General features: G+C 33.6%; 3 protein-coding genes across 3 annotated transcripts in view; 2 read left to right on the plus strand and 1 right to left on the minus strand.

Annotated features, from left to right (window-relative positions):
• Nucleotides 1-2,247, minus strand: part of LOC120139891 (V-type proton ATPase subunit E-like) — a 2,431-nt gene extending 184 nt beyond the window's left edge. Inside the window, exons 1-6 of the mRNA XM_039154993.1 lie at nt 2,039-2,247; nt 1,844-1,944; nt 1,285-1,441; nt 957-1,180; nt 505-604; nt 1-87 (exon numbers count right to left, since the gene is read on the minus strand). The exon at nt 1-87 is cut by the window's left edge and continues 184 nt beyond it. Coding sequence (XP_039010924.1) covers nt 52-87; nt 505-604; nt 957-1,180; nt 1,285-1,441; nt 1,844-1,944; nt 2,039-2,140 — 720 coding nt within the window. The 5' untranslated portion in view covers nt 2,141-2,247 and the 3' untranslated portion in view covers nt 1-51. The remainder of the gene's footprint in view (nt 88-504; nt 605-956; nt 1,181-1,284; nt 1,442-1,843; nt 1,945-2,038) is intronic.
• A 27,655-nt stretch (nt 2,248-29,902) lies between these two features.
• On the plus strand, nt 29,903-34,978 carry LOC120139988 (TOM1-like protein 1). The gene is made up of 2 exons (XM_039155069.1): nt 29,903-29,999; nt 34,476-34,978. Exons 1-2 carry the CDS (start codon nt 29,903-29,905, stop codon nt 34,976-34,978), a joined length of 600 nt encoding a protein of 199 aa, XP_039011000.1.
• Nucleotides 34,979-41,949: 6,971 nt separating this feature from the next.
• Nucleotides 41,950-59,943, plus strand: LOC120139954 (lysine-specific demethylase 5B-like). Its single transcript, XM_039155042.1, is given in 35 exon segments — nt 41,950-42,028; nt 42,148-43,503; nt 44,134-44,191; nt 44,502-44,624; nt 45,202-45,259; nt 45,373-45,509; nt 45,816-45,948; nt 45,951-45,976; nt 46,062-46,148; nt 46,564-46,746; nt 47,423-47,575; nt 47,674-47,859; nt 47,936-48,001; nt 48,152-48,247; nt 48,337-48,423; nt 48,541-48,657; nt 48,740-48,947; nt 49,033-49,097; nt 49,213-49,271; nt 49,380-49,511; nt 49,616-49,775; nt 49,852-50,187; nt 50,392-50,574; nt 50,718-50,779; nt 56,174-56,252; nt 56,596-56,745; nt 56,828-56,961; nt 57,133-57,244; nt 57,319-57,392; nt 57,912-58,059; nt 58,219-58,380; nt 58,950-59,045; nt 59,129-59,224; nt 59,312-59,504; nt 59,583-59,943. Coding segments are annotated over 33 exon segments (5,205 nt in total). The 5' UTR covers nt 41,950-42,028; nt 42,148-42,178; the 3' UTR covers nt 59,426-59,504; nt 59,583-59,943.
• The last annotated feature ends 1,005 nt before the right edge of the window (nt 59,944-60,948 follow it).

Raw genomic sequence — 60,948 nt, forward strand, 5'->3', positions numbered from 1 at the left:
CTCTATGGATGATCACAAAAGCTGGCTGAGAAAACAATACACTCTTAACCTTCAAGCAGCAACCTGACCGAAAAGCCACTTACGGATCTGCAATTACAGCGAAATGAAACTAATATGAGAAACAGGGAAAGTTGGCTGTCAAAATTAAGCTAGACATTATCAGAATTACAAAACCTTCAACTTTCCTATCAGCGGAATGCAGTTGAAATGCACAATCCATTAAATAAAATGATGCACTCCATCATATGGCTATGCCAACAAGCGTGCAAACAAGAAATAAAGATACATATACCAGCAGTCTATGCACTCTGCACTGGCTATTTACATTTTCGGACTCATCATGCAGTACAATAATTATTGCAATTAATAGTTAATTAGAGAAACAATCTCTCCATCCAGGCTATGAAGGCATGGATAACGAAGGTACTGTAGGTGAAATTAATATAGCTAAGGGAAACAAGTTAGAAATAATCTAAATGTTTCTTAGAAACTATCAAAACCCACCTCTGGGAGTTTCTTATTGAATGCAACATCTAACCGTGCATCCAAGGTGTTCTCACACACAATTTTCCCATCTCGAGATGCTATGACTACACCTCCAGAGCTGCAAAATTTCAAAGAAAAAACGTATTAGCATTACATCTTTGTTCTTTTTCTTCTTTCTTGTAGGGGAAGGGGGTGCATCAAAGAGAAGATAACGAAACAGGTAGTAACCTAATCAAAATACCAGTTCGAAAATCATTTATGGATCACTAATATTTTCCACAGTAAGCACAAGCATACAAGTCGACACTTGATTACAAAGTTGAGCAAAACAAATCATAATATATCAAATAATATCTCCCCTCAAAATCTAAAAGAAGAAAGGTTGGTCCAAAGGATTAATAATCCTTGCCAAAGCATTGAATGACTAGGGACATTTAATATTTGCATTTGCGTAAAACTAATCTATTTACCAGAAAGGTCCATGAGCTTCAGCATGGTGATGAAGATGAAAAAAACCATGATGATGAGAAGAACCAGGAGGAAGATGGACATCATCAATGAATATCTCAGGTGGATCAACATTCACTTTAGAAGCGTATTCCTCCTTCGCTGAATCCAGAACAGACTCCACCAAGTGCAAATCCTCTTTGCGACAACGGAGTAGGACAGCAGGCTCTTTCAGTCGCACCAAACTCTGTAATAAACGTTATTCAAATAAAAGAACTCTCAAGAGTTTATCTAATGTTGCAACTTTCAAATATTTTCAAGAAAGGGTTAATGATCTTGCTATACACTGACCTGAACAATTAGATCTTGCAAAAGCCTATTGTACACATGGTGATCATGGCTTGCATTCAGAAGGTCCTTGGATGCTGATTCTTTCATCTCATTAACCACATCATCTTGAGCCTGAAGTACCTTGATCCTAGATGCATTAAGCTGCATTGAATACTCACTGCAATAAAAGGACAAAGCTTAATCTTTTTTCACAAAAGCGCCGGTATATTCCTCACTAATTACTCCTATGTGCCAATTCTGCATGAAAATAAACAAAACTCATTTCTCAATATCCAAGATAATCAAACTTCTACAATGTTCAATAATTTTTCAACCAAATCACATTAAGGTTCATTAGTAACTGAATTAGTGCATCTTGAAATCTGACTAATTTCCGATAACTATAATTAAGGTTAATAATTTACTTGTATTTAAGTAGAAATATTAGACTCAGTTTGAATTCAACTTAATATCCAGTAAAAGATAAAAATCCAGTACGACAAATAAATTGAACTTAAAATTGACATTTATACAGCAGAAAAAGGGAAACTAAATTAAATTCTAAAACATATCGATTTACATTTTCTTCCGAATTTCTACTTGCTTCTCCTTCTTCTCGTACTCCTGCCTGATCTTCTTCTTCTCCGCCTCCACCAATTGAAGCTTCTCGATGTTGAACTCCTAAAATACACATCGTTCAACCATCAATTTAACGGAGTATCCAAAAATTCAAAAAAAAATAAAGGGGGGAATAAAATAGAGAAAATTGAAGAACCTCTTCAGCAGAAACTGAGATCTCGTTAGCCTTTTCCTCTGCCTCTTGGCGGATGAATCTCACCATCTGCTGGATCTGCTTGGACACATCTGCGTCGTTCATTTTCGCAAGGATCTGGATTTGATCTTTTGATGAACTGATCAGAGAAACTGTTGAAGGCGATATTTGGATGATTTTCGATCAAGGGAAGATAAATGATCGGACTGTGACCATAAGCGGTTTTATTTTAAGTTTTATACGGGTTTCGTAGATGTGTGTGATCAAGAGCCGTTCGCTTTTACTATTCTTTACTATTATCATTAGAGATGATATCAGTCGACTTGGGTTGAATTTTTTATTCATCCGATCTGATTCGATAAAAATGAGAGAAAATAACCTCATTGACCAAAAATACTTATAATATATGATTTTAACCTTTTTTTTTGGATTTGTCAAAATGACCAACTAAATCGCAATGCGATCGAAAATTCGCAACGCGCTCTCCGGTATCGTAAATTAGTTTCCAGATTCGCAAAGCGAACTTCGACTATCGCAACGCGAACTTGGACTATCGCAATGCGAATATGTAAATCGCAATGCGATAGTCGAAGTTCGCGTTGCGATAGTCGACTATCGCATTGCGATTTACATATTCGCATTGCGATAGTCCAAGTTCGCATTGCGATAGTCGAATAGTCCAAAATCACAACGGCTGGTAGTACTGCATTTGTTTCTTAAGAATTTTCTCTAAAAAGATAGTGTTCGCGCGGACGTGTCGAATACACGTATTACCACGACCACGACCGACGACGAGACGAGACGAGACGGACGACGGCGGCGGCCGTCGTCGCGCGAGAGTTCCCCTTGTTCTCTATCACTCAAGAAGGAAGTGGGAAAGCCAAGCCTTAAATACCATTCCCAATAGTGTTTCCAATACTATGTGGGATTGAGCATTACCAACACTTGTTTCTAATACAATGTGATTATTCAGGAAACAATTAACAATCATGCACCTTAAAACAACTAATCAGCAACCAATTGCATTAGTATTATACGATTAAATATGTCATAATTAAATGTCAATCTACAATCAATCGTGATTATTGCAATTTTAAGCAAAACATTCAAAAATAATATCACTATTTAAGGCTCAATCCCACATAGTATTGGGAACAAGTGTTGGTAATGCTCAATCCCACATAGTATTGGAAACACTATTGGGAATGGTATTTAAGGCTTAGCTTTCCCACTTTCTTGTTGAGTGATAGAGAACAAGGGGGACTCTCGTGCGCCGCCGCCGCCGCCGCCGTCCGTCTCGTCTCGTCTCGGGTCGGGGTCGGGGTCGGGGTCGTGGTAATATGTGTCTTCGACACGTCCGCACGAATACTATCTTTTTAGAGAAAATTCTTAAGAAACAAATGCAATATCGTCGTTGCGATTTTGGACTATCGCAACGAACTTGGAATAAATCGCAACGCGAACTTGGACTATCGCAACGAATTTGGAATAAATCGCAACGCGAACTTCGACTATCTCAACGAACTTGGAATAAATCGCAACGCGAACTTGGACTATCGCAATGCGAATATGTAAATCGCAATGCGATAGTCGAAGTTCGCGTTGCGAATCTGGAAACTGATTTGCGATACCGGAGATCGCGTTGCGAATTATCGATCGCATTGCGATTTAGTTGGTCATTTTGACAAATCCAAAAAAGGTTGGTTAAAATCGTATATTATAAGGCATTTTTGGTCACTGAGGTTATTTTCTCTAAAAATGACTCATCCATCTGAAATTTGATTGACTTGATATATAACTTAAAAATTCAACATGATCAGATTTGAATTAATTTTTCATTAAAAACATATTTAAAAAATGAAAATACAAGAAATCAAATAAATTATAATAAAAAATTGAACTCTTTTACAAATAAATTGGAAAAAGTAAAGTAAAAGTGTAAAATTAATTAATAAAACAAAAAAAAAACAGATTATAATAAAAGCAACATACAACACAAACAAAATATGCAACAAAAATTAAGCTTAAATAAGTTCAATTCAAAGGATAAATATGCAAAAGGATTAACTATAATTCAACTCAGGAAACAATCCCCTAAAGAAAAACATCATGCAACATACATCTCTCAACTTCAACCCATAATTAAAATGCATGTTCACAATTAAAATTACAAATTCATATTATACTTAAATAAATTCAAAGTTCAAACATAATTATAATAAAACGAGACATAAATACAGATATCCGATGAAAAAAATCTTCGATTATCATCGGCTTCACAAGTTCACATTCTTCAATCTTAGCTAAACACTTAAATCCTATAAAATAAAATTATAAATTAATATTTAAAAATAAGATTATATAAAAGTAATAAATATGAAATTATTACTTACTATTATCTCATCTTGTTCGATTTCATCATCTTCATAAAGTTTCTTCATTTGAGTTTGATTCTAAAACATCGTAGATGAAAATAAAATCTAATAAGAAATAATGACAAAACATATAAGTAAAATAATTAAAATTACATGATAAATATGTTTATATATTCTTCGACCCATAACAATTTTGACAACATGCCAAAGCTTCTACATTTGATAGATAAAGTCTATTACATTGTGCATTCACCAATTTCCCTCTGGTACTAAAAGTAGACTCCAAATCAACACTAGAAACCAGAATGGCATAAATATTTTTTGCAATAGCTTGCAATATAAGAAATTGTGGCCTGATTGTCTTCCACCAAGTCAATATATCAAAGTTTGGCGTCCTAGAAATAACATCCACTTCTAAGAAACGGTCTAACTCAGATTTAAATTTTGGTTTCTTTTGTCTATTCCTTGAAATATAAGCATCAAAATCACTCGTGTTACCCAAATCAACTCGAACACTATCCAAATATACACCGTTAAAGGGTTGAGGTTCATTCTTTAAGGACATCATTCTTTCTTCATACTCTGTGACCAAATCCGACATAGTTGCACAATTATTTCAACTTCATGTTCAACAGTAACCCTATAAATATTTTAAAGTAATACTCCAACAATGTTGTTTTGTACCTTGGTCTAAAAGTGTGGCAACAACCATGATACCATTCATGTCGTTCCAATATTTCTCAAATTTCTCCAACATGCATTTTTCCATTCTCGAAATAATTATATTACTATGTGTAATCCACTCATTCAATACCATCATAATCCTACAAATACTCAAAAAATAAAGATTTGATGTCGTATATTTTGTAATTAAAAAACCTTTAGTGATCTCATAGAATAACTTCAGTTTATCATAAACCATTGATGCAAAACCCAATCACCATCAGTTGGCAAGTACTTGTACAAAGGATCACGATGTAATTGCACAAAATGAGCAAAAACACCATTATAAGATAAAACTGTTTGGAGCATCAAAAAGGTAGAATTCCATCGTGTTTTAACAACATAACTTTTTTATAGTTGAAATATGTAATTTTCATGACGCCTCTTTAAATCTTTCCCACCTTTTTGGAGTAGCACTAAAAAAAAGAACACTATGACATATTCTTTCTATACCATCTCCAATCACATTTAATCCATTTTTAACAATCAAATGCAATATATGTGCACAAGAACGCATGTGAAAAAAAGTTATGTTAAGCAACAATGTATTATATCCCTTCCTATCAACCAACAACTTAATGACACCATCATTCACACTACAGTTATCAACTGTAATAGATTTGAGTTTCCTATCACTATTCCAATCTAGGAAACATTTCATCAAACTAGAAGCAATGACATTAGTGGTATGTAGAAATAGTACATATTCGAACCTAATTAAGCAATAAATAAAATGAATTAGTTTCAAACATATCGAAACATAAATAAATATATAAATATATTTAAACAAATACCTTATAATGCGCTTTTGTAAACTCCAAGAGTTATCAATGTAATGAGCAGTAACAACCATATATCCTTTGTTTTGGTGATCTGAAGTTCATGTAGTTGTTATAGAAATTCTTTCTTCATTAGGCTCCAACTTTGGCAATAATTTTACCTTCTCCTCTTTGTACATGTCCAAAATATCAAGTTTTATAGTCTTGAGATAAGGCATTTCAAACATAAGTTGTAGACTAAAATATTACTTTTTAAACTGTGAATGATCCACTATTGTCAATTTTCCATCTGACTTCTTTTTATTAACTACTAAGACTTGTTGCTAAATGTCTATTTGAACTCATTTGTTGCATCTTTTCAAATGATCACACAAGTGACTTATCCCATTATTAGATTCACCATTGAATTGTTTTTTGTAATGGTTACATATTGCCTTCCACTCATTGTTGATCTTTTTATTTTTAAAGTGCTCCCATACCATAGACTTTAGCTTTGATGAAGTCCATTCGCTTGACACATTATTTTTAACCACAACATTAGGTTGACTTAATGTAGGAACTGAATTTCCTTCAGAACTTGGTGTTGGACTTCCCTTGGTTGGTAGTTGTGAAGAGTTAAAAGTAGGAGATGTGAATGTATGGAATTCTCTCCCAAATTAGACATTTCCTATACAAATAATGATAAAGACATCAATTAATATCTTCGCAAACAAATAAAAACTGTAATGGACATTCATTTCTCCTAAACTTAAATAAAAAGTTGTAATTAATGTATACAAATAATGAGAAAGACATAAAAAAATGGTAATTAATAGTCACAGTAACTTAACTACTTAAGTGATGCTAAATTGCAAATGTTAATTATTATCTTAGTTAACAAATGAAAATTGTACTGGTCACTTCTCTTAAACTTCAATTTTTAAATGAAAAATGTGATAATCATTGACTTGTTATACTTACAAAGCAATTTGTTGAGTTAATCGATCGACGAAATAGCCAAGAGGGGGTGAATTGGCAATTAAAATTTTGGTGGAAGCTTTTGCAAAAAATAGAAAATATTTGCACAACGATTTAGAGTGGTTTGATTTTCTCAACCAAAGTCTACGTCCACTACCTTAGCTATCAACACTAAGGATTTTCCAACAAATTTACTAATTTGTTCTTTAGAACACTATCTCCCAAAGAGAAGAATACAAATTTCGCAAACTTACAGAAAAACTCACAAGGTAAGATGTTTGCACAATTCTAGAACAAAGAAATAATACTCAAGAATGAATACAATTGAGAACAAATGGTGTTCTTGAAAGCAAAAAGAATATTGAATGAAAAATAGGCTTGAAGTGCTCAAACAATAAGGTTTGATGCTTTCTCTTTGATTCTCCCTCAATTATTGTTTCTTGTTGTTGATTAATGGCTCCTCAGCTTGTTTAAATACACCTTGAATCACTTCTGAACGTTGGGGATCATTGGTGAAGTCAATAAAGCTATTATAGTGTAATTATCATTTAAAAAATATGTTGGGAGCGTAGGTGTATCGGTACACTCTCAAGGTGTATCAGTACACTCGGTGTAAAATTCAAATATTTCGATCATTAGTTGACCTAGTGTATCGGTACTTCCCAGGTGTATCAGTACACTAATTACATTATATGTTTCTCAGAGCCAGGAGTGTATCGATGTTTCGTCAATGTATCGGTACACAAAATACATTCGAAGTTTGGTGTGTATCGATACATTAGAGGAGTGTATCGGTACATCCCTTTATAAAACTTATTTTTGGCTCGAGTAAGGTTCGAAATACTTTGTAAAATTGTTTCAAAAATATTTTAAGACTTAAACACAATTTTACACTTAAGTAAGGATTAAAATTGACATTTGAAAACTTGGAGTAATATTTTTGATAGTCGAATAACTTAATCGAATAAAATCTTAAAATTCAATAGTAATTTATTTGTTATATCGAAACATCAAAATGTTTTCAACAATATCCGCCTTTTTGATATAACAAAACATTTAAGTAATTTTTTCTTTGAAAATTATTTTTGAAATCAATTTTGAATTTTTTGTTAAATCAAAAATACTCTATAAAACGTTTTAAACAAGGTTTTTAAGAAACTAGCCATTAGATTTAAATAGATATAGCTTAAGCTGTTAAGATCACAATCAAGAGAAGGATTAGCCATTAGTCCATAATCAATATTCAAAAATAATGTGTAATGGTAATTGGTTATATTTAACTAATATGTAAATGATGCATTACATGAAAATTAATAAAGTTCAAATAACTAATAATAATCATTCAAACCAAAAACAAACAAATCCAAACATCCATAAACATCCAAGTTTAATCATCCAAAACACATCAAAATGTTTCAACAATAAGTTCAAATTCAATCCAAGAAAACTAAGCAAGACAAGGTCTAATCATCCATAGGTGGATTGAGAAGAGGAAAATGTGCTTGCATCGCAGCCATATGAGCGTAAGAGCGTTTAATCATTCGTTAAAGCTTCATGGTTAACTCACATCTCCCATTAAATATCCAATTGTTGAGCCCATAGCGGTTAAATGAGACTCTATGGATGTAAACCTCATATCAAATGTCTTTAAAAATGATATAAAGTATGGAGGCATTTGATCCTTTTGTTGGATCGGCTTGTCCTTGGGTACATGATCATCAATGTCTCGCATAAGTTCTTCAAGCTCAGGATTATCATCAGCAGCCGGTGCCGGTGCTGGAGCAGCTCGTGAAGAGCTAGCACCCGATGTTTTCTCGGTTGATCAAACCCATTGATCATTTTCCCCGGTCCATCCCGATTTCTTCAAGGTTGTGAAATTTATTTGGTTCTTAAGAGGGATGGTTACATCAAGCTAGACCTTAAGGTTGGATTTGATAAACAAATTACTAAGAAGATAACCGTAAACTAAGGTTTATACATATTTAGACGGGACGTTGTCTACGGTTTCTACTAGTTCAGCAAAAACAATTTGTGGCAAATTTATTTCCTTTTTATTTTGGATACAATGTATCCACCAATGGTCTAGTACTCTAATCGTAGAATATCTACCTCCGGATGGTCTAAACCACCAAGAGATGATTAAGTAAAGAAAACGCTTGTGCTACGTTAGCAATGTACTTGCACTAGCCTTGGCTCTATAGGGAGTAGCCACAATCTCTCTTTCATTATTAAACCCTCGTTATCTAAATCAAAGGTGTTCACGATTATGTCAGAGTCAATATAAATGAATTGACCTAAGAGATAAGATCGAATCCCTATGGTGGCAGTTCGAGACTCGTTTGGACACAAACCGCATTGGAATAGAAAATGCGAACGAGTTGGTGATAAACGATAGGTTTAAGATGAAACAATTTATTAAATTTCCAAGTTTTAAGGGTAGAAAGATATTCAAATTTCATATCGACCATAGCTTGGATTGAGGGGATACGCTCTTCTAGGATTTTATATGACTCGAATAAGTTAACAAACCTATGGTAGAGGTCTTCTCAACGGTCAGGTTCATTAAAGTAGGAATTTAGGATAGTCATTTCGGGAGCGTTTGGGTTTGAATTTTGAGGTGGAATATGAGGCTAGTTTTGAGGTTAGTCTGATCGACTAGACGAAGACCTAGGGCGTTTGGAATGAGACATGGTTAAATCGGAATGTGAATAAGGAATACCTATAATTTGAAAATACATGTATGCAACAATATCAATCCCAAAACTCAATATGAGTCCTAAATATTCAAGGTTCTCTAAACCGAATCCTAATGGACAATTTTAAAAACTATTTTGAAAACGATGTTTGAAAAATTATAATATGTATAGTTTTCATGAAAACAACACAATTAAATCAAAAACAACAATTTAAAATAAAATATTTTTTATTTCGAAAAATTAAAAAATTTGCAAAAATCTTGTGTTTTTGACGAAATTAGTTGTAGATTATAGTTCTAAACTACAATCTAACAAATGCCCAATATTTATTTCAACCTATAACTAATTAAAACTAGTTCTATGTTCAAAAATTAATAAAATAGAGTTTTAGAAAAATTACCTTGAAATTTTTCGATTAAGTGAGAATGTGATGTTGTTTGCACAAATTTGATGAATGTAGCAGGATTAGGAGTTGAAAATCGAGTTAATTCTGACTTGTTTTCGTTGATTTGAGTAAAAATAGAGATTTGGGTGAAAAGGGGTTTGAACGGCAGGAGTGTTTTGATATTGGGGGTTTGGCAAAATATGATATTTTAGGGATTTAAAGCCAAAGACTCGACGAGTGTATCGGTACACTCCTGAGTGTATCGATACACATTCAAGGAATGTATCGGTACACATTTCTAGTATCGTACACATTTATAGTGTATCGGTACATATTTATAGTGTATCGATACATAGCGAGGATGTATCGATGCACTTTGCACAAAAATGTCCAAAATCTGTTTTAAACATTTAAAATGCTAAATTAATTAGCTCTAGGGGTATTGGCAACTTATATTTCGAAGATTAACTATGTTCAATAAATTAAATCTATCCTTAAATTTTATTTCAACATATTATTAATTTTCATCAATGATCATAAACTTCCCCTAACTATTAGCAAAGAATGCAATCAAAAGTGTTATTTTTATAAGCATTTTTAATTTCTAATTAAAAGTGCTAAAATCATTTAAACACTAAGTCAAGGTAGGTTTGTTAAACCTAATTCTCTCCTAAGTGTCCAAAATCTCTCTTTATCTAAAGGTTTTATAGAAATATCAGCTAATTAATGCAAAGTATCAACAAATTCTAGAACTACATCTCCTTTAGTGACACGATCTCTAATGAAATGATGTCTAATTTCAATGTGTTTAGTTCTAGATTATTGGATGAGATTTTTAGTGAGACAAATAACACTAGTATTGTCACACTTGATATGTATGGTACCAACTTCGATTCCATAATCTAAAAGTTGTTGTTTCATCCATAAAACTTGTGCGCAACAACTACCGGCTGAAATGTATTCCGCTTCAGTGGTAGATAATGCAACACTATTTTTTTTAAACCATGAAATCAACATATTTCCTAGGAATTGGCAAGTACCGGAGGTGCTTTTCCTATCTATTTTGCATCTCCATAATCCGCATCAGAGAAGGCATGCAAGCTAGAGTCTCTAGGATACCAAAGTCCTAAACTATGAGTGTCCTTAAGTTATCTAAAGATCCTCTTAATGGCTTTTAGATGTGATTCTTTAGGACATGATTGAAATCTAGCACATAAGCATACACTAAACATAATGTTTGATCTACTTGCGATTAGATAAAGCAAAGAGCCAATCATAGGCCTATATAATTTAACATCTACACATTTACCTCCTTCATCTTTGTCAAGTTTTGTAGATGAGCTCATTGGAGTGGCTTGGGGTTTTTCATCTTCCAATCCAAACTTTTGAGCATATCCTTGACGTATTTTGCTTGATTGATTAAGTTGTCATCTTTTCTTTTCTTGATTTGGAGTCCCAAGAAAAATGAGAGCTCTCACATCATGTTCATCTCGAATTCACTCTGCATTAGCTTAGAAAATTCTTGGCAAATAGCATCATTAGTAGAACTAAATATTATATCATCAACATAAATTTGAACTACTAATAAATATTTACCTTTTCACTTTTAAAAACAATGTAGTGTCAACCTTGCCTTTTGAGAAACCTTTTTCGATTAAAAAGTTTGACAATATTTCATACCAAGCTCTAGGAGCTTGTTTTAAACCATATAAAGCTTTTGTCAATTTAAAAACATGATTTGGAAATTTTGAATCTTCAAAACCAGGAGGTTGTTCCACATACACTTATTCTTTTATAAAAACATTTAAAAATGCACTTTTAACATCCATTTGATATAATTTAAATTCATTGAAACATGAAAATGCTAATAACATTCTAATTGCTTCCATCCTAGCCACGGGAGCGTATGTTTCATCATAGTTTATGTCCTCTTCTTGAGTATAGCCTTGAGCAACAAGTCTAGCCTTGTTCCTCACTATATTACCACTTTCATCGAGCTTATTTGTAACACCCTTAACTCATATAAGTCTCGATATACGAGTCAAAGATGTCACATCAACTTAAAAACACTTACTAAACTGAAATTTCCTAAAAATTTGTTTCCTTTGAAAACACTCTTGTTCTAACTTTAAAAATACATTTTAAAGTATATTTCAACTTATAATTTATTTCTTTATTACAAGAAAATAAAATCATTATTTAATCAGTAATTTTACTAAACCATGTCTTTTCGTAAAATCTTTTAAAACATAATATTGTAATAAATTCTTGTCATGCATAGATACCGATAAAACTAAACTAAGTAAAATAAACTAAAATAGTTTAGTTTATTATTACAAATTATTTAAAACAAATGCAATAAATAGAAATTACTAATATAATTATACATGCCACTATAAGTCAAAAGAAACATCGTAGATGTCTTACTGATACTGATGATATGTATGTTTTTCCAGAAAGATGTTCTGATAGCTCCTTACTGATCGGACTTATCCTTATTAGAACCTACGCATGAAAATCATCACGCGCTAAGTATAATTTAGTGAGACAGTAATAATCTAAGGTGAGAAAAATCTGAAAATATCATAAACATAAATAAAATAATTCAACTTAAAACATTAAACTGGCAAACCAACTTATCCAAGTCGATTTCTTTACTGAGACCTGAAATTTCTTTTTAAATCATGAACTCATGAAAATTCTGATAAAATAAGCATATCATGTTTTCTGTCAACTGGAAATCATTCACAACTTGCATATTCATTTTCATAGCCCAATGCATATTTATGAGAACATAAGATACGTGAGTAAGGTGTGCACTTTACACAACATGGTGCAAATCATAACTGATATTGAGATATGATACACTTCAATGCCATTATAACCTGAATAAGCACCAACGGTGCTGGACATTGATACACGAATGTACCAAAGTTGTTATGATAACATTGATACTATAATGTACCAAAGCTTATATGATAACATTGATACACGAATGTACCAAAGCTGATATGATAACATTGATACACGAATGTATCAAACCTAATAATACTCAACTAATGGCATGCCAAGTGTACCAGTAATTCTCATTAGACATACAATGGGCTCATGTACCATAATTAAATCCATAATCAAAATAGCATGCTTGGGCAGTTCATACCCTAAATCATTCATAAAACTGATATAGAATATTATAAAAATGTTCTTTATAAACTTTATAAATCATGCTGTAAATTGGAATGAGTTGACTTATCACAAGTCGTCCTCGATCAAAATAATTAAATAAATAACTGCACTCACCTTTGCCTCACTACAGAACTTTTATACAATAGTCTTAATCACGAGCTTTGTCCTTTCCTTTCGGATAGTTCGGATTGCTAGATTTATCATAGTCTGACAATACCAAATTATAACACAAATTTTCGAACTACATATTAGTATCGTACTAGCATAAGTTGATTTTAACATTCGAAAATATATAAAAATCGAGATTAAATCTATATCAACTAAATCACATTTCCATTATAATTTCCAACTTCTCAAAAATACTCTTCCAAATTCATGAATATTTATTTTCATCTTTAACCCTTCATTTTACTAAATTACATGAATAAGTCACAAATTGTCAATTCTTTTTAGAATTCACCTCAACCTTTCCATTTAATTCATAATGGTTCTTCACCATTATGCTCATTGTACATTAAATATAAAATGTACAAATCAATACCTCAACATTTCAACATTACTCTTCATCTTCTAATCCATTTCAACTTAAATTCTAAAATTTCCATATTCAGACAACTTGCACTACCTTTAAAGAATCAGTATTCTGTATTGATATACACACTAGAATTAATTCCGTTTCTTTCCTTGAAAACTAGACTCGAATAAAATTCTATCCATATAAAGAACTCCTTCTAATTCATTATGTACAATTTATGGTGAATTTTCAAAGTTGACCGACAGAATCTGTTTTGTGCAGAATCTGCTGCCCGTTTTTCTGACCTTGCCTCAGTTAAAAATTCATATCTTTTTGTATATACCTTGAAATTGATCCCAGTTTGTTTTAAACAAAACTATATTGACATACGAACACAAATGTATAATAATAACCTCCAAATTATTTTTATAAAATTTCTGGTGAATTTTCAAACTCACTGCCAGATTTATTCTCTATGGCTGAATACCTCTAAATCATTTAGGGGAATTTTTTTGTTCATTTTCAAGCATGAATTCAACCTCCTATGATTAAATTCATGCATTTCCAATCATAACAACATCAAATTGAATCAAAATCTCTTCCTTCTCATAAACCCTAACATGGCCAAACCTTATTTATGCATTTACAATTAATTTTAACTATCATACATGCTTTAGAAATAATCACTAACATCAAAAACATAAAAATCCTTCATTAATTCTTCAAGATCACTAAACCTCCTTAAACCTTAATCATGAAATCTCATCACATAATCATCTTCACCATGAAATATTGGTACCAAATGATAGAGAATTTTATGTAGATTAATTCTCTATCTAATAACTAAATCCAAAAATAAACTATATTGCTTCAAAAATCCAAATAAAAATCCTTACCTTGGAGAACTTGGAGTCGCTGGCTTGAAGACGTTGAATGTTGACAATGGCTTAATTGTGTTGAATACTGTAGCATTTAAAAGATAAAACAAATGGCAATTTGCAATTAATTGAATTTAATATTCAATTAATGAAAAATCTCAAAAATGCCCTTAATAAATCTTGAAAATTACCAAATGCCATTGTATTATCTTCCATTAAAATATTCCTTGGTCAAAAATGAATCAACTTGGCTTTGACTTTCGAATTTGTCCATGCAATTTTCAAAAATTGCATTTTAGTCACTAAAATTTCACTGTTTCGGTCAAATCTGAAAAATTGCATTGTTCTGAGCAAAATTTCTCTGATCTAAAATATGAAAATAATACTTCCAGCCATTTTCTAACATCCTTCAAATTTTCATAAAATTCCGATTCGATCTGAATATTTGATTTAAATACCGAACTTTACTAAAAATATGATTCCCACTAATCTCGTACTAAAAACCTGATTCCCACTAAAATCTCTGTTTTAATCCAAACTTTTCATTTACAGGCTAAAATATATAACTTTTAAAAATTACAAATTTCGGGCCCTACACTTTTCAAAGTTTATATACTTTAGCCACTAAACTTTCAAAACTTATATTTTTGTTACTAGTCAAAATTTGGGGTATTACATTATTCCTAAATACCCATTTAGTATCTACAATAGTTTTATTACTAGGCCTTTCAACTAATGTTCACACTTTACTTCTCTCAAATTGATTTAACTCTTCTTGTATAGCCATAATCCAATTTTCATCATCTATTGCTTCTTGAATATTCTTAGGCTCTATGCATGATATAAATGCAACATAATTACATATATTTCTAAGAGATGATCGAGTTGTTACCCCTTTAGATGGATCACCTATAATTTCACCATCCTTGATATAGTTGAATTCTCTTGGGTAAGAGACTTCCCTTTCTTTAATGGTTGGATTCTCGAGAACATCGCGAATTTCCTCATCTTTCATTTCTTCCTTTGATGATGGTTCTCCAACGTCATGTCCAACGTCATGTGTATTTACAATACCTACGTCATCATCAACACAAGAATTCTTCCTCAGAAGAGGATTATCATCAAAAACAACATGTATAGACTCTTCTACAACTAAAGTTCTTTTATTAAATACTCGATAAGCTTTAAAATTAAGAATAACCCAGAAAAATTTCTTCATCACTTTTAGCATCAAATTTGCCAAGATTGTCTTTACCATTGTTTAAAACAAAACATTTACATCCAAAAGGATGAAAATAACTAATGTTAGGCTTTTTATTTTGAGAAAATAACATGAGTGACCGAAAATGCCTTATAATATACAATTTTAACCAATTTGTTTTGGATTTGCAAAAATAATCAACGAATTCGCAACACGAACTCCAATTTTGCAACACAGTTTCCAAATTCACAACTCGAATTTAGGATTCGCAACACAGAAGTCAAATTCGTAACTCGAGTTTGACAATTTCGCAACACGAATTTATTTTTCGCAACAAGATTTTCTAATTCGCAAAGCGCGTTTAAATTTCAGACCGCGAATTTTATTTTCGCAACTCAATTTCCGAATTTGCAACATGAATTTTAATTTCGCAAAATAGCTTTTAATTTTGTAATATAAATGTAAATAGTATATCCCGTAAATCGCAACTCATAACCTAAACCCCTAAATCGCAACTCATCTCATCTCCATCTCTCACTCTCTCCGGCGACATCCGTCTCTATCTTTGGCGACATCCGTCCCCAAATCTGGTGACATCCATCCCCAAATCTGGCGACATCCATCCCCATATTCGACGACACCCCTCCATCTCCATCTCTCACAGCCACCCTCTCACAACCATTCACGGCCACAAATGGAAAATCCACCGAGGGTTAGTTTTTTTAATTATTTTTATTTTGAAATTTTTGTATTATTATTAGATAAATAATCATTTTCATATTTAAACTGATGTTAAATTTACTCGTAATTTCAATATATAGATTAACCATTTCACTTAGATTGCTTAGTAAATTCATTCGGTTGCTGCCAATACTGCTAAACAGTTTAGTGTTTAACCCTGTGAAGTTAGTATTTGTCTTTGTTTTTTGGTTGAAGTAATGCAATTCATTCAAGTTTCAATTTGTAGAAGAAGAGTAGTTTATTCTTGAAACTTAAATTCGCAACACGAAAATCGCAACTCGAAAATGAAAATCGCAACTCGAAAACGAAAATCACAACTCGAAAAAGAAATTCGCATTGCGAATTCAAAATTTGACTTGGAAATTTTATTTTCGAGTTACGATTTTCGTGTTGCGAATTTAAGTTTCAATGATAAATTACTACTCTTCTAGAATGTTGTCCTTGAACCTGCACTAAACCTATATGTTGTCATTTTAAATGTTTATATAAGTGCTTACTTCTGGAATGTTATCTGATGCATTTTGTGAAATATGATAGAATAATGACTTGGGTGAAAACCAGGCTAGTTTGAAACATATTTGGCTATATTTTCTCTGTTTAATATAATGTCTATTTATTGTGTATAATTTGTAGTTTTTGGTATATTATTAGTATATATAACTTAGTATTTTTATTGTTTTTGTTAGGAATTTTTTTGGCTGCATTGACTTTAAGGAATAAATTAAGCCTAGCCACTACAATTGCGTCGACACTTACACATGTCCAAAGAAATTTGTTTAAGAATACTTGTTTCGGGCCATGGCTGAAAGAACAACATCCAAGTGGAGATGCTTTGTTGACTCATTTGTTTCTAGAGACCATGACTAACGATCTACCCAAGGGGATACAACGTGGCAATGAGGAGATATGGTTTCATTTTCCACCGATGTATACTCGTTTTGGGATGGAGGAGTTTTCTTGGTCACTGGTCTACGTTTGGACGACATGATGAATTAGGTCCGTACACTAGTCATATCGCCACCCCATCATGGTTATTTCGGGTTTTTTCTGACCTGGCAAAGGTGAAGGCCACTTTACACGTTGACGATTTGAGAAGATTACTTCTTAAAGATGGTTTTACTCGGATGGATGACCTTGATGTTGTCCGAGTACGCCTTTTGTTACTTTTGTATACCAATTTTTTAACAAAATAGGGCAGACATCCTATTTGTAAGGATATAATATTATTGGTAGATGACCTAGATGCATGGAACGTGTTTCCGTGGGGTTCATATATATGGAAAGCTACTTGTAAAAAATTATCGTATGCCTTTGAGGACCGTCGTAGTTTGCATGGGCATGGTTCCAAATACACTTGGGTAGGCTTTATTTGGGGCCTTTATGGTAAGAATTTCTATATAATGTTTACAAAAATTAATTATTTAACAATTACTAAAATTAATGTTTGTGTATTATATTGTAGATTTGGATATTTGAGGTATTTCCCAGCATGCGTACTTATGCCATCAAGAATTCAAATGATATTCCTAGGGCTATTACTTGGAAGAGGATCTGGCAGTTGGATTGGGAAGAGATACTACCATATATGACGATCGATGCTGTAAGTAAACACAAATACTATCATATATAAACAATTTATTACTAGTAGACGTTTAACTTTGTTTGGGCTTTTATATTATTAGGAGGCAAACTATCCATTACAGACATTGTTACCTACAGAGGCTGAGGTTGCCACTGATTGGTGGCAAGCTAGTAGGCGTTTTTTTTATGGGACGAATGATAAGCACCCCCACTTTTTCATCGAGTCGATTCTCCACTTCGACACTGAGATCCATCACCTCATCGAGTCGATTCTCCACTTCGACTCCGAGATCCATCACCTCATCGAGCCGATTCTACACCTCGACACCGAGAGCCATCACCTCTCTACACCTCGACATCGAGATCCATCACCTATTCCATCACATCATCGAGCCACTTCTCCACCATCACCTCATGATAGGCGACCAGCAAAGATGCCACGATATTTATCTCCTCGTTCTTCACCTCCACATGATGAGTTAGGTTCTTTACGTGATGATGTCAGTGCTTTATGTGATGAGGTCGGTGCTTTATGTGATGACAATGGTGCATGGCGTGATGAGGTAGGGTCTTTACGTAGTGAGGTAGCAGCTTTACGTTATGACAATGGTACTTTACGTGGTGAGGTAGTTGCTTTACGTGATGAGGTAGGTGCTCTACGTGAGATTGTTTCATCGTTGCAGAATGAGGTTCATACTCTACGCAAGGAGGTAAGTTTTGTTTAATTTTATAAGAAATACTATACTAAAAATGCAAATAACATTTTTCAATATTATTTATTTATTTACTAATTTATGTATTAATTTATCTTTAGAGGCCCGATGAGGTAGGTGTTTTACGTCAGGTTTTTCTTGCACGACGGGGTCACGCATCAGACGTCGTGGTCCTGCCATTACGTCTCCTTTCACCCCAATCAAGATCCACATTCCATACTATTAGACATATTGGTAAACCCCCTCTTGTGTCCGGTATGATGGATCAAATATGGCTTTCGTATTAGTTACCGGCCAGTACCATTCCTCAGGACAAGATATACACACTACCGGACACAGTTAATAATATTTGGGCTAAGACCGCAATTGATTTTTATCTATATGAGCATAGCAAGGGGTGCTTCACCGACATATGCAAAATCGATAATACACATTTGTTTCTTGAGCGATCTTGGTGGGTGTTTTATTAGGGGTTGAATATAATGGTTGTTTCGAATGGAGAGTAAGTATTATATTCTTTTTATATTGATTTTGATTTTTTTTAATTTATAAAATTCACTAATATGTGTATTTTTTTATAAAAAACATATTGATACATGGGTAACACGACTTCTGATTTTAAGGAAATTGAAGAAACTAAAAAAGACGCGATGGTCTATTATGCATTCGTCTTTTCACGCAGCTCACTTACAGGATCAGAGAGACGCTTCATATGCGTTAGGTAATGGCAAAGTTATCCTTTATCCTGAGTGGTGGGAGGTCGATAAGGTTAGTATTTATTTTTTCATATTTAAAGGTGTTCATAAAATTTATTTGATGTGCGCAGTTGAAGTATTATTTATTATATTGCAGGTGTTTATCCATGTTATGTAACATCGTCATTGGTTTTTCGTCGAGCTTTAGCTCCCATCACTAAAGACGATAGTATATGACAGCATGTTGAATTACATACCATTGTCTGATTTGAAAGATATTATTTGTAGGGAATGGAGTGATCTTTTGTCTAAATACTTGGATGCGATTGCTTATTGGACTAATTTAGGAAACGAGAAGCCAAAGAAGTTAAAAGTTACAATGGTGATAGACGAGACAACGCTACAATAAGCGTCAATAGCCAGAGAGGATTATGGTTCGCTTGTATGCATGTGCTTGGAACATATGATGAGAGGAGGCAAACATTTTCTACCTCCGACAGATAGATATAGAGGTGTAGTAAGGTTGTGGTTTTGACATTTTATGGCTAGAGAGATATATACGAGATGTTGCCTACCTGCATCCAGTGGTTGATATGCGACAGTATGACCATGTGAGAATTTCCTTTCGCTTGTCTATATGACTCTGAACTGTGATTAGAATGTACATGATTTTATTTTTTTATCTTTTCTCACTTGTGAGTTTTATGCATAGGTTTGAAGCCGAGAAATTTTGAGATGCTTACAACCTCACCGGGTGCTGAAAGTGTGCATAAATAACCTTTTGTTATTGGTAAGTTTGAACAAGGACTGTTAACCTATTACTCTTTGCTTTAGATAAATATTGATCAAAAGTAGTTTGAAAATGTTTGTTTGGTACCTAGAATTCAATAATTTCAGCTCATATTTGTTGGTTTTGGATGTGTAGAAATTCTAATGGCCATAACGTTTCTGTAGGTTACTCCTTCCAGATGTTATAATTTTAGAAGGGATTCTTATTTTTCATGACCCTCGTGTCAGAGAGTTGATGAACATTAAAATATTTAGCATGAAATCTTCTTTTTAATGATTTTCAACCTAAATTCTGTTGTACACAGTGAACTGTGGTATACTTATTAGTTTTCTGACCCCTCAATATATTAAAATGTCTGTAAGCTCCCTATTGTTAGGAGCATTTTAGGTTGGAAAATGAATGGGGCAAATACATACCGATGTGCTGTAAAGTGTAAATAAAATTTGTTTTTTTTTGTTTAATTGATTTGTTTAATTTAATTTGTATTATGTTGAAGGCAAAAAAGACCTGTTGAAGGCACACTATCTTTAAGAAAATCAAATTCGCAACGCGAAAATCAAATTCGCAACTCGAAAATCAAATTCACAATTCGAAAATCAAATTCGCAACACTAAAATCGTAACTTGATATTCAAATTCGCAACTCGAAAAATGGAATTCGCAATTCGAAAATCAAATTTTTAACACGAAAATCATAACTCGATATTCAAATTTGCAAAGCGAAAATGAAAATCGAAATCGATATCAAGTTGCAAATTTCATTTTTGAGTTGCGAATTATATTTTTGAGTTGCAAATTTTAATATCGAGTTGCGATTTTTGTGTTGCGAATTTGAGTTTCTAATTAGGAATTTGATTTTCGTGTTGCAAATTTGATTTTTGAGTTGAGAATTTGAGTTGCGAGTTTGGGCTAGACAAATTTTCCTACTAATCATACTTGTTTAGTTATTATAAAACTAAAGTTCAAGCGTCTGGAGAAGTTCACAATAACCATCTTTTTTCTAGTTTCAATTCAAGGAAAACACCTTCAAAAAGATAACAGACAATAATTTGATAAGTGATAACAACTGAACATATCATACCAATGTTCAAACTCAAGTTACTAGTATATGTGATGTCAGGAGTACATCTTTATAATGCATGCCTAACTATAAAAATATATGCATCCACACATAAATTACACATAATACATCGTTTGCATCTAAAAATCACCTAAGTTAATAGTCCCAAAAGGTGAAGGCGGTTGTGATTGGGATTTTGATTTTGATTGCAATTTTGATTTCCCATTGCTTGGCACCATATGAGCTTTGAATTTTGATGAGGATCCAACTTTTGGTAGAGGAAAAGATGATTGTGATGGAACTGGTGATCCACATGTCAACCTTGTATAACCACTTTCCTTGCACCGACTACATGTCGATATCTTCTTTTCTTCACCCTTAGACGGTATACAATCATGATTTTTTGGTCGGCCAGGTAGCCTTCTGTCCATGACTGGTGGCAAAACTATTTGTAAGTCATCTGGTATGTCCCACTCAGAAGGATGTGGAATAGGGTAGACAATCTCGGCATAAGTCTATCGATATACTTGTGTAGTGTAGCAATCCATAGCGTATGTGCTTGAATCATTTTGGTTTAGATGAAGAGCAACTTTTATAACATGGCCACACGTATAACCAGAAGTTTTCCATTTCATACAACTACACGTCTTTGCATTTAGATCGACAAGCCCATTTAAGTTATTATCCAAGACTTCAAACAAAGTGTTTGAACATGGTTCAACTCTCCATGACGTTGACTTCACAACACGCTTCGTTGAAAAATTTGGGAGAAAAACATTAGAGATGGGGAAGGATGCCGTCGGATATAAGAACGGATATCATCACTAACTTAGAGAAAAACATATCTTTATTAAGTTGATACTTGATAATTTGGGAGAGAAATCATTGAAAATTATATAGAAATAAAATTATGTAAAAAAATTAGAGATGGGGAAGGATTTTGTCGGATATAGGAACGGATGTCGCCGAAGAGAGTGAGACATGGAGATGGATTGAGTTACGATTTAGGGATTTAGGTTATGAGTTGTTGTTGTTGCGTAGTTTATATACTGTTTACATTTGTGTTGCGAAATTAAAAGCTGTTTTGCGAAATTAAAATTCATGTTGGGAATTTGGAAATCGAGTTACGAAAATAAAATTGCGTTGCGAAATTGAAACGCGCTTTGCGAATTAGAAACTCTTGTTGCGAAAAGGAAACTTGGGTTGCGAATTTAAAAATCGAGTTGCGAAAAAGAAATTCGTGTTGCGAATTTGACTTCTGTGTTGCGAATTCCAAATTCTGTGTTGCAAATTCCAAATTCGTGTTGCGAATTTGGAAACTGTGTTGGGAAATTGGAGTTCGTGTTGCGAAATTCGAAATCGAGTTGCGAATTCGTTGGTTATTTTTGTAAATCCAAAAAAAGTTGGTTAAAATCATATATTATAAGGCATTTTCAGTCACAGAAGTTATTTTCTCTTTTATTTTTAAAAGTTCATATGGAGTTTTCTTTAAAATAGCCTAATCATTACTTGATTTATAACATAACAAGTGGTATTTGTGGCTTCAGCCCAAAAATATTTTGGCAAATTGTTTTCACAAAGCATGGTTCTAACCATTTCTTCTAAAGTTCGATTTTTCCTCTCAACAACTCCATTTTGTTGAGGGGTTTTAGGTGTTGAAAAATTATGGCTAATCCCATTTGAATTACAAAAATCAGTAAATCCAAGATTTTCAAATTCAATACCATGATCACTCTTAACACTAGTTATGGAGTAACCTTTTTCGTTTTGGATTACTTTTGAAAACATGATGAATTTTTCTAATGCTTCATCTCTAGTACTTAAAAATAGAACCCAAGTATATCTAGAATAGTCATCTATTAATACAAAGCAATATTGTTTTCCACCCAAGCTAGTAGTCCTAATTGGTCCAAAAAGATCTATATGGATCAATTGTAATACTCTACTAGTTGATACATCATTAATGGATTTAAAGGAAGCTCTTTTATGTTTTCCTTTAGCACATGCACCACAGATTTTATCATTATCAAATTTTAGCTTTGACAATCCTCTTACTAAATCTCCTTGAATTAGTCTTTGTAAAACACTCATGTTAGTGTGTCATGGTCTCCTATGCCATAACCAACTATCATGTTCATTCTTAGCAACTAGGCACAAGTTAGTCATATTAATAGAATCTAAATGCACTATGTATATGTTTCTATTCTATGACCAACAAGCATAATCCGATTAGATGCAATGTCAACAAATTTACAACCATTTGTTTCAAATAAGACATTGTATCCTTTATCGTATAATTGACTAATACTCAATAGATTATGCTTTAACCCATTCACATATAATACTTTTTCTATTTGTATGGAAGAGGTATTACCTATAGTACATATACCTTCAATGTAACCTTTTGAGTTGTCACCAAAGGTTTCCACTCCTCCATTTTTTCGTTAAGCTCTATAAACCGGCCCTTGTCTCCGGTCATGTGTCTTGAGCATCCACTATCAAGGAACCATGAATTTGAACTTGAATTTTGTGCCTTGTAGCAATGCTCATTTTCCTACAAACATAGTTTAATTTTTTATTTTTGGTACCCAAATTCTTTTGGGTCCATATTCAATAGTACCTAAAATCCTAGTCCCCTTGGGAATCCATTTGTTTAGGATATCATTATCCTTAGTAGTATTGAGTCCTTTAGGAATCCATATACTTCTAATGATTTTTCCATCAAAGGTTCTTTGGGGACCTTTATGATTGTAGTTTTTTAATCTTTTTCTAACAAAGTTGGATTTTGAACTTTATCCATTTTCAAAACGTTTTGTTTTAACTTTATTAAAAGAAGCTTTAAGATCATCAATTTCTTTTTTATGATCGTCATGAACTCTTGAAAGTAAATTATGCAAATCAGAATTTTTCTTTTCAAAATCTTCGATTTTGATTTGCATTTATTTAATTTTACTTTCAAGATCATTGTTGGTCTTGGATATGAGATTATTTTCATTTTTCAATTTTTAAATATCTTTCTTGTATTTTGAAAATAATTTCTCATAATCCGAAGCCAACCCAGTATATTCCTCTACTAACTCATCATAAGAATAATCATCTAAATCAAATGAGTTAGAGGTTACCTGAGAATCCTCCCCGGTGGCCATCAAGCACAGGTTCACTACTTCGTGTTCCTCTTCATTTGATGATTCATCATCATCGCTCCAAGTATCCACGTGTGCCTTGTGCTTCTTTTTGGATTGACCATTTTTGTTTAATTACGGGCAATCGTATTTGACATGCCCGAGCTTTTTGTATTCGTAGCAAATGATCGAGTCCTTCTCATTCGGTTCATTCTTGAAGCCTTCATTTTGTTTGAATTTTCTTCCTCTATTGGGCTTCATTAATTTTCTGAACTGTTTGGCAAATAATGTCATTTCCTCGTCATCGTCATCAGAATCACTCTCATCTTTTTTGGATTTGAGAGCAACTTTAACGTTCTTCTTTTTCTTCATCTCCTTCTTTGTCTCGTCCTTCTTCTTGAGGTTACCTCATCTTAGATCATCATTTCATGCGTGAGGGGAGAACTGATGAGTTCATCGAGAGTTAGAGACTTTAGGTTTTTAGCTTCGATGATCGTAGATGATCGTCGTCTTCTTCGATTGCCAAGCTTTTGGAAGAGAATAAATTAACTTCCTCATAAGCTTCTCGTTTGGAATGATCTCTCCATATGATTTGAGACCATTGACAATCACGGAAAATCTATCCGTCATAACTTTGATGTCTTCATCCGATTTCATCCTGAAATTTTCATAGCTATTAGTTAGAAGACTAATTTTAGATTCTTTTACCTCGTTTGTGCCTTCATGAGTGACTTATAGTTTATCCCATATTTTTTTGGCGGTTATACAAGATGAAACTCTCACGTATTCATCTAGAATAGAATATGGATAGCCTTTGAGTTGAGTTGGAACATTCTCGTCTCTTCTTTACTCCATAAATTTGGATGTGTGGATGGTTTGATGTATCCGTTCACCATGATTTTTCATGCTCCCATGTCACTAGCTTGAATAAAGTATCTCATCATATTCTTCCAATAGACATAATTAGCACCATTAAAGGAAGGAGGTTTGTTTACAGGCTGAGAATCAAGAACGAAATCGAAGTTTGAAGTGGAGGCCATTGATGACTTGAATATCGATATAACTCTTCCCGAATCGACTCAAGAGGTGGTTAAACCTTCAAATGAGTGAGACTCTGATACTAATTGTTGAGTTAATCGATCGATAAAATAGCCAAGAGGGGGTGAATTGGCAATTAAAATTTTGGTGGAAGCTTTTGCATAAAATAGAAAAAATTTACACAGCGATTTAGAGTGGTTCGACTTTCTTAACCATAGTCTACGTCCACTACCTTAGCTATCAACACTAAGGATTTTCCAACAAATTCACTAATTTGTTCTTTCTTTTGAGGACAAAGAGTAACCTTACAACTCCCTCAAGAATTATACCCCAAGTTCTTGAGAACACTCTCTCCCAAAGAAAATAATACAAATTTCGCAAACTTACAGAAAAACCTCTCAAGGTAAGATGTTTGCACAATTCTAGAACAAAGAAAGAACACTCGAGAATGAATACAATTGAGAACAAATGGTGTTCTTGAAAGAAAAAAGAATATTGAATGGAAAATAGGCTTGAAGTGCTCAAACAATAAGGTTTGATGATTTCTCTTTGATTCTCTCTCAATTCTTGTTTCTTGTTGTTGATTAATGGCTCCTCAGCTTGTTTAAATACACCTTGAATAACTGCTGAACGTTGGGTATCATTGGTGAAGTCAATAGAGCCGTTATAGTGTAATTATCATTTAAAAAATCTATTGGGAGAGTAGGTGTATCAGTACACTTAGTGTAAAATTTAAATATTTCGACCGTTAGTTGACCTAGTGTATCGGTACATCCCAGGTGTATCGGTACACTAATTACATTCGATGTTTCTCGAAGCCAGGAGTGTATCGATGCATCGACTATGTATCGGTACACAAAATACATTCGAAGTTTGGTGTGTATCGATACATTAGAGGAGTGTATCGGTACATCCCTTTATAAAACTTATTTTTGGCTCGAGTAAGGTTCGAAATACTTTGTAAAATTGTTTCAAAAATATTTTATGACTCAAACACAATTTTACACTTAAGTAAGGATTAAAATTGACATTTGAAAACTTGGAGTAATATTTTTGATATTCAAATAATTTAATCGAATAAAATCATAAAATTCAATAGTACTTTATTTGTTATATCGAAACATCAAAATGTTTTCAACACAATTAAACTTCACTCAATTTACAAAGCAATTCGGTATTTACAATAACATGAAGTTTAACTTGTTAAGAGAGTTTAAGTGTTGAACTTATTAATTCTTTTTTTTAGCCTACTGTTTAGACAACTCTCTTTCTATTTTAAGAGTATTTTTATGGATTTGTAATGTTTAAAGCACATATACTTTGGGAACGAAAATGTACAAATACCATAACTAAATACTTACTGTTTTATAATCTTTACTGTTTGAATAGTCTGGTAGAACTAATTAGTTAGTTTAAAAACAAAAGTTACAGTAGACTAATCGATGGCTTCACGCTTTAAAACTTTAATTAGTAAACTAATCAAGTACTATAATATTAAATCAAAAGAAAAGCACGAAAATAAGATGAAAAAGTGTTTCCGAACTCTATAGTAGTTTATATGTTCGCTAAATAGCATATTTTCACATATACAAAATCAACAAAGCAAAAATCATGAAAAGAAATACTTTACTAAAAATGGAAGTTTTTCTACTTGTTATATCCTAGATCGAGGAGATAAGATTATAAAGGGAAAATAAAAAATTATAAAAAAAATATATTACATTAAGTACCCGGGTTGGGGTCTCATGCTCATCCCTAATTATCATCATTCTTTTTAGGGTAAACTATACTTATAACACTTAACTATTGTTTCTTTTTATCTTGACTTAATTTTTTAATTTTAATCAAAATATTTAATTATTTAAAATATCTCAATTAAGCCACCTCGTTAACATTTAACTACGCTTCTATGAATTTAATCATAATTTTAATTAAATTAAATAAGTTTAATTTAATTTAATAACTATATGATTAAAAGAATTAATTCCAAGGAAAAAGTGCGGGAGTTAGAATTAAACCTAGATCTCAGGGTGAGTTACGCCGCCCTTACCACTAAGCCAAGCTTTAAATTCGAGTTATTAGTCACAAAATTATTTGTATAAATTATACTACAGTTAATGTTAGAAGAAAAAAAGACAGACAAATACAACTTAATAAAAAGCATAGGAATACCTTACCACTCAAGTAGATCTAATGTTTGATTGATAGTTAGATTGATTATATATATATATATTAAATATTAGTTAATACAAGATTAAAAGGGAAAATGAGTTTTTCTTGTATATTTAAGTTACATTAATAGTATTTCTTACTTTCTTTTTTAGAATATATTTTAATTACTCATAATATGGATTTGTTATATATTAATCATTAAATTATTAATGTTCGTTAGTTTGAGGACGGATCACGTTAGGTAAGGGGATTAATTGTATTTTAACTATGAATTTTAAATAATATATTAATTAAGACTTAAAATTTAGATAAAATATTAATTTAATCCCTGAATTTTATCAAAGTTTTTTGTCATCATCTGTCGTCTTGACTATTGTTGATCTCCAAGATTTTCAATTCAATCGTCTTTCATCAATTGAATACAAATTTAACGTCCGTTTCACTAAAAATCATCAACATTTCAAAATTATGATTTACAATCATTCGACTTTCTTTAAATTAAATTATAATATAAAATTATCATTAATATTATTTTATCATAAACCTAAAGTAATATTAGAATGAAATCTAATTTTTAATATTGTTATATTATATTATAATTATTTTAAATGCGTATATATATAAATATGACATTATGTAACACTCATTTCCCGTATACAAGTCACATATGTCACATAATTTTTAAAACATTTTCGTCCTTGAAAACCAATAAAATTTTGTTTTTTTAAATAAAACATTCTAATATAATAATAATAAAAACATTCATTAACTATTAGTATGTAAAATAACATTAAAGTTCAAACATAATAAATACTACAACACATATGTCAAATACATATCAGAGCATCATCATATATCTATTACATGCCATCTAGTGATATCAAAAGTAGACATAGAGGTCATACAGTTACTAATGAGGCAATCTTTGATTTACGATGTCAGTTGCACTCCTTACTCCTATTGTACACTGTTACATACGCGTGAAACCATCACACGCTAAATATTCACTTAGTGAGACATAATAAATCAAATAAGATGTAACCAAAACATAAGTATATTATAAAATATCAAGATACGAAAATAATTGAATAAATCATAATAATACATAAAACTGACTTGTTAAACCAAGTTTCTTTCACATAACCCGCGAAACAATATATAATATGCACATCATACCCATCAATCAACATTTTCGAAAAGATTCATTTATTGCCTAATGTATGTCAAATGAGAATGCAAAGAACATGAGTTGCACATAAGTGCTAAACGAAAGCATATGTTCTGTAGTGACAACAACACTATATTAATATAACGAAATGATAATTCACAAACTCATTATGAATACTGTCACACCCCAATATGGGGTTAGATTTATTTTAGTTTAAAAATAATGAAAATGATAGTGAAGAAAGCTTGAAGATCATTGTAAATAATGTATGTCGGCCACCTGTTTTGGCTATAGTAATTATTAAGATCACATTTATATTGGCACGTCGCAATTATTATGGCCACTTGTTAATGCCATTATTATATGTAGGCACCAAGCCAACCACTCCTCAATTATGAAAGAGATGAAGAGTGTGTAATAGTACTATTATCTTTAGCTTATAGTTGCCACTGATTTTATTTTTTTATTATAATTGTTTACGGTCATATTTTATTTCAAAATAAAGTTGAATGTTGGAAAGAGCTGGGGGTTTTCAGTCTTTTGCTTAGGTTCGCTGCATCGTGAACCAAATAAAACAGATGCTTAAAATCAAGGGATATTTATTTTCATGGTGGTGATAACGAGAGTTTGGCACCTATTTCACCTCTCCTGTTCAGTTTCTGCAGCAGAAGTATATGCTAGTCTTGCAAATCAGTTTCAACATGACATGCAGCTTCAACATGATGCTCCTCTCCAAACCTTTACCGTCGAACAGACTAAGGAAGCATTTGATGTAGCAAGAAACATCATCGAGCTTCTTTTAACTGTGTTATCCATATCACCACAACAAGATACTCTTAAGGATTATTTTACAACCATGCTTGTCCAACAATGTCGACAGTCCCAATCCATTGTTCTCAGAATCATCGATACTGCTGGAGAAAATGAGGCCCTGCTTTACGAAGCTTTGAATGTGAACGATGAGATCCAGAAAGCTCTCTCAAAGTATGAAAAATTGAAGATACCCAAGAATGGTAAATTAACAGAAGCTGCGGCAAAGCAGAGATTGATCGAAGTTTCGGATTTGGGATGAGCAACATGAGGCCGTTCGAGCGATGTATTTTGGGTCCCGGGTGATGACCGAAAACGATGGACGATGCGATGGTCATGCGATCGGTGATGGGCTGGTAGTGAGTGCCGTGAAGACAAGATGTGTGGTTCACTAGAGTTAGCAAATGGAGATAGAAGCGATAATGTCTCTGAGACCTCCATGGTGGATTCTTTATCAAGCTTGGATATCTATCCTGATGATGTGGTGGAATAATAGGTTAGAAGCATTTCTGGAAAAGAGAGCAATTATCAATCATACATATGGAGTTGATACGTGGGAGAAGGAAAAGCATTCTAATGGATTTTATTAAAACTACGTAGTTTAGAGGTGTATGGAAAAGGAGGGGCAAATCATGGCTTTAGTTCTCCATTGTTGGTAAGATTCTGACTTTGTCATCCAGTCTTAGTATAATTTCAACCAAATTTTGATAGTTTAGATTAATTCTTTTTAGCCCTGATTTTAGTAATTAATTATTTTGGTGGTACCATTAGTTTACAATTTTACCAATTGAATCCCCAAATTATTATTTAGATTCTATTAAATTAATTTTCATGACGAGGGAAATTATTTGGATACGAGTTAATAATTTTGATGGCCTGGATCGTGAGGAAATTATTGGAAGTTGAATTAAAGATGTAGCTAATTAATTTCTACACTCGATCCGAATACGATAAAAAAATCGGTAAATGATTATGGTTCAGATGACTTTTATAAGAAATTGATGGATTGTTAGAATTAAAATTACAAGTTCTGTGTTTAGTGATAAAGGAATCAGCTTAGATCTGTAACATATAATTTATTTCATCAAAGGTACTTGGATGAAAAATTATGAGAATATTATGGTAGGGTAAAATTACGAAAATAACCTTATGTTGTAAAAAGACAAGATTTGACCATAGATGTTGGATAAAGGATTTTTAAAGACATATTGATCCGATAAAATTTTAGATGTGCATAAGAAATGTTAGTTTTGTTTAGAAAATTTGGATATCTGATTTTTAACCCCAAGGTCGTTTGTACAAGATACTAGAATTGTTAAGGGAATCATTTCAAGAGCAGAGAATGTTCAAGAAAGCAATTAATCATAGGATCTCTATATTATAATTATTTTTGTTAAGAGTTAATATCGAAATTATCTGGTTAAGAAATTATGAAAATGCCCTTGAGAGGTAAAATGGTTCGAGTTGACCCTGAATGAGAAAGTACTTTGAAGATTCGTACTTAACTTTGATTAAGTACGGATTTAATTGTTGAGATCCTATTTTTATATGGAAAATTACTAATAATTCGTTACTAACATCTGAGAAGGTATTCAACTTGGAAATCACCGAATTTAGTAAGTACATGACAAATATTTTTTAGATGCTGCTCTTTTGTTAGAATTGTTTGAAATGACTGAAGTAAATGATAAGTTTGGATTAAATAATAAGACTGGACGGAAGGAAATGATTGAAATACACTAGATCTGTAAAATAACCAAAATACCCTTATAATGGAAATGAATCAAGAATATCACCAAGCCAGGAATGAATGGATATACTGAAGCTTTGAAATGAATGGAAAAACATTGAACACCAAAATGACCAAAATGACCTTATGGCCTAGACTAAGTAAATGTCTTGGGCTAATTAAGGAATTCAAATAAACATAGGTGTTGTATTACCCTTAAAAGTAATGGAACACAATTTAAGTGAGTAGATCAACCCTAAAGCTATATCAATACCGAATGGCATAAATATCATTTGAATGCATGTTAGTATTCACAAGTGTGGATAGATGATAATTCTGGAAGTAATGAGCTCAGCTCAGCTCTAGAGCGCATTCGATACTAAGAAGGGGATATTCGTGAGACAAATCAACCACGAATATCATATTGACTAAATTGAACTGAAAGATAGTACAATATGTATCTGAAATTCAGAAACGTCTGAATTACTCTGGAAAACTCTAAAGTAATCGGGATAAATATGATTGCTAAATGAACTAAGTAACCTCAACGTCTGATGATTAAATAAGTGATTGGATGAGTATGGAAACACTGTTGAACTTACAAGATGAATTGTCTTTACGGGCCATGAACCATGAATCAAGTATGTCTGTATTTCATGATATCGTTGAAACATGGAAATGAAATAAAGTCTGTTGGAAGATTTATTCATCGATGATTACGAAGATGATTATGAATAAGAATTTTTAGTACTTAATAGTGAATACTCTGGAAAGGCGGTAATTGACGGGTCGACATGCATTAGTTCTGAGAGTTGTTCAGTTTGAATTGTTCGATAAATCGATCGATCAACATGGATTGTAAATGTATTGAATATCCGTTTCTCCTTGATTAGCTCCAATCACTCCGGACATTCCTGAACGCCTTCCAGATGCACATGAAATCATAGTGGGATTCTAAAGCATCAACCTTAAATGTCCGATTAGGTCGGTTAGTAATCGATTCTCTTCAATAGGACTTTGTTCCTAGAATCCGGTCAAATTGCACAAGTTCATGTTATTCATATTGGTAACTACAAAATGCCTCTGAAAAATATTTAGATTCTCTAGTGTGTTCCCTATTTATTAATAAATTGGTTTATTGTTTTAACATGAGGTACACTGAAATCTATGGTTACTATTTTATGGATGCACCGACTTAATGGTGATGGATTATGGAATTGTATCATGGTATAAATTGTATCTTGGAGATATTGATTTGTAAAGTACAGCTCTGATCAAGCTGAAAATTTTTTATGGACCTAATGTGACTCTTAGGTAGGTTCTGCGGCCCTGAGAACATTCTTCGATAGGCCCTGCGGCTCTAAGATGTGTTCTTAGGTAGGCCCCGTGGCCCCGAAACTTTCTTGGGTAGGCTCTCAGGCCCTAAGATGTTCCCTTAGGTTAACTCTTTGTAAGATGGTTTAAAATACGAGTTTAAAAAGCTCCACTACATATAGTTTATGGGATTTTACTAAACTATCATTTGATTAGTGTACCTATTATGATTTTATCATACTGATGGAACACACTAGATATCCTATTCGACCTCATGAAAACGTGACTGTATGAAAGGTTTCTTACAAACTGTGATTCATGGATTCTACTCGATGAACTACTAATGGAACCCCAGATTATTCCGCAACTGGTATACGTTTGATTCAATAAGGAAATTATTGCTTCCCATTTATCTACATGTCATGTAGCATCATCTGGTAGTTCTGTATTACTGAGCTTTCCGAAGCTCACTCTATTACTCATCATTGCAGGTTAAAAGAATTGTACGAGTACATCTATCAACATCAGTAAGGGAGTTCTTCCGGCGTTGCTTGCAGAGTATGGTACATGTGATTAGTGGGTATGTGAATTGTATTTTGTTTTATATTTGAGTTTGAAAAACCTATTTTAATTATGAATAATAATAAATCATTTATGATTTTACATGTTTTAAGAAAAGTTTTAAATTTTTCGCTATTTTTACAGTGGGTCGCTCCGGTGCCCTAATATGACACTCCAGATCGGATCGGGTTATCCGCATCGGTCTAAGGGGGTTACATTTAGTGGTATTAGAGCTATGGTTTGAGTCAAAATTTTCAAGATAGACTGGCCGGTCGAATGTCAAAATATGTCTGATCAGTACATGCCCCTAGACTACAATCGTATCTCTCTGAGTGGAACTCCAGGGCTGAGTCCCTATCTGTAACGAGTAAACCGAAGTTTTTTTTTTATCCGTTAAAGCTATACTTGTACAAAAAGGAATACCAGTAACATATGTCTAAACGTTGTAAAGTACCTTAAGAGCCATGAGAGAGTTATTCATCTGAGAAATTTTGACCCGACTGGAAATGAAATTGTGATATGTTGCTACTCTATGTACCTATTCTCGTGACCAAGACTGAATTGATTATTAAAGAAATTTTCGTTCGGAATCTTTTATTGAAATGAAGAAAAATTATGATAAGAAAGTATGTTCACCTGGTTAAGGATTAGTAAAGAACTCGCATTGTTGTAAAAGTTACTTGAAAGTATGGAAGGATAGATGGAAGTTTCATTTATGCAATTATGTATATGAATGAATTTCGAGGACGAAATTTCTTTTAAGGAGGGGAGAATTGTCACATCCCAATATGGGGTTAGATTTATTTTAGTTTAAAAATAATGAAAATGATAGTGAAGAAAGCTTGAAGATCATTGTAAATAATGTATGTCGGCCACATGTTTTGGCTATAGTAATTATTAAGATCACATTTATATTGGCACATCGCAATTATTATGGCCACTTGTTAATGCCATTATTATATGTAGGCACCAAGCCAACCACTCCTCAATTATGAAAGAGATGAAGAGTGTGTAATAATACTATTATCTTTAGCTTATAGTTGCCACTGATTTTATTTTTTTATTATAATTTTTACGGTCATATTTTATTTCAAAATAAAGTTGAATGTTGGAAAGAGCTGGGGGTTTTCAGTCTTTTGCTTAGGTTCGCTGCATCGTGAACCAAATAAAACAGATGCTTAAAATCAAGGGATATTCATTTTCCTGGTGGTGATAACGAGAGTTTGGCACCTATTTTACCTCTCATCTTTCAGTTTCTGCAGCAGAAGTATATGCTAGTCTTGCAAATCAGTTTCAACATGACATGCAGCTTCAACATGATGCTCCTCTCCAAACCTTTACCGTCGAACAGACTAAGGAAGCATTTGATGTAGCAAGAAACATCATCGAGCTTCTTTTAACTGTGTTATCCATATCACCACAACAAGATACTCTTAAGGATTATTTTACAACCACGCTTGTCCAACAATGTCGACAGTCCCAATCCACTGTTCTCAGAATCATCGATACTACTGCAGAAAATGAGGCCCTGCTTTTCGAAGATTTGAATGTGAACGATGAGATCCAGAAAACTCTCTCAAAGTATGAAGAATTGAAGATACCCAAGAATGGTAAATTAACAGAAGCTGCGGCAAAGCAGAGATTGATCGAAGTTCGGATTTGGGATGAGCAACATGAGGCCGTTCGAGCGATGTATTTTGGGTCCCGGGTGGTGACCGAAAACGATGGACGATGCGGTGGTCACGACGATCGGTGATGGGTTGGTAGTGAATGCCGTGAAGACAAGATGTGTGGTTCACTAGAGTTAGCAAATAGAGATAGAAGCGATAATGTCTCTGAGACCTCCATGGTGGATTCTTTATCAAGCTTGGATATCTATCCTGATGATGTGGTGGGAATAATAGGTTAGAAGCATTTCTGGAAAAGAGAGCAATTATCAATCATACATATGGAGTTGATACGTGGGAGAAGGAAAAGCATTCTAATGGATTTTATTAAAACTACGTAGTTTAGAGGCGTATGGAAAATGGGGGGCAAATCATGGCTTTAGTTCTCCATTGTTGGTAAGATTCTGACTTTGTCCTCCAGTCTTAGTATAATTTCAACCAAACTTTGATAGTTTAGATTAATTCGTTTTAGCCCTGATTTTAGTAATTAATTATTTTAGTGGTACCATTAGTTTACAATTTTACCAATTGAATCCCTAAATTATTATTTATATTCTAATAAATTAATTTTCATGGCGAGGGAAATTATTTGGATACGAGTTAATAATTTTTATGTCCTGGATTGTGAGGAAATTAGTGGAAGTTGAATTAAAGATCGAGGGCATTCGAATGGAATTTAAATGGTCGATCAATATGGCATGAAAATCGAGGTAATATTTTACTACCTCTTTATGCTTTATGGATCATGTGAATATTGGTAAATGCATGAATAAGATATTATTGGTCTCATATGTGTAGCTAATTAATTTCTACACTCGATCCGAATACGATAAAAAAATCGGTAAATGATTATGGTTCAGATGACTTTTATAAGAAATTGATGGATTGTTAGAATTAAAATTACAAGTTCTGTGTTTAGTGATAAAGGAATCAGCTTAGATCTGTAACATATAATTTATTTCATCAAAGGTACTTGGATGAAAAATTATGAGAATACTATAGTAAGGTAAAATTACGAAAATACCCTTATGTTGTAAAAAGACAAGATTTGACCATAGAAGTTGGATAAAGGATTTTTAAAGACATATTGATCTGATAAAATTTTAGATGTGCATAAGAAATGCTAGTTTTGTTTAGAAAATTTGGATATCTGATTTTTAACCCCAAGGTCGTTTGTACAAGATACTAGAAGTTGTTAAGGGAATCATTTCAAGAGCAGAGAATGTTCAAGAAAGCAATTAATCATAGGATCTCTATATTATAATTATTTTTGTTAAGAGTTAATATCAAAATTATCTGGTTAAGAAATTACGAAAATGCCCTTGAGAGGTAAAATAGTTCGAGTTGACCCTGAATGAGAAAGTACTTTGAAGATTCGTACTTAACTCGATTAAGTACGGATTTAATTGTTGAGATCCTATTTTTATATGGAAAATTACTAATAATTCGTTACTAACATCTGAGAAGGTATTCAACTTGGCACCGAATTTAGTAAGTACATGACAAATATTTTTTAGATGTTGCTCTTTTGTTAGAATTGTTTGAAATGACTGAAGTAAATGATAAGTTTGGATTAAATAATAAGATTGGATGGAAGGAAATGATTGAAATACACTAGATCTGTAAAATAACCAAAATACCCTTGTAATGGAAATGAATCAAGAATATCACCAAGCCAGGAATGAATGGATATCCTGAAGCTTTGAAATGAATGGAAAAACATTGAACACCAAAATGACCAAAATGACCTTATGGCCTAGACTAAGTAAATGTCTTGGGCTAATTAAGGAATTCAAATAAACATAGGTGTTGTATTACCCTTAAAAGTAATGGAACACAATTTAAGTGAGTAGATCAACCCTAAAGCTATATCAATACCAAATGGCATAAATATCATTTGAATGCGTGTTAGTATTCACAAGTGTGGATAGATGATAATTCTGGAAGTAATGAGCTCAGCTCAGCTCTAGAGCGCATTCGATACTAAGAAGGGGATATTCGTGAGACAAATCAACCACGAATATCATATTGACTAAATTGAACTGAAAGATAGTACAATATGTATCTGAAATTAGAAACGTCTGAATTACTCTGGAAAACTCTAAAGTAATCGGGATAAATATGATTGCTAAATGAACTAAGTAACCTCAACGTCTGAGGATTAAATAAGTGATTGGATGAGTATGGAAACACTGTTGAACTTACAAGATGAATTGTCTTTACGAGTCATGAACCATGAATCAAGTATGTCTGTATTTCATGATATCGTTGAAACGTGGAAATGAAATAAAGTCTGTTAGAAGATTTATTCATCGATGATTACGAAGATGATTATGAATAAGAATTTTTAGTACTTAAGAGTGAATACTCTGGAAAGGCGGTAATTGACGGGTCGACATGCATTAGTTCTGAGAGTTGTTCAGTTTGAATTGTTCGATAAACCGATCGATCAACATGGATTGTAAATATATTGAATATCCGTTTCTCCTTGATTAGCTCCAATCACTCCGGACATTCCTGAACGCCTTCCAGATGCACATGAAATCATAGTGGGATTCTAAAGCATCAACCTTAAATGTCTGATTATGTCGGTTAGTAATCGATTCTCTTCAATAGGACTTTGTTCCTAGAATCCGGTCAAATTGCACAAGTTCATGTTATTCATACTGGTAACTACAAAATGCACTTGAAAAATATTTAGATTCTCTAGTGTGTTCCTATTTATTAATAAATTGTTTTATTGTTTTAACATGAGGTACACTGAAATATATGGTTACTATTTTATGGATGCATCGACTTAATGGTGATGGATTATGGAATTGTATCATGGTATAAATTGTATCTTGGAGATACTGATTTGTAAAGTACAGCTCTGATCAAGCTGAAAAAAATTTTATGACCTAATGTGACTCTTAGGTAGGCTATGCGGCCCTGAGATCATTCTCCGGTAGGCCATGTGGCCCTAAGATGTGTTCTTAGGTAGGCCCCGTGGCCCCGAAACTTTCTTGGGTAGGCTCTAGGCCCTAAGATGTTCCCTTAGGTTAACTCTTTTTAGGATGGTTTAAAATACGAGTTTAAAAAGCTCCATTAGTATGGTTTATGGGATTTTACTAAACTATCATTTGATTAGTGTACCTATTATGATTTTATCGTATTGATGGAACACACTAGATATCCTATTCGACCTCATGAAAATGTGACTGTATGAAAGATTTCTTATAAACTGAGATTCATGGATTTTACTCGATGAACTACTAATGATTATTCCACAACTGGTATACGTTTGATTCAATAAGGAAATTATTGCTTCCCATTTATCTACATGTCATGTAGCATCATCTGGTAGTTTGTATTACTGAACTTTCGAAGCTCACTCTATTACTCATCATTGCAGGTTAAAAGAATTGTACGAGTACATCTATCAACATCAGTGAGGGAATTCTTCCGGCGTTGCTTGCAGAGCATGGTACATGTGATTAGGGGGCATGTGAATTGTATTTTGTTTTATATTTGAGTTTGAAAAACCTATTTTATTTATGAATAATAATAAATCATTTATGATTTTACATGTTTTAAGAAAAGTTTTAAATTTTATGCTATTTTTACAGTAGGTCGCTCCGGTGGCCCTAATGTGACACTCCAGATCGGATCGGATTATCCGTATCGGTCTGAGGGGGTTACAAATACTGTAGATGCACACATATTGCTGTAAGCACACAAAGTACTGATACAAAAATGCAACATATGCATTAAATAAAATCGATCGATAACCATAATACACAAAATATGTCAAAATGCACCTATGACTCTCAATGCACATACAATAGGCCTTTAAATCAAATTTGCATATTAAACATTTATTCTGAAATATCGATAGTTGTTAAAATAATATAAAAGTCTATCAATCTATTTTAGGGCAGTTTATACCCTAAAATTTTTCGTAAAATCATTATGAAAATATTTCAAAATACGGTAAATCATGTTTTTATAAAAACATTCGAGGTTGACTGATCGCAAGTCGTCCTCATATCATATAAGTACATAATAAATGCGCTCACATGGTATGCCTCACTATTATACCTTACGGTAGTTCGACTATTCTGAAACTTTTTCCTTGCATTTTTGTTTGCTTGTCTCACGAATTTGATTACGATCTACACAAGCATCAATATTCAAACATACAAATATAAAATACAATGTTAGCATCCTTACTAACATTTATACAAAATAATAATACTCACTAGTATTATTATTTTCGAATTCTTTTAAAAAATCATCTTAACTTTTTCCTTTTATTCATAATGGACAATTGTCATAAATTATTCAATTCAATCCCAAACAAGTAAACTAAATTTCTAGCATTTACTTTCCAGTCCATCATCTTAGTAATATCATAATTACCAATTAAGCCACTAACTTTCTCAATATTTATCATTTTGTACTTAAACTTTGCCAACTTTTAAAATATCTTAATTTCACATTCTAACTTCAATTTTAACCCTCAAACAGTATTTTCAGAAACAAATATCAATTATTGAATAATTACACATTCAATCCATAACTTATCAAAACTACTAACAAGGTCCCTCAACTTTTGAAAAATTACAAAATGACCAAAAAATTCTAAGGCTTGTAGAACCTTCCAAATATCATTTCTAAGCCATGTAAAATTTTCTACAATTTTTCCAACTTATTTCCTTATGGCCGAGTATTTTAGGGGTGTAAATCTCATGATTTTCACTTGATTCAAGTATGAAACCAACCTCTATTCAACATTTCAAGACCTCTACAATCAAACCCCTAACTTAATTTAATTAAAATACATCTTTCCCCTAAAGTTAGGGTTTGACCAAATTCAACACATGCTTAAATAGCCATGTACAAGTTATTTTCATCAATAATCATGCTTGTATATGATTCTACAACCACAAAAACATCATAATCTTTCATCAATTTCATAAACCCTAATATGAACACAAACCCTAGAATTTGGGATCTTTGAATACAAGCAATATTAACATGCAATATTGGTACTAAATGATATCATTTTCCGTATAAATAATTTTCTATTTCACGGCATAATCCAAAATTCAAAGGAAATTGCTCAAAAGAGAAAAATAACTTTTCTCTTACCTTAGGATGGAGTCACGACTTAGAGCTGAAAAATAGGATAAGTTTCATGAAATTTCTAAACTAATTTCATGTTACTTTAGCCTTATTTAAGCTTAAATGAATATTATATTCATTTAATTGAGAAAAGACCATTTTACCCTTAATGAAACTTCATAATTACCATCAAACCAAGCCACCTCAACCTTATCATCTTCCAAAAGTCAAAGATGATCAAATTATTTCACCCTTTACCATTTTACCCATGCAACTTTCCAAAAATTGTAATCTTACCACTTTAATCCAACAATCCAAATTTAACATGTAATTAAATCCTTAAGTTTAATGGTTTATATTATTTTCCATTATTTAACATATGTAAATAATATTTTTAAGCCTAATTTATCATCCTTCAATTTTTACTGAAATTTCTATTCGATTCAATTTATCAATTTTTTACCGGACTTTATCCATTTCTAGTTTTCAACATAAATTCCGGATCAAAAATCTGATTTCAATAAAACCTCACTCTTAAGAGTAAACTATCTATTTATGAAATATTTTTTTTGGAAAAAAACTACCACTTAGATCCCTAAACTTTTCCAAATATTATACTTTGGCCACTAAACTTTCAAAACTTATATTTTCGTCACGACCAAAATTTAGGATATTACAACTCTTTTGGGAAAATTATCATTTAGATCCCTAAACTTTTCTAAAATTTATACTTTGACCACTAAACTTTCAAAACTTATATTTTGATCACTAACCAAAATTTAGGGTATTACACATTATCCTCAAACAAAAGATATTTTTGATATTATATTTATATATTTGAAATAGTTTGAGTGATTACAAAATAATATTTGTTCATAATATTTTTCAACTATTGACAACACAGACAGAACTTGTAGATGCAACTACTCGACAGATATGTTTATTAGATTTTGGTGTCCCGAAAGCAAACATAGAAATTGGACCTCTATTAAAGAGTATTGGAAAAAATTGAAATGTAAGATTAAGTAAAGTCATGATAAATTAATTTGCTTTTAAATTGTATTTTTAATTACTTTTAATAAATTATTTGATAAATACATAAAATTCTAAATAGAAAATATCAAGATATTTTATTGAACACTCAACTAATCACACAAAACAAACATAACCCTCTTTTTAGGAGAGCTAGGATTTTATTTCAGCAATATTTATCTTGTCAAAAAATAATAAAAGAATAATTATATAAAAAATGTTAACAATAAATTAAAAAAATGTCACAACGATATAATACTAGATTTGATTTGAGCAAAATAATAATTAGATGACCAAAACAAAAATGAAATAATAGATGATGGACTAAATAAATAATTTATCTTTTCTTCAATTATATGTAATTTTGGACCTTAGGTATTCCTCCTGCCAGAATTCAGATACTACTGTGCTACGTGAAATCAAAACCTCTAAAAATAAAAGAATACTTACTGAACACGTTTGATGAATTCTACTCTATTTAATATATAGTATATTTGTAATATCATCATACAATTTATTTTTATATTTTAAATGTAGTTAGCAAAATCTTGACCATATATCAATTACACGCGCACGAGAACGGTAATATCTAGACACTAAAACATGCAACGGCAGTCGCCAAGACCGACTCTTAATAACACGCAATTAGATCTGACCCATGGTTTTCACCCTTCATCATCATTTGCCGTCGATGACCTAGCGCGTGCAATCCCAACATAGCGTGTTGATATTTCCTGAAAAGTCATTAGATGCTCACAGCAATCACGACTATAGATCCGCAGTCTCCAGTACAAAAGCACAGGAAAGCGAAATACCAATTTCGTAATTTGTCCAAACTTAGTCCTTTTTAAGTAAAAGCACATGCCTTTCCTTTTCTTTTATAAATATCAAACATTTCATCCAATTTTACTTTAGAAACAAATCTCCCACGAAACTCGAGTCTTCAAGTCTTTTCCTTTTATCTTTCACTAACAAAGGCAACCTCACAATCAACACTAAAGGTACGCTTAAAACCCTAGAAAATCTTGCTCTATTTTTCTTACATATATTTGAACCAAAGGACTTGTTAGTGTCAGAAACAGTTATGTGATCGTATTTATATGCATGTTGTTTTGTCTAGATTGTATGTATAGGTTGAGGTGGTGGCGGTGATGGGGAAAGGGAGACCTAGGGCAGTTGAAACAGGGCAAAATTTGAGTGTCTCATCCACTGGGTCATCGAATATACAGTCAGGGCCGGTTTTTTACCCCAGTGAAGAGGAGTTCAGGGACCCATTAGAGTATATTTATAAGATCAGGCCTGAGGCTGAGACATATGGGATTTGTAAGATTGTTCCACCTAAGACTTGGAACCCTCCATTTGCCGTGAACGTGGAGTCTTTTACTTTTCCTACTAAAACACAAGCTATTCACCAGTTGCAGGCACGGCCTGCTTCTTGTGATTCAAAGACCTTTGAGTTAGAGTATAATAGGTTTTTGGAAGGACATTGTGGTAAGAAGTTGAAGAAGAGTTTGATTTTTGAAGGGGAGGAGTTGGATTTGTGTAAATTGTTTAATGCAGTGAGGAGGTATGGGGGTTATGATAAGGTTGTGAAGGGAAAAAAGTGGGGGGAGGTTTTTAGGTTTGTGAGGTCCTTGAAGAAGAAGATTTCAGAGTGTGCTAAGCATGTTTTATGGCAGTTGTATAGAGAGCATTTATATGATTATGAAGCTTATTATGAACGGCTGAATCGGGAGAGAGCAAAGAGTTACAAGAGAGGCATCAGTGAGGATGCAGAGAGTGAAAAGAAGGTTAATATTTATAGCTGCAAGAAAAGAAGGAAGAATAGTCACCATCAAAATGTTAAGGATTGTAAGGTGGAGGAAGAAGATCTTGATCAGATATGTGAGCAATGCAGTAGTGGGTTACATGGGGAAGTGATGCTACTGTGTGATAGATGTAATAAGGGGTGGCATATATATTGTCTGTCACCACCATTGAAGCAGGTTCCACCAGGAAATTGGTACTGCTTTGAGTGCCTGAATTCTGACAAAGATAGTTTTGGTTTTATTTCTGGAAAACAGTTTACATTGGAAGCTTTTAGGCGTTTGGCTGATCGAGCCAAGAAGAAATGGTTTGGATCAGGATGCATTTCAAGGGCACAGATAGAGAAAATGTTTTGGGAGATTGTGGAGGGTTTGGCAGGTGAGGTGGAAGTTATGTATGGAAGTGATCTGGATACTTCTGTTTATGGGAGCGGTTTTCCACGTATAAATGACCAGAGGCCAGAATCTGTTGAGCTTAAAGCTTGGGATGAATACTGTAGGAGCCCATGGAATCTCAATAACTTGCCCAAGTTGAAAGGTTCGATGCTGAGAGCTGTTCATCATAACATTACTGGTGTCATGGTTCCTTGGCTGTATATTGGAATGCTATTCTCTGCTTTCTGCTGGCATTTTGAAGATCATTGTTTTTATTCAATGAATTACCTTCACTGGTATGTTTCCTTTAATGTCTTCTGCTCTTGTCTTTTCAGTAGATCATGTTGACGTTGTTGTTACTACTTTTGAGGTTTGGCTGGGACCTGATTTGTGCAGTTATGTTATAAAATTTGTTTCGGCATTCCTATTTCTAGACCGTGTGCTTTATAGCAGCCAAAATGTCTGCTAAAGTTAAATGGTTCAGATGTATTTCATTAGAGGCTGAATGAAAGTTAGCCTAGGATAGAACTTATAGTATCTGGAAGATGGTTCAGACTAGATCAACATTAGGTTCTGAGTGTGTCTGTATGTCCATGCTCAGATATAATTCACGCATCTATGGTGTCTGGTCCATTTACAACTTATTATGCTTCTCATCTATGAATTCTGTTCAGGTTCCTTTATAAGCAATCAAGACATTACTGACGACTGAGGAAAATATTTTAAGTAACAATATAAATAATTCAGTGCACATATGTTTCAATTTACTTGCATGATATTGACATACCTTATTGGAAAAAGACATAATACATATTTATATATTTTAATCTTTTGATACTTTGGTTGATCTGTGCCTCTTTTGTTTTCCAGAATACATGCATAAAATTTCATTTGTGAAGTTTGATGGTTATACTTTGTGTTTTCAGGGGAGAACCTAAATGCTGGTACAGTGTCCCTGGCAGTGAAGCTAGTGCTTTTGAGAAGGTAGAGTTTCAGAGATTTAATGTCATACGTTTCACTTTGACATGCAACTCATTTAAAGCCGCTTTTTTCTTGTGACTATACTCTTCTTTTCTTATTTTGTTTTCCCCCTTACTTTATATGATATAAACATCTAATTATTTTTTGTACTAGCAATATGATTTCACCTGTTTTGTTTTTCCTTCTGGTGAATGGTTTGTGAGTACCCTAGCTGATGCATTCATGGTTCTTCTCTTGCATTTCATGAATTTGAGTATTACTCTTTCTTGTTTCCCAAAGTATGAATGCAGCTGAGCTTTTCTTGTTTTTGTAGGTGATGCGGGATTGTCTGCCTGATCTATTTGATGCGCAACCTGACTTGCTCTTTCAGCTTGTTACGATGTTAAATCCATCTGTCTTGCAAGAAAATGGTGTCCCAGTCTATAGTGTGCTACAGGTTTTTTTGTCATCGTTTTTATTTTACAGTTGAATTAAGAAAACTGTTCATGATTTATGTTTGCTCAACTCTTTCGATTTCTTAAAAGCGGCCATGTCTTTATAACTCAGTAGGCTAAGTTTGATGTTCAGTGATTGCAATCCATTTGTATATGTAGTTTTTTCTTCATATATTCACTGAAATTTTCCAATGGAAGTTTTCTGAGTTTGTGTTTATACTATTACATGGTTAGGTATGTATGAGTTTTTATTTTCATGTGAACTTTGAGTTCGCTGTTTTATATCTTTCTTTCAAATATTTTTTTCTTTTGTTTGTGTCCAGTTAAAAGGTGCCTATAGTCTCTAGTTTAGGGTATTAAAATTCTATTTTGAGAAGGTTTTTCCATTTAATGCTCTATTCTCACTAAAATCAAGAGGGACAATGTGTTAATTACAGATTTGGTTTCCTTTAAATATCACCTTAACTAGTGCCCACTACGCAGTTATTAACATACCCCTTACATTTGGTTTATGTTATCTATTCTGTGTGCTGTCCTAGTTGCCCTTTATATAAATTTTTCTTGCTTGTTGTTTCCTAGGAGCCAGGAAATTTTGTCATTACGTTCCCTAGATCTTATCATGGAGGATTCAATTTGGGCAAGTAAGCTGTCATAATTTTACAAGCTAGTCATTTGTTAATTAAAGGTATGATTTAGTGGGTCTAAACTTGAAAAAAATTATTTTCAGTGAACTTTTCATTGTCTTTTCAGGTTTAAATTGTGCAGAGGCGGTGAATTTTGCTCCTGCTGATTGGTTACCACATGGTGGTTCTGGGGCAGAGTTATATCAGTTATATCGTAAAGCTGCAGTTTTATCTCATGAGGAGCTTCTTTGTGTGGTGGCCAAAGTATAACTTCCCATACCCATTGTTATTCATTACTTCAAGAATAAGTGTCATAAAACGGATTATTTGATGTTCTTTTAGCTATTTTTAAAAATAAAACCAAGAAGAATGTGAGGCCAATGACTGATGTTAAATTTATCCCATGTTGAATTAGCTGCCAGAATTCAAATGATTTGTATTTTGTTGTTGCATCATTTGGTTATCAGAGTGTTTGGGATATATGACTGATGAGGTTAAATTTATCATATGTTGAACGTAGATGTCAGAGTTAAAATGGTTCCTAACTTTTTATTGAATTCTTTTGGTTAGCGGAGCGATTGGGATAGTAAGGCATCAACTTATTTGAAAACAGAATTGCTCAGAATATATAAAAATGAAAGGACATGGAGGGAGAGGCTTTGGCTAAGTGGCATAACAAGATCATCTCCCATGTCTCCTCGAAATCTCCTGAATTTGTGGGTACTGAAGAGGTAGTACTAAGCGATGGTGTTATTTTCATTGCTTTATAGCAAGATAATATTTGATCATGACAATATCTCACGGTGGCTTTTGTAGGATCCAACATGCATTATATGTAAGCAGTATTTGTATCTTTCCGCTGTTGTTTGCCGCTGCAGGCCATCTGCTTTCGTCTGCCTGGAGGTAACCTAAATTGTTTGATATTTTCTATTCTTATTTCATTTGCATCCTCATTACATTTAAAATTTTGAAATTTGTTCATTAAAATTGTTATTAACCCCCCTGAAAAAAAACCAACACACAGCTTTTGCCCCTCTGAAATTCAGTTCCTTTACTTTCAAAAGAAAACAGTTTTTTCCGACCGTATTTGCCCTTATTGGTATTGTTTCCTGATGCCTGGTTATTGGAAACTTGAAGCCACATGCATTTTTTTTATATTTTTAATGATACAAAGCATTCTGTTTGCGTTCCACCCATTAGATGTTAGTGTGCCCTTCCCAGTCTTACTTCAAATGAATTTTATTTTGCTGATTTAGATTTTTGAGGCTAATTTCTTCCATTCTGATGTTGCTTTCTTTTTTTTAAATAAATTATGCAGCATTGGGAACACCTCTGTGAGTGTAAATCCAGTAAACTCCGTCTTCTCTATCGTTATACTCTGGCAGAATTGGCTGATTTAGTGCTTATGGTGGACAAGCATGCTTCGGAGGAGACACCCCAAAATGATAGTTTACGAAGGAATATTTCAGCTTCCAAGGAGTTGAATGCTTTAAAAAAGAAGGTTATCATTTTCTTTTTGATTTTTGTCAAAAAATGCTCCATTTATTTATTTTGTTTGTAATGAGCTTTGTTTATACCATGAATGTGGAGTAGCCTTAATTTAATAATTTGATAGCTTTATTGATTTTTTATGGTGGTTAAGTGGAAATTAGTAGTCAAAGGGTCCTATCGGACAGGTGAAGATTAGTTTATTGTGAAATGCTTCTTGACATACTTGTTTGGTTAGTGAGTTTAACTTTGGTTTCCTTTATGATTCCTATTGCTCATGTTGGTGACCATTAATACTAGAATTTCAAGTGAAGACTCTTCGATTGGGTTCAGAAATCGGATCTACCTAGAATTTTGATTTGTTAAAACTCTTTAATATGGCCTGCCATGTTCTACTTCATTCCCTGTAAAGCCGTAGTATCCTATCTGGTAATACACCTTTCTCACCCTTTTTGGTGGTTGAAGTTGTAGACATGTATTGCCTTTGATGAGTTATTTGGCATCTACATTGCCTTGAAAATTTCTATAGAGACAGGTACACTAGTTCTTACTGGAATTGTTTGTTCTTTAGTGTGTTTCAATAACAAGAGAATGATCCCTGAATGTCAATACTTAGCAATTTAGTGACTTTCTGTTTATGATGGGATGCTTAGCTTTGTGTGGGTACATAACTAATTTAATGCATGTAGGTGAAAGGTGCCCATGTTACTCATACTCAACTTGCAGAACAATGGCTTTCGCACTCGTGTAAGATATTGCAGAGTCCTTTTGATGGTGATGCATATACTAGTCTGTTAAAGGAAGCTGAACAGTTTCTTTGGGCTGGTGATGAGATGGATTCTGTAAGCTTTTGAGCCTGATATGGTTCATTCCCGTATATGCTCTTCTTCTGCACATTATTATAATGATAGATAAAGCAACTATTTTTCATGTAATATAGGTCCGGGATGCGGTAAAGAATCTGACTGCTGCTCGGAAATGGGCACAAGGCATAAGAGATTGTCTTACTAAAATTGAAAACTGGTCTCCTGGAGTTGATTTTGAGAAAGTGACCCATAAACTGGTTAACAAATTGCTTAGTGTTGATCCTGTGCCCTGTAATGAGCCTGGATATCTCAAGTTGAAGGTACAGCAGTGTAGCATTGCTTAGTCTCTTATCTTGTCTCTGTGTGTTAGTTCTTAGAACTGTTTATTTTGTGTAGGATTTTGCTGAAGAGGGAAATTTGTTGGTTCGGGACATTGATGCTGCTTTATCAACGTGCTCTAAGGTATATCTGGAGTCTGGACACGCTTCTACTTCTTATTCCAATGAATTAAAGTTAATGTTTTTTATTATCTGGAGAGTTTATTGTTTGGACTGGACTCTCCTTTCTCTATCATGTGGAGTTTTGACTAATATTTTCATTGTCTAATTCTAGATCGATGAGTTGGAGTTATTGTATTCAAGGGCTTGCAGCTCACGAATCCATGTAGCTCAAAGTGAAAAGTTATCGCAAAAAATCTCTTTCGTAAAGGTATACCTTTAACATTCAAAATTATTTTTTTGTTATCTATGAATGTCCATTGTCATTCCTGATCCACTTCCATCATTGAGGACCCCCAGGTATGGATAGACAATGCAAGGAAAGCTATCTTTGATGAACGGCCTGCAGCAGTGGAGGTTGGCATTCTTTACAAGTTAAAGTCGGAGGTGATTGAATTTCTTTACATCATAAAATATCTCTCTTCTTTGAAGAAAAAAGACCCGAGAGTATGGTTGTGATTCTCTTTTTATATTATTTATGACATTTCATCATTTTTTGGATAGATATTGGAGCTTCAGGTCCAAATTCAGGAAAGAGAAATGATTTTTGATATTGTATGCCTGGCTGAATCATGTCAGGCCCGGTGTAGATATTTATTGAGTGGTTCCATGACTCTAAAGGTAGTCACTTCGATCTTATGTTTCCACTTATAAATGCACATGGATTTTTAAGAACTTGTACTTTGAACTCTTAATTGTGCAGGATGTTGAAGTGCTTCTTCAAGAAATGGCAAGTTTCAGTGTTAACATACCAGAGTTGAGAGTTCTAAAGCAATACCAGATTGATGCTTCTTTTTGGATCACACGCTTTAATGATATTATGATAAATATCAATCAGAGAGAGGATCAACAAAGTGCTATTAATGAATTAAATTGCCTTTTAGAAGATGGAAAGTCTTTGAAGATTCAAGGTTCTTCTAATAGCCATACATAAATGTTCTTTGGTGTTTGTTTGGACTATTCTTTTGTTATTGGTTTATTTTTTACTCTAAACAGTCGATGAGTTGCCACTTGCGAAGATTGAGTTGAAGAAGGCTTGTTGCAGGGAAAAGGCAATGAAGGTAAATATATCCTTTCTCTTTCAGCTTTTACATGTTAGTATTTCAGATTGCATGCATCATGATATCTTATGTTTATAATTACCTAATATTTACAGCATATATTTTTATGATTTAGGCACACAATACAAAAATGGCTTTGGACTTTCTTCAGCAACTGTTAGCAGATGCTGTTGTGTAATGCACTCTCTCCCTTAATTTTTACTCACAACCGATGTCACCAAGTGTTGTCTTTGTTACACTTTTCCTGCTTCTAAGTCTCATTCTGGTGTGTTTTCCTCTCAGTTTGCAGATTGAGACGGAGGAGTTATTTCTTAGTTTGTCTAGAGAACTTGCTGGTGCCCTGCAATGGGAAGAAAGAGCAAAGGATATACTTGCACGCAAAGCTCAGATGTCTGAATTTGAGGATCTTATAAGGTTTGGTGATCAGTTGCTACCATGCCTCACCTCAGTGACCTCACTGAGTTCTATGTATTGCTCCCTTGTTGCGTATGATCATACTGAATTTGATCTCTTTTTAGGATGTCGGACAACATAGTTGCTATTATGCCTTCATTAGATGATGTCCAAACTGCAATATCGGTGGCTAACTTATGGTTAAATAATAGCAAGCAATTTTTAGAATCTGACTTTTCTGAGTCATCCACATCTCGTTCTTTGCTGAAACTTGATGATTTGAAGGTACTTATTGTTCCTTAATTATATATCTACTGAAGTTGCTGAAACAAATTTGAGAAGGTGGTTTTATATTTTTCAGGAGTTGGTTTCTCAGTTGAGATTTCATAAGATGACATTTAAGCAACAAGATGTGCTTGAAACTATTTTGGAAGATAGCAAGAGATGGCAGCGTGATGCTTATTCTCTGCTGCAAGATCTGGAGTGCCTGTATTGTGTGACCGACATTGGGGATGGTAGGAGCAATGGTCTTATTTTGAAAATTGAACATCTTGTTAACTTGCTTGAATCTGTAACAAAAGCTGGTTTATCTCTTGGACTGGATTTTCCTGAGATTCCAAAGCTTGAAAATGCTTGTTCTACACTGCATTGGTGCAATAAAGTCCTTTCTTTCTGCTATTTGATGCCTTCTTACGAGGTAACAATTTTTGGTACTTTGTTTTGCATGCCCTAGTTGTTTAGAACATTGAATAATTTGAATTATACCTGGTTTTGGTGCACCCCCCCCCCCAAAAAAAAAAGAAAGAAAAAAATTGTGTTTTTTCTTGAGGTCTTATTGCTTAACAATATTCATAAGTGCTGTTTCTTCCTATTCACATCTATGATGGGTTCTATTTCACAGGATGTTGAGAGTTTGATGAATACCGTGGAGAGCCTCTCTATTATGCTTTCTTCTGGTAATTTGTTGAGCTCATTAATTTTTGGAGCAAAATGGCTCAAGAATGTCTCAGAGGTGATTTCTCCACCCACAAAGTGTAATGCATGGAAATTGACTGATGCTGAAGAGATGCTTGCTGAATATCAGGTATTCTTTTATCCTTGTATTTCCGCTCTGTGCTTGTAGGAATTTAAAGCTTCCATATGCACCTTCTGGATTTGGGACAGTTAGTCCGCTTATCTTGGCATTTAAACTTCCATTTAAAATTTATATTTGTCTTGCGTATGCAGGGTATTAGTGTCACCTTCCCAATGATGGTTACCCAACTTACAGAGGCTACCTGCAAACATAGGTCGGTCTTTTAATTGTCTAACAACATTTCATTTGAATGCCACATTTTTCTTTTGGAATTTGGTTTATCTTTAGCCTTTTTTTTATAAGAGTTTCAGGCCTCGTTAAAACCCCCTTCTTGATTAATGGAGTTATATGAACTCCTTAATCAGTGGAAGGAGAAAAGAGCGCCTTAGGATTTTATTGAACCATAAAATTACATAAGATACAACCATCGTACGCCCCACCAACCAAATAAACTTGAAACAACCATAAAACACCCGAAATATAAGACTAGAATAGAATCAGCCAATTCCTTCTTTAGCTAAGGCATCAGCCTCTAGATTGGCTGACCTATTAACCCATCTTACAACACCTTCTAAAACATTAAGCCTATGAACAATATCTTTGATCAAAAACGCATAAACATCAGGAACTAGATCCTCTTTCTTAATCCAATCTACTGCAACTTTGCTGTCGCTTTCAATAATCAGACGACCCTTCCTGTCTCGTAAATTCACATAGAACATTAGACCCTTTTGAATAGCTTTTAATTCCATAAAAGTTGGAGCTCCCGGACCGGCAGATTCCTTGAAAGAACTTAAAGTCGAACTCGAGGAGTCCTTTAGAACACCTCCTATCCCACTCTTCTTCCAATCTCTTGTAGTAGCTGCATCAACATTTAACTTTACAAAACCTTGAGGAGGAGGAGACCAAGGAAATATAGATACAAGCCGATTAGGATGCAGAGAGCACAAATCCCTAATGAAGGGTCTGAAATAAGAGAATCCTTAGGAATAGACACCTCTTTGTACTTAGCAAGGAACCAAGAAGCTAGTCTAAACCTTGCTAGGAAAAAATATTCAGCCAAATCCAGCTTTCCCCCTTCAAACACAATGAGATTCCTTACTTTCCAAGTAGTCCAAATAACTGCCCCAGGAATAAAAGACCAAATTATAGAAGAAGACTTCAACTCAGCCCAAGCAAGTAGGAATTTTTTCGCATTAAAATGCAAAACAGACTTAATCTTCCAGAAATTCAGAAATTTGTTCCAAATCATCCACACCACCGAACACGTGAAAAACAAGTGCGATGGAGACTCCACCTCTCTCTTACAAAGAGGGCACCTAATGTCTACAATTCCTTGAATTCTCCTTTTAATAAGTTCTGACCTAACAGCCAGCTTCCCTAACACCACCTGCCACATAAAGGACTCCACTCTAGGTGGAATCTGGCCCCTCCAAATAATCTTCTTCCAGAAATATACTTCTTCCGAATCCAAAATAATGGTTGAACAAATCTTAGTGCCAGATTTAACAGTATATACCCCATCTCCAGTACCTTTCCACATCACCCCATCACATAACTCCGTAGATAGAGAAACAGAGGAGATAGCATTCATCAAGTTAACCCACTCTTCTACTTCCCAGTCGTTTAAATTTCTTCTAAACTGCACATCCCAACTCCATCCATATGAGCTGTAATTCCCAAATTCAACCAGTTTACCCATTCTGTTTGTGGAAATGGAGAACAATCGAGGGAAAATAATTAGAAGAGGAAAGTCCAACGCCCAATTATCCTGCTAGAACCTAATTAATCTGCCATCCCCAACTCGGAAAGAATACAAACTTCTAAACTTAGAGCCAATACTGTCTTCTTTAAAGTGATTCGAAACCACCGATCTCCAAATCCAAGATACTCTTTGTGGGACTTTGTTGTCAAACATTAACCAAGATGGATCCATTTTGTATTTAGAACAAATGATTTCCCTCCAAACAGACCCCCTTTCATTAGCATACCTCCAATACCATTTTGCTAGAAGAGCTCTGTTCATGAAACCAAGGTTTCTAACACCTAAACCCCCTTCGAATTTTGACTTGCACACATTCGGCCAGTTAACCCAATGTATCTTATTTTATCTACTCCCCCACCCCATAAGAAATTCGCCATAATGGAGTTGAGAGATTTAAGAACCTTAGCTGGTATCTTAAATAAAGATAAATAATACGTCGGGAGCGAACATAGAACCGACTTTATTAAAACCAACCTTCCTGCTAATGACAGTGAAGCAGCCTTCCACCCCGCTAATTTATTCATAAAATTATTCACCACCGGATTCCAAAGTGCTGTAGAGTTCCTAGTAGCACCCAAAGGCAGACCTAAATATTCAGAGGGAAAACTACCCATAGAACATCCGATAGAGTTAGCCCACTGCTGAACTTCTTCCTCATTCATATTCACACCAAACATTTTACTTTTCTTCAAGTTGAGTTGTAAACCATAAACCACTTGAAACACTCTAAGCACCCTCTTCACATTTAAAATCTGCGTCTTGGATGCACCACAAAACATAATGAGATCATCCGCGAACTGTAGATGAGATAGTTTTAAAGCGTCAACACTCCTTCCTAAAACCAGTCCAGAAACAGACCCTGTTCCACAGCCTTCACAATTATCAGATTGAGAAGTTCTCCAATAAAATTAAACAACAGAGGTGATAGAGAGCACCCCTGTCTAAGACCTTTAGCCATTGCAAATTCCTCAGTAGGAACTCCATTCACTAAAACAGAAACTGAAGCTGTGGTTACACACTTTCTGATCCAACCTCTCCACCTGGAACCAAATCCCATTTTCTCCATTACTAGAAACAAAATGTCCCACTCCACCGAATCATACGCTTTCTTGAAATCTACCTTGAGAACACAACCTTTAAGACCATTTTTCCTCCAATAATCCACCCCTTCATTCGCAATTAAAGAACAGTCCAATATTTGCCTCCCTTGGGTGAAGGCAAATTGAGTAGGACTAATTAAGTCTGAAATACAGTTCCTCAACCTCCTCGATAGGCACTTAGATAGGATCTTATATAATCCACCAACTAAGCTAATAGGCCTATAATCATCAAGGTCACCACTGTTCAAGACCTTAGGAATAAGAGTAATAAAGGTATGGTTGATGCCATGATCCCAATCTTTCCCCGAATAGAAGTTGAAGAAGAACTTCATAATTTCCCCTTTAAGAACATGCCAATATCTCTTGAAAAAACCCAAATTAAAACCATCCGGCCCCGGGGCTTTGTTGCTATTGCAAGACTTTAAGGTCTCCCATATTTCCTCTTCAGTAAATTCTTTCTCCAAAATTAAACTCTGCTGAATCGAAATTCTGGAAAAATTCAACTCGATATCTTTCACTTCTAAGGTCGATTTGTCATTAAAAGCCTTAAAGAAGTGATCTTTGACAGTGGCTTTTATCTTTAGCTTTTATTTCGACTTCTACTCTAGTAACCCAAAGCTATGATGAATGATTCAGTATTTTGGTATATAAGAAAAATGTGCCCTTATTTTAAACTTGTTTCTAAATTTAGTTCTGTTGCTTGTAACATCCCTCACTTTAGGCTACTACTTATATGGGACCTTAAATAAATATTTGTTGTTGGATAAACCATACAAGTGCATGTATCCCAAGAAGTAGTAAACTATTGCTACTATGAAGAAATTAAACTAAATCTTTTTTTAAGCACTAAAATTAACTTAATCAACCAATTAATCTAATTAAACTAAATTAACTTAAAGCAGAGAAATAATATAGAAAATAATTAAAATTGATTAAATCAATAGATAAAAACCTTGGAATTCATTTTTTTTAACACTTATTAAATAGATTTTTACTCTTTTCTCTTGATTAATGACACTCTTCCGAAGCTCAAGTAAAAATATCCCCTGAATTCATTACTATTTCTATGAGAATTATTATTCAAAAAAAAAAATCTATGAGAATTCAATTAAGAGAAATTCCTTGAACTTGGACTCTAGCGGTGGTTTCATATGACATGTAAATATATTCCTTTCTTACATGCAGCTCATTCCATCATAATAAATGACTATGATACATATGATATTCAATCAATGTCTAAACATATAATTCCATTTTTCATGTTCATTAATGTTTAGAAAAGTTTACTAATTGTGGCCAAACAACTAGAAGCAATAAACACAAAATTGAATAAACAAGTCAACTATCATTTGATTAAGAGATACTAAAAAATATACAGGAGTAAAGAGAAAAGGGAAAACTAAGTTGTGTTAATGTTTCTCTGAATTCTCTTAGATCTTTTTAATTTTGTGTGACGGATTCGCTTCATGAACCTAGGTTTATTGTCCTTAAATAGGCTTCTTTTGTGCCCTAAAAACCTTGAAAATAATTGTAATTTGTTGCAAGGTAGTTTAATTGGTCCAGGCTGCAGCACTGAGCTTGCTGTAATTTTGTGCTCCAGCATCAGTTCTTTAAGGCGGTTTCGCCCATTTGACGCCATTTTTGTCTGTTTCACCTCTGATTTGTCTGTGTTTCTTGTTGGAAAAGATTGACTTATTTTAACGTATAAAAAATAAAATTAATTAATATTTAATTATAAAACAAATATTGAATATAATATGAAGTAAATACTAATAAAGTACTATTACGACACAAAAGATCAAGGACAGCTAATTTTAATCTATGTTACCCGGACTCGGCAGTTTGGGTGCCGTACTGGTGTCGACATGATCTGACATGGGATACGGGTCAGATCCGGAGAAAATTGGACACAACGGTGGGTGAAACTGAGAAGTGTAGGAAAATAAAAAGAATAAAAAAGTGATGGAGAAAAAAAAAGGTCTGATAAGGGGGAAAAAGAAGTGAGTGGCCGATCAGAAGGAAAGCATCAGCTGCTGAAAAAAAAGAGAGAACGCAATGGCGCTGGAAAAAAGGTAAAGAAGAAAAGAAATTATGGCAAAGGTTTATGGGCTGTCAGTATGGGCCTTTTAGCCTAGGTAAAGACTTATTTGGGTAATGCCTTTTAGCCCATGTATCATGTATGGGCCTTTGGCCTAAGTAAAGCCTTTCAGCTAAGAAAGATAAGAAGGAAAGAAGCTATGGCAAGTGTGAAGGCATATATATATTATGGTAACAATATTTTACCGATTAATATTTAGGTTATAAATTGAATCAATTATTGACATGAATGTAATAATAAAATAATTTATTGAAGTATTAAATATATTAAAATAATAATAATAAATTCATATGTCCAAATACCAGTGTACAAAACTCGGACAATGTCCCTGTGTCCGGAATTTCGAGACTTGATTCTTGGATTCTTATTTTGTCGACACCCTCGCGAGTCTAGGTGACTAAGGTTTTAATGCACCAAATGAGACAAAAATAACTATTTCATTGAGGTATCTGTATTCTTCTTGTTTTTATGGGTTCTTCTTTTTGCCACAACTTTTGGCTTGAAGGCGGTGTGAATTATGGCAATCTGGTTACATGCATGTGAATGAGCATGATATCTATTACAATGTTTTTGTATGGCTTTCATCTTGATACCAGAGATGCAATTTATGTTGATTGTTGATTTTGTGTTTAACTGTAAATGTAGGCTATGGCAGGAGCAAGTGCATCAGTTTTTTAGTTTAGAGTTGGAGGAGCGGTCATGGTCTCAATTAATGCAGCTTGAGGTATGCCATGGATGTCTGATGAGTAAAGTTGAGTCAGTATTTTTTATTTATTTTTGTTCCATGTCGCGACTTGTGGGATTAGTTACTGTATTCTTTTTCCCAATAAATTAAATAGAATGCCTATCTATTACTCTATTCATGTTGTAAACTTATGATCATGAAAAGGATTACATTTTACAATGAATTTGGTTGTTTTCTTATTTGTTGTTTCCTAATCCTTTTAGTAAAAGCTTGCTTCACTTTTTATGTATTTAAGAACTCAGAATGTTTTTGCGTTGGTATGTAATTTATATTTTTTAAGCTTGAAGCTGATGATTTGATTTCTTATGAATGTCACACGCAGGAGTATGGAAAAGCATCATTCTTTACATGTGAAGAAGTAGATATGGTATTGTCTGAAGCTGTAAAGATTGAGAAGTGGAAGCAACGCTGCATGGATGCTATAAAAAACTTTGTTGGAGAGGAGAGTTCATTGCTTTGTGCCTTGCAGAAGGTTTTGTCAGATAATCCTTTCTGTATTCTAAACTTTGATTTCTTATTAGGTACCTTTAAGAATCTTTTCTGATTTTCTCCAGATCAAAGAGTCCCTAGATGGATCTTTTTACGTATACGAAAAGTCTGAGAGTTGTGAAGGAGCATGTCTCTACACGTGCTGTATAAATGGTTTTGAGGATTGGGATTTTGTAACATGTTCAGCGTGCAAGGATTGGTAAGGTCTCTGTTTGGTGTTAAGAGTTTTCGACTTCTTCATCTGTTTCTCACTTTTATTCTATCAAGTTTGAAGTTTTATAATAGTATGATTTAAGTTCTTTCCTTGTTTTGCATGCTTTGTAATTGATATCCCCTGTTCTCATCCTATTGGTGTCTTCTTTATGAACAGCTACCATTTGCAGTGTCTGGGATATAGAAATAATCCAGAAGAAGTATATACATGCTCATATTGTAAGCTACTTGTGGGTGGATTAATACCTCCCAACAGAGGTGGCTTCCTGGTATGCATTTATATTTGAATCATCTTTTAGTAGAAGCTTGTATGTCTATTAACAGCTTCTCTCACTTTTCACAGAGACTTAATGGAAAACATTCAGACTTGGAGCTTCTCTCTAATCTTGCATCTGTTGATGAAAACTTTTTTGTAAGGTATCAAGTGAAAATTTAAATGCAATATTGTGGTGTCTGGTATTCTCTGTGTTTAATTTTCAATATGTTTTAATATGCTATTGCCTTTTCATCTCTGCAAAAAAAAAATCACAATGATCAATTATGTAATGGGGTTTCATTTCAGTTGGTTAAAAAAAGTTGAAGCTGTAATTTAAATGCTTTAAAATATTAAATTAAACAAAAGAGTTGCTAGGAACCTTTGTTCCATGTTCAAGTGATTTATTGTATTCCTTTTGAAGTTCTGGAAATTAGAGTTGGCATGTAAGGAATATCTCTTGTTTCACTTTCACCTGAAACTGATTGTCAGTTGCTATTTATGTTGAATGTTTTGCATAAACTGAAATCCCTTATCCTTGTATACATTTTGCAGAACATGAATGTTGATATTTTAAGCAATAAAACAATATAAATTTTTTTACTTGTTTTTATCAATCATTTTGATATATTTTAGCAATTTCTGGATACAAAAAATTGGCTTCTTTGGGTTAATGTTTGCAGGATTGACGAAAGAGATATTTTACAACAAATTGTGGACCAAGCGCATGCCTGCAAAAAGTGTTTGACAGAGATAGTGGACTTTGAAATGTCTTGCTATGATAAAGATCAGCTCACTTTTGTCAGTGAAAAACTTACAATTGCTTTGAAGGTACCCTTTCTCTTCCCACTTTTCCTCACCCTGTTTTATCATTCATATATTTTTCTATTAAGATTATTTTTTGGAGATGAAATGATATTTGCTGGCATTGAGGTATTGTTGCTGCAGAGAAGTAGCAGCTATCTGAGTTAATTTGATTTCTGGGTACAGGCCATTGGAGTGGCAGGTGTGTATGATCATCAAAGTTATTGTGATCTTGAGCTGGCATTGGCAAGATGCTCATGGAGATTCCGAATATCTAGATTGTTAGATGCTTTAGAGAAGGGTTTAGAGAAGCCTTCAATCCAACAGATTGTCCGGCACCTGAAAGAGGTATATGCTACTGGCAATGCTCGACTTTCCACCATTTTTCAGGCCCATTGCAGTCAGATACTTTTTGATTAAAAGTCCCAGTCAGTGATTAACATAATTTCCACCTCTAATTATTTTCATTGTTTTACTTGAGGTATGAAATGAACATATCACAGCAATCCATAGTTATAAAGTTCCAGGTGGTATCTAATATGAGTTGTTAGATCTCCTTATCTGCTCACTGTAGATTCTTCCACGCTCTTGAAGATGTAACCCTGCATATTACTTCTTGTCTAGATCTTTGTTGATTAACCATTGCAAATTCACACATTTCATTACATTTCTCCATTTGGTCAGTTAGCATTTTAGAACTAAGGAACAAATTATCTAGGCTGATACTGTACAGACCGTCAAAAGTAAAAGAACTGATAATGTTTGGAGAAATATCACAGGACTGTGTTGTTTACATCCATTTTTTCCTTTCAACAAACCAATGGTATCGGCTTTTCTGAATGTGTATGTCTTCAATCTTCATATCATGAATGCATTTTCTTTCACATGTTGTGCGCCTAAAGATAGTTCTCTGATAGGGAAATGCGATGAATATTTTACCTGAAGATCACTTCAGATCGAAGCTTTCAGAATTGAAGGACATTGGATTGCAGTGGGCTGATCGTGCCAACAAGGTCTGGATCCGTTGTTTGCATGTATACGCTGCTTCTTAGTAACTTTGTAATGTCCCTTCACTTGGCTGTCTTTTCCTTAACAGGTTGCAGCTGATTCTGGGGCACTCAGCTTAGATGGAGTTTATGAACTTATAACAGAGGGGGAAAGTTTACCAGTTTGCTTAATGAAGGAACTTGAGGTATCGAATTGCATCTTTATACAACTGAGTATGTTTGTGACTTTTATTTTTAAAAAAGATAATAACAACATTTGTTGATTAATTCAGGTATTAAGAGTCCGAAGTATGCTTCATTGCATTTGCCGAAAGCCGTATGATGAGAAAACCATGATTGCTTGCAGTCAATGTGAGGAGTGGTACCATGTCAGATGCGTTAATTAACCTTCACACCAAAGGTTTATATCTGTGCAGCTTGTCTGCCTGGGACTGAACACCTGGAGTCCTCATTGGATCATGAGAGGTATGTCAATGGAACATTTCTATTCAGGCATAACCATTAAAGTTTTTTAAAGAAATTTTTTGGTTAATTCTTTGGCAGATACATGGACACCAAATTGTGGAGCCGAAAACCCGTCTCCGCGATAAAAAACCAGGAAAGGGACCGAAGAAATCAGAGTCTCACAGATGCGAAAAGTTAGAAAGAAGAGTAGTATATTGATCAACGAGTGGAATTGGGATAGATCGTTTGAGGTGGAAAACCGGAAGCCTTTTAGGAGAGCAGCGAAAAAGCGTGCTGAGCTTCATAATCTACATTTTCCATACACCACACAGTCGATAATCTCATAGACGATTGTTAGCAGTTAGCAGTTAGCAATTAGCAATTAATTCAATTGATTCTTGTGGCTTAAGCAAGCCCCTCTGTACATTTTGGCAGCCCAATAATCAATTAGCTGCATTTTTCATTCTCTCCAGCCTTTTTTGTTCTCGTGTATCCGAGTTGGCCAATAAAATAAAAGGAACTAATGCAGTGGCTATGCAATTTTAGGTTTTCTCTTCCCCAACAATACCGCATTCATCTCTTGAAAACAGTATAGTAAGAAAGAAAAGAAAAGTTTATCAACGACAGAAAATACAAATTTAGCTGCCATTCAGCAATGGACGGAAGACATCTAGAATCAGTTGGGGCAACCGAAAGATGATTTAAAGTTCCCAAATAGTGGGAGGAAAAAGAACCATAATTAATGAAAAAAGATAAATACTCTTACCAACTGATGAACTTGGTACTTTGTCATCAAAACCCAACCTGTCACCACAACAAATCTTCCGGTTAGACCACCGCTTTTCTACAACTTACCTCAAGATCCACAAGACTGAAACTGGGGAATAACATTAGGAAGCGCAAATGAACTCCATACTATTAATGATGAGTATGTTGGCACTAGATGTTCTCAAAATCTTTTCCTTGGAATCAAGGACAGTTATGTTCAAACCTAAGATTGAATTACAAGTGTTGATGGGAGTAATCCTAGGAATTGGACTAGAAAGTGCTTGATGTATTAAAACCTTTCTAGAGTTTCAACATAACAAAGATTGGAAACGGCTTATGCATGAATTTGAAGTTGATATGTCACAGATTTTGTGATGGGATATATTGACATCATTGAGGAGCTTAATATGCTTATGCAAAAGACTAACGTGCAGGAATACCAAGTGGTTTAGGGAATTAAAATTTTCATGTTACATCCGAACACTCACCTGGAAGAGGAGTATTTTGTATCCAGCTTTGAGAGTGACATGAAGGAAGAACTAAAACATAGATTTAAAGTTCAAGAACCTAAGTCACTAGTTGAAGCTTATGGATAAGCTTAGCTATTTGAATTGCCAATGGAGATTGAAAGAAAAAAAAAAGGGTATATAATTACCATGAAGAATCCTTTATATTCCAACCAGAATACCATGCCAAG

This window comes from Hibiscus syriacus, unplaced genomic scaffold, assembly GCF_006381635.1.
Source record: "Hibiscus syriacus cultivar Baekdansim isolate YM2019G1 unplaced genomic scaffold, ASM638163v2 tig00110777_pilon, whole genome shotgun sequence".
In the NCBI taxonomy this organism is placed as follows: domain Eukaryota; kingdom Viridiplantae; phylum Streptophyta; class Magnoliopsida; order Malvales; family Malvaceae; genus Hibiscus; species Hibiscus syriacus.

Excerpts from the sequence above, each read along its gene's own strand:
- LOC120139988 (XM_039155069.1), top strand. The coding sequence starts at position 29,903 with ATGTATTTTGGGTCCCGGGTGATGACCGAAAACGATGGACGATGCGAT. Across the intron at positions 30,000-34,475 it reads GAGTGCCGTGAAGACAAGAT|TTTCTGCAGCAGAAGTATAT; the intron begins GTGTGGTTCACT and ends CTCATCTTTCAG.